Here is a 71,910-nt window from a genome sequence, read left to right on the forward strand (position 1 = left end):
GCATAATATGTCTTGTAGATCAAATGGCCAACGCTCATGTCAACATGAACTTCAACGCGTTCCTAGAGAAAACCAAGCTGAAAGATGATGGCAGCAACTATACGGACTGGGTCCAGAACCTGAGGATCATCCTCATAGCTGCCAGGAAACAATATGTCCTAGAAGGACCACTAGGTGACGCTCCCGTCCCAGAGAACCAAGACATTATGAATGCTTGGCAGTCTCGTGCTGATGATTACTCCCTCGTTCAGTGCGGCATGCTTTACAGCTTAGAACCGGGGCTCCAAAAGCGTTTTGAGCAACACGGAGCATATGAGATGTTCGAGGAGCTGAAACTAGTTTTCCAAGCTCATGCCCGGGTCGAGAGATATGAAGTCTCCGACAAGTTCTATAGTTGTAAGATGGAGGAAAATAGTTCTGTCAGTGAGCACATACTCAAAATGTCTGGGTTGCACAACCGCCTGTCCCAGCTGGACATTAACCTCCCGGATGAGGCGGTCATTGACAGAATCCTTCAGTCGCTCCCACCAAGCTACAAGAGCTTTGTGATGAACTACAATATGCAGGGGATGGTGAAGACCATTCCTGAAGTATTTTCAATGCTGAAGTCAGCAGAGGTTGAAATCAAGAAAGAACATCAAGTGTTGATGGTCAATAAGACCACTAAGTTCAAGAAGGGCAAGGGTAAGAAGAACTTCAAGAAGGACGGCAGAGATGTTGCCGCGCCCGGTAAGCCAGTTGCCGGGAAGAAGTCAAAGAATGGACCCAAGCCTGAGACTGAGTGCTTTTATTGCAAGGGGAAGGGTCACTGGAAGCGGAACTGCCCCAAATACTTAGCGGATAAGAAGGCCGGCAACACCAAAGGTATATTTGATATACATGTAATTGATGTGTACCTTACCAGTACTCGTAGTAACTCCTGGGTATTTGATACCGGTGCCGTTGCTCATATTTGTAACTCACAGCAGGAGCTGCGGAATAAGCGGAGACTGGCGAAGGACGAGGTGACGATGCGCGTCGGGTATGGTTCCAGAGTCGATGTGATCGCCGTCGGCACACTACCTCTACATTTACCTACGGGATTAGTTTTGAACCTTAATAATTGTTATTTGGTGTCCAGTTTGAGCATGAACATTGTATCTGGATCTCGTTTGATACGAGATGGCTACTCATTTAAATCCGAGAATAATGGTTGTTCTATTTATATGAGAGATATGTTTTATGGTCATGCTCTGATGGTCAATGGTTTATTCTTAATGAATCTCGAACGTAATGTTACACATATTCATAGCGTGAATACCAAAAGATGTAAAGTTGATAACGATAGTCCCACATACTTGTGGCACTGCCGCCTTGGTCACATTGGTGTCAAGCGCATGAAGAAGCTCCATGCTGATGGACTTTTAGAGTCTCTCGATTATGAATCATTTGACACATGCAAACCATGCCTCATGGGCAAAATGACCAAGACTCCGTTCTCCGGAACAATGGAGCGAGCAACCAACTTGTTGGAAATCATACATACTGATGTGTGCGGTCCAATGAGTGTTGAGGCTCGCGGAGGATATCGTTATGTTCTCACTCTCACAGATGACTTGAGTAGATATGGGTATGTCTACTTGATGAAACACAAGTCTGAGACCTTTGATAAGTTCAAGGAATTTCAGAATGAAGTAGAGAATCAACGTGACCGAAAGATAAAATTCTTACGATCGGATCGTGGAGGAGAATATTTAAGTCACGAATTTGGTACACACTTAAGAAAATGTGGAATCGTTTCACAACTCACGCCGCCTGGAACACCTCAGCGAAACGGTGTGTCCGAACATCGTAATCGCACTCTATTGGATATGGTGCGATCTATGATGTCTCTTACCGATTTACCACTATCATTTTGGGGATACGCTCTAGAGACAGCTACATTCACTTTAAATAGGGCACCGTCTAAATCCGTTGAGACGACACCGTATGAATTATGGTTTGGGAAGAAACCTAAGCTGTCGTTTCTAAAAGTTTGGGGATGTGATGCTTATGTCAAGAAACTTCAACCTGAAAAGCTCGAACCCAAGTCGGAAAAATGCGTATTCATAGGATACCCTAAGGAAACCATTGGGTATACCTTCTACTTAAGATCCGAGGGCAAGATCTTTGTTGCCAAGAACGGATCCTTTCTGGAAAAAGAGTTTCTCTCGAAAGAAGTAAGTGGGAGGAAAGTAGAACTCGATGAAGTACTACCTCTTGAACGGGATAGTAGTGCAGCTCAGGAAAATGTTCCTGTGATGCCTACACCAACTGAAGAGGAAAATAATGATGATGATCAAGGTACTTCTGATCAAGTTACTACTGGACTTCGTAGGTCCACAAGGACACGTTCCGCACCAGAGTGGTACGGCAACCCTGTCCTGGAAATCATGTTGTTAGACAACGGTGAACCTTCGAACTATGAAGAAGCGATAGCGGGCCCAGATTCCAACAAATGGCTTGAAGCCATGAAATCCGAGATAGAATCCATGTATGAAAACAAAGTATGGACTTTGACTGACTTGCCCGATGATCGGCGAGCGATAGAAAACAAATGGATCTTTAAGAAGAAGACGGACGCGGATGGTAATGTCACCATCTATAAAGCTCGACTTGTCGCTAAGGGTTATCGGCAAGTTCAAGGGATTGACTACGATGAGACTTTCTCTCCCGTAGCGAAGCTTAAGTCCGTCCGAATCATGTTAGCAATTGCCGCATACTATGATTATGAGATATGGCAGATGGACGTCAAAACGGCATTCCTTAATGGGCATCTTAAGGAAGAACTATATATGATGCAGCCGGAAGGTTTTGTCGATCCTAAGAATGCTGACAAAGTATGCAAGCTCCAGCGATCCATTTATGGGCTGGTGCAAGCATCTCGGAGTTGGAACATTCGCTTTGATGAGATGATCAAAGCATTTGGGTTTATGCAGACTTATGGAGAAGCCTGCGTTTACAAGAAAGTGAGTGGGAGCTCTGTAGCATTTCTCATATTATATGTAGATGACATACTTTTGATGGGAAATAATATAGAATTCTTGGACAGTATTAAGGCCTACTTGAATAAGTGTTTTTCAATGAAGGACCTTGGAGAAGCTGCTTATATATTAGGCATCAAGATCTATAGAGATAGATCGAGACGCCTCATAGGTCTTTCACAAAGCACATACCTTGATAAGATTTTGAAGAAGTTCAAAATGGATCAGTCTAAGAAGGGGTTCTTGCCTGTATTGCAAGGTGTGAGATTGAGCTCGGCTCAATGCCCGACCACGGCAAAAGATAAAGAAGAGATGAGTGTCATCCCCTATGCTTCAGCCATAGGATCTATTATGTATGCCATGCTGTGTACCAGACCTGATGTAAACCTTGCCGTAAGTTTGGTAGGAAGATACCAAAGTAATCCCGGCAAGGAACACTGGACAGCGGTCAAGAATATCCTGAAGTACCTGAAAAGGACAAAGGACATGTTTCTCGTTTATGGAGGTGACGAAGAGCTCGCCGTAAAGGGTTACGTCGATGCTAGCTTCGACACAGATCTGGATGACTCTAAGTCACAAACCGGATACGTGTATATGTTGAATGGTGGAGCAGTAAGCTAGTGCAGCTGCAAGCAGAGCGTCGTGGCGGGATCTACATGTGAAGCGAAGTACATGGCAGCCTCGGAGGCAGCGCATGAAGCTATTTGGGTGAAGGAGTTCATCACCGACCTAGGAGTCATACCCAATGCGTCGGGGTCGATCAAACTCTTCTATGACAACACTGGAGCTATTGCCCTTGCCAAGGAGCCCAGGTTTCACAAGAAGACCAGGCACATCAAGCGTCGTTTCAACTCCATCCGAGAAAATGTTCAAGATGGAGACATAGATATTTGCAAAGTACATACGGATCTGAATGTCGCAGATCCGTTGACTAAACCTCTCTCGTGAGCAAAACATAATCAACACTAGAACTCTATGAGTGTTCGATTCATCACAATGTAACTAGATTATTGACTCTAGTGCAAGTGGGAGACTGTTGGAAATATGCCCTAGAGGCAATAATGAAAGCATTATTATTATATTTCCTTGTTCATGATAATTGTCTTTTATTCATGCTATAATTGTATTATCCGGAAATCGTAATACACGTGTGAATACATAGACCATAACATGTCCCTAGTGAGCCTCTAGTTGACTAGCTCGTTGGTCAACAGATAGTCATGGTTTCCTGACTATGGACATTAGATGTCATTGACAACGGGATCACATCATTAGGAGAATGATGTGATGGAGAAGACCCAATCCTAAGCATAGCACAAGATCGTGTAGTTCGTTTTGCTAGAGCTTTTTCAATGTCAAGTATCTCTTCCTTAGACCATGAGATCGTGTAACTCCCGGATACCGTAGGAGTGCTTTGGGTGTACCAAACGTCACAACGTAACTGGGTGACTATAAAGGTGCACTACAGGTATCTCCGAAAGTGTCTGTTGGGTTGACACGGATCGAGACTGCGATTTGTCACTCCGTATGATGGAGAGGTATCTCTGGGCCCACTCGGTAATGCATCATCACAATGAGCTCAAAGTGATCAAGTGTTTGGTCACGGGATCATGCATTACGGTACGAGTAAAGTGACTTGCCGGTAACGAGACTGAACGAGGTATTGGGATACCGACGATCGAGTCTCGGGCATGTAACGTACCGAATGACAAAGGGAATTGTATACGGGGTTGTTCAAATCCTCGACATCGTGGTTCATCTGATGAGATCATCGAGGAGCATGTGGGAGCCAACATGGGTATCCAGATCCCGCTGTTGGTTATTGCCCGAGAGCCGTCTCGGTCATGTCTACGTGTCTCCCGAACCCGTAGGGTCTACACACTTAAGGTTCGGTGACGCTAGGGTTGTATGAATATGAGTATGCAGTATACCGAATGTTGTTCGAGTCCCGGATGAGATCCCGGACATCACGAGGAGTTTCGGAATGGTCCGGAGGTAAAGAATTATATATAGGAAGTGGTATTTCGGCCATCGGGAAAGTTTCGGGGTCACCCGGTATTGTACCGGGACCACCGGAAGGGTCCCGGGGGTCCACCTGGTGGGGCCACCCATCCCGGAGGGCCCCATGGGCTGAAGTGGGAGGGGATCCAGCCCATAGTGGGCTGGTGCGCCCCCCTAGGCCCACCCCCTGCGCCTAGGGTTGAAACCCTAGGGTGGGGGGCGCACCACATGCCTTAGGGGGCACTCCTCCCCCCTTGGCCGCCGCCCCCTTGGGAGATTGAATCTCCCAGGGCCGGCGCCCCCCCTTGGGGGCCTATATAAAGGGAGGGGGAGAGGGGCAGCCGCACCCTGAAGTCCTGGCACCCCTCCCCCTGCTACACCTCTTCCTCCTCCGTCACGTGCTTGGCGAAGCCCTGCCGGAGTGCTGCTGTTCCACCACCACCACGCTGTTGTGCTGCTGCTGGAGCCATCATCATCAACCTCTCCTTCCCCCTTGCTGGATCAAGAAGGAGGAGACGTCATCCGCTCCGTACGTGTGTTGAACGCGGAGGTGCCGTCCGTTCGGCGCTAGGATCTCCGGTGATAGGATCACGACGAGAACGACTACTTCAACCCCGTTCTTTTGAACGCTTCCGCTCGCGATCTACAAAGTGGTATGTAGATGCATCTCCCTTGACTCGTTGCTTAGATGAACTCATAGATGGATCTTGGTGAAACCGTAGGAAAAATTTTAATTTTCTGCAACGTTCCCCAACAATTTCTATTATGAGCTACTTTCAAATTAGAGAGAAGGTACAATTACCTCATCAAGTTCTATGTTCCTCCCACTCAATTCTTTCGAGAGAAAATCCTTCTCTAGAAAGGATCCATTCTTAGCAACAAAGATCTTGCCTTTTGGATCTGGGATAGAAGGTGTACCCAGCAGTTTCTTTTGGGTACCCTATGAAGAAGCACTTCTCCGATTTGGGTTCGAGCTTATCAGGTTGAAGCTTTTTCACATAAGCATCGCAACCCCAAACTTTTAAGAAACGACAGCTCAGGTTTCTTGCCAAACCACAGTTCATATGGTGTCGTATCAATGGATTTAGATGGTACCCAATTTAAAGTGAATGCATCTGTCTCTAATGCATAACCCCAAAACGATAGTGGTAAATTGGTAAGAGATATCATAGATCGCACCATATCTAATAAAGTACAATTACGACGTTCGGACACACCATTACGCTGCGGTGTTCCAGGTGGCGTGAGTTGTGAAACTATTCCACATTGTTTTAAATGAAGGCCAAACTCGTAACTCAAATATTCGCCTCCGTGATCAGATCGTAGAAACTTTATTTTCTTGTTCCGATGATTCTCCAATTCACTCTGACATTCTTTGAACTTTTCAAATGTTTCAGACTTGTGTTTCATCAAGTAGATATACCCATATCTGCTCAAATCATTTGTAAAGGTCAGAAAATAATGATACCCACTGCAAGCCTCAACACTCATCGGACCACATACATCAATATGTATTATTACCAATAAGTCAGTGGCTCGCTCCATTGTTTCGGAGAACGGAGTCTTAGTCATCTTGCCCATGAGGCATGGTTCGCAAGTATCAAATGATTCATAATGAACTGATTCCAAAAGTCCATCCGCATGGAATTTCTTCATGCGCTTTACACCAGTATGACCTAAACGGCAGTGACACAAGTATGTTGCACTATCATTATCAACTTTGCATCTTTTGGCATCAATATTATGAATATGTGTATCACTACGATCGAGATTCAATAAACCATTTACATTGGGTGTATGACCATATAAGGTTTTATTCATGTAAACAGAAAAAACTATTATTCTCTGACTTAAATGAATAACCGTATTGCAATAAACATGATCAAATCATATTCATGCTCAACGCAAACACCAAATAACATTTATTTAGGTTCAACACTAATCCCGAAAGTATAGGGAGTGTGCGATGATCATTATATCTTAGAACCACTTCCAACACACATCGTCACTTCATCCTTAACTAGTCTCTGTTCATTCTGCAACTCCTGTTTTGAGTTACTAATCTTAGCAACTGAACTAGTATCAAATACCCAGGGGTTGCTATGAACACTAGTAAAGTACACATCAATAATCTGTATATTAAATATACCTTTGTTCAATTTGTCATCCTTCTTATCTGCCATGTATTCGGGGAACTTCCGCTTCTAGTGACCATTTCCTTTGCAGTAGAAGCACTCGGTTTCAGGCTTGGATCTAGCTTTGGGCTTATTCATGGGAGTGGCAACTTGCTTGTCATTCTTCTTGAAGTTCTATTTCTTTCCCTCGCCCTTTTACTTGAAACTAGTGGTCTTGTCAACCATCAACACTTGATGCTCTTTCTTGATTTCTACCTGTGCCAATTTCAGCACCGTGAAGAGCTCGGGAATCGTTTTCATCATCCCTTGCATATTATAGTTCATCACAAAGTTCTAGTAGCTTGGTGATAGTGATTAGAGAACTCTGTCAATCACTATCTTATCTGTAAGATTAACTCCCACTTGATTCAAGCGATTGTAGTACCCAGACATTCTGAGTACATGCTCACTGCTGAGCTATTCTCCTCCATCTTGTAGGCAAAGTAATTGTCAGAGGTTTCATACCTCTCGACATGGGCATGAGTCTGAAATACTAATTTCAACTCTTGGAACATCTCATATGTTTCGTGCTATTCAAAACGTTTTTGAAGTCCCGGTTCTAAGTTGTAAAGCATAGTGCACTAAACTATCAAGTAGCCATCATATTGAGCTTGTCAAATGTTCATAACGTCTGCATCTGCTCCTGCAATAGGTCTGTCACCTAACAGTGCATCAAGGACATAATTCTTTTGTGTAGCAAGGATAATCCTCGGATCACAGACCCAGTCTTCATCATTGCTACTATCAACTTTCAACTTAGTTTTTCTCTAGGAACATATCAAAAAACATAGGGGAGCTACAACATGAGCTATTGATCTACAACATAATTTGCAAATACTATTAGGACTAAGTTAATGATAAATTAAACTTAAATTAATCAAATTACTTAAGAACTCGAGTCATCTAAATGATTACATAATCCAAATCAACTAAACCATGTTCGATCATCACGTGAGATGGAGTAGTCTTCAATGGTGAACATATCTATGTTGATCATATCTACTATATGATTCACGTTCGACCTTTCGGTCTCCAATGTTCCGAGGCCATGTCTGTACATGCTAGGCTCGTCAAGTTTAACCCGAGTATTTCGCATGTGCAAAACTGTCTTGCACCCGTTGTATGTGAACATAGAGCCTATCACACCCGATCATCATGTGGTGTCTCAGCACGAAGAATTTTCGCAACGGCGCATACTCAGGGAGAACACTTATACCTTGAAATTTTAGTGAGGGATCATCTTATAATGCTACCACCGTACTAAGAAAAATAAGATAAAAGATAAACATCACATGCAATCAAAATATGTGACATGATATGGCCATCATCATCTTGTGCCTTTGACCTCCATCTCCAAAGCACCGTCATGATTTCCATCGTCACTGGCTTGACACCTTGATCTCCATCGTAGCATCGTTGTCATCTCGCCAACTATTGCTTCTACAACTATCGCTAACGCATAGTGATAAAATAAAGCAATTACATGGCGTTTGCATTTCATACAATAAAGCGACAACCATAAGGATCCTGCCAGTTGCCGATAACTTTTATAAAACATGATCATCTCATATAATAATGCATATCACATCATGTCTTGACCATATCACATCACAACATGCCCTGCAAAAACAAGTTAGACGTCCTCTACTTTGTTGTTGCAAGTTTTACGTGGCTGCTACGGGCTTCTAGTAAGAACCGTTCTTACCTATGCATCAAAACCACAATGGTGACTTATCAAGTTTGTTGTTTTGACCTTCAACAAGGACCGGCCGCAATCAAATTTGATTCAACTAAAGTTGGAGAAACAGACACCCGCCAGCCACCTTTATGCAAAACTAGTTGCATGTCTGTCTGTGGAACCGGTCTCATGAACGTGGTCATGTAAGGTTGGTCCGGCCGCTTCATCCAACAATACCGCCGAATCAAAATAAGATGTTGGTGGTAAGCAGTATGACTATCACCGCCCACAACTCTTGGTGTTCTACTCGTGCATATCATCTACGCATAGACCTAGCTCGAATACCACTGTTGGGGAACGTAGCATGCAATTTCAAAAAAATTCCTACGCTCACGCAAGATCTATCTAGGAGATGCATAGCAACGAGAGGGGGAGAGTGTGTCCATGTACCCTCGTAGACCGGTGGAAGCGTTTAACAACGCGGTAGATGTAGTCAAACTTCTTCTCATTCCGGCCGATCTAGCACCGAACGTACGGCACCTCCGAGTTCTGCACACATTCAGCTCGATGACGTCCCTCGAATTCTTGATCCAGCAAAGTGTCAAGGGAGAGTTCCGTCAGCATGATGGCATGGTAACGGTGACAGTGAAGTGATCCGCACAGGGCTTTGCCGAAGCACTACGTGAATATAACAGGAGGCGTAAACTGTGGAAGGGGGCATCGTACACGGCTAGGAATCAATGTTTGATGTTCTAGCGGTGCTCCCCGCCACATATATATAGGTGGGAGAGGGAGAGGGGCTACAAGGGGTGCCCCAAGTAGGAGTAATCCTACTTGGGCGCCTCCTCCAAGTCGGCCTCCCCCCTTCCATATCCATCGGAGGGGGAAGGAAAGAGAGGGGGGAGGCCGAATCCTCCCCTTTCCTTCTCCCTTCCCTTCCTTTCCTTCTCCTCCTATTCGGCCTATAAGGGGCGCACCAGCCCTTTTGGGGCTGGTCTGTCCCTCTCTTGGCCCATTAGGCCCATATAGCTTGTCGGGGGTTGCCCGGAACCCCTTCCGGTGACCCGATACGTACCCGGTACCCCTAGAACACTCCCGGTGTCCAAATACTATCGTCCTATATATGAATTTGTACCTATCTACCATTTTTAGACTCCTCGTCATGTCTGTAATCTCATCCGGGACTCCGAACAACATACGGTCACCAAATCACATAACTCATATAATACAAAATCGTCATTGAACGCTAAGCATGCGGACCCTACGGGTTCGAGAACTATGTAGACATGACCAAGACACCTCTCCGGTCAATAACCAATAGCGGAACCTGGATGCTCATATTGGTTCCCACATATTCTACGAAGATCTTTATCGGCCGTACCGTAATGACAACATACATTATTCCCTTTGTCATCGGTATGTTACTTGCCCGAGATTCGATCGTCGATATCTTCATACCTAGTTCAATCTTGTTACCGGCAAGTCTCTTTAATCGTCCTGTAATGCATCATCCCGCAACTAACTCATTAGTCACATTGCTTGGAAGGCTTATTATGATGTGCATTACCGAGAGGGCCCAGAGATACCTCTCCGATACTCGAAGTGACAAATCCTAATCTCGATCTATGCCAACCCAACAAACACCTTCGGAGATACCTGGAGTGTATCTTTATGATCACCCAGTTACGTTGTGACGTTTGATAGCAGATAAGGTATTCCTCTGGTATCCGGGAGTTGCATAATTTCATAGTTAAAGGATTATGTATTTGACATGAAGAAAGCAATAGCAATAAAACTGAACGATCAACATGCTAAGCTAACGGATGGGTCTTGTCCATCACATCATTCTCCTAATGATGTGATCCCATTCATCAAATGACAACACATGTCTATGGCTAGGAAACTTAACCATCTTTGATTAACGAGCTAGTCTAGTAGAGGCTTACTAGGGACACTGTGTTTTGTCTATGTATCCACACATGTATCAAGTTTCTGGTTTATACAATTCTAGCATGAATTATAAACATTTATCATGATATAAGAAAATATAAATAACAACTTTATTATTGCCTCTAGGGCATATTTCCTTCAATATCAACCGTTACTATGTATTACTTTTAGTGGCTTGTTTCGTTCTTCCTTAGATGGATGTTGTTTCTTGCTTCTTTCACTGGCTTGTCTCTTTCTTTTACCGCTATTTGTCTAGTTGTCTCTATGTGAGGCAATGGCATTATTCTACATATGTGAGCAAACTGCACCTCTCATTGATAGTGGTATAGTTTTGTAAAATTGATAAATATACGTTGTCGTTGATATAACCGTACATTCAAACATCCAATTAGTAAGTACTTTCAAACAAAGATATTTTTATGTTAAAAAGATAATTAACAACCGCCTTAAAGTTGAACAATATTTTCCATGTTTTTCTAATTAACTATCAAGTATTTAATGTGAAGAATAGAAAGCATTGAACCGTGAGTAAACAAAAGAACTGAAATTTCACAAAATGGGATGATAAATAATTTTCTTAATGGATAAAGCCATGCACTAGATGTGCATATGGTAGTATTTCAAATATAAAACTCTTGACTTTATTGGCAAGCATACACGCTACTGTATAATTAAAATGGCACTTTTGTTGTATATTACTCAATACACTTTTCTAAAAAGTGATCACTTTATGAAGAGATTGTCTTTCTTACAAGTTAACATAAACTAAACTTGTGGGCTTCCATGTATAAACAATTTTAGTTGTTACTGTTGTTATCTGCACGCATGTATTAATTCCTTTATCAACTTAGGAAGTACAAGTAAGAAACTGAAACCAGGTTGTAAAGTATGAAACTGAAGTAGCAACATGTAAAGTATGAAACTGAAATAGAAAGATGTAAAGTATGAAGTTAAACCTGTAAATACGGACTATCTAATGAGTACATGGACAGGTGTTTACGTAGCCTATAGTGTGCAAATATTTGTTGGTATGCTAGTTTTAAGATGTCTACTATTACTATTTACTATCAGCACACGTATATGGTTACCCACAAAATGTTTATCTAACAGTAACCAGGTGTGTCGTGCTTGTGTTCTTGTGAGCGTGGCTACGCGCGCGTGTTTGTGTGTAGTAGGTAGACGAGGAGGGCAGCGACCTACACTTTGGATGGCTAGTTGAGTGATTGGCCTTCCATAACAAGAACAAAGATTGATCTAATTAAATATGTTTTAAGCTTTTTAGGACTTTGGTGACTTCTGTCACTATTGTACTTCTATCACTCTTATTGTAATGTACACTTATTTATTTATATAATACACCGTAGAACAATTTTTCTACAGTTCATGGTTAAAAAAATCGGTCTAAACGCATCCAAATGGCTCTTCCATTCTGCACCTATTTGTCTCAGTCGGGTCGTATGGGTGAATTTTCCTTTTCCGGACCAACAGGAGCACTACCTTTTCGTATAGAAGAAAAAATAGACGGTTTATGTACATGGAGTGACATGTTTTTGGAGGGAACTTGGCAAAAAACCTCACCCATGACACACACCCATGCAAATTAACCAATACCCTCGCTGGCTTGTGGCTTAGGAAAAGCCGCCCTTTGGTTGATATCCTCAAAAATCAGGGTCGCCGCTATGGTTCATGCACGTGTCATAAAAGATGTGACGGTTTCGATCTTTCTAGATGTTCCAAAGGGTGTATAGATGCATCCCACTCTGTCGCCGCTTAGATTCTTCGAGTCTGGCACATAGGACCAGACAGCCCATTCCACGCAAAAAAATCAGACCCTCCCTATCCCACACTCCACCCCTCCCCCTCCACTCTCTTTTCCCGCTCCTAAACCTCGAAATTTCCATCACACCCACCTCACATGTTGCCGCCACTGCAACAGATCTACCTAGACCCATGGAACTGTCCATGTTGGACACCTTCGACTTGTCGTAACGGCCAACAAGTGCGGCCACCACCGGGCCGAACCCGCAGAGCATGCAACCGCCAAAAGTGTCACACCAACAAGAAGGCCTTAGAATGTCAAGGTATGAACTTTCTTTGATTTGCTGACATGTTGAATTGTTCGTCATGCACAATTCATCTTCCAATCCTTTGGAAGTGCTATATGTATCATCGAATTGCTTTTGGTTGTTGCGAATTGATGAAATTCAAGACTTAGAGGAAAAAGTAGGCAAATTCGGGCATGGGGCTAGTGTTAGGTACGTGGATAAATGGGCTTGTCCATTTGGGTTTTGGGATTGGAGATACCCTAACGGGAGAGAAGTTAAGGCGGTGTGACATTGTCGCCATGGATTCGCATATTAGGAACCACTAGTGACAAGAAGATGCTAAATATCAGCTAGGTATGGATTGGTGGAATCATGAGATGAGGGAGGAGAGTCATCGGGTTGGTTACACGCAGGTGTGGAGGTGGTGGATTATTTACTATGAGTGGCAACTTGAGTTCATGCCGAATCCAGATTTTCACTAAGGTGAAAAATGAGCATGTTACATATAATCCACACAACGCCTACCCTTTTATGTTGATAATATAAATAGAATAGTTTAGTTAATAATAATTCATAGAATAGAATGATTCATTATACTTGTCTGTGCAAACCTGATACATTTTGCTGTCACTATTTAGTGGAGAAAGCATATTTCACTTCCGGGCTCTAGAGATACATCACTGATGATATTGTGATTGTGTTGCAATGGCATAGAAGTCAAAGTGGTCTTGCTGAAGACAAAAAACAATGTTTATGCACATTTAGGTCTCATAGATTGGTGATAGTAGTACTTCCTGCAATGAGCGTTTATTTATAAGATGCGTATATAGTATACAACCTAAATTGCATCTACAAGCTAGAACTTATGAGAGTGGCTATTATAATGGCTTTAGTCTTTAGTAGGACTAGATATTGATTACCCTTTTATATAGAGGTGCATTCTCCATCGATAAGTCTACAATCTTCAATACAATAAAATTCTATCCGATCTCGCGACCAAACTAGGGTATATCTTCTATGCATGAATATGATAGTAATATGAAGTAGTGTACACCCTTAACTCCTCCGAGTACATACCTTGTAATGACTATGTGTCGGGTTGATAGATCGTAAGGTATGTTCACGCCCATATAGTACTTTTAACAAAAAAATACCTATATTCAAGTGAATATCATATTTGTATAAGACAAATATAGGACATGACGATGTATATGTGTGGGGAAGATACTATGGTTACTACCTGCATTGCAGTCCTACACACTGGTACACCATCTCTCGCGTATTTTAAATATCATTTTGTATCATGGCGGGTTCCCTATATCACCCAAATTACCTCGTGTTACTACATATAACCATTAATACATGATCAGTGTGAATTGTGAATCTATAGTTAGCACCCACAATGGCCCTATATTGAGCTCATCTAGGCAAAAAAACTGAAATCAATCTCGCCTAGGAAAATGCCTTCCGCGGGATCCTCAATGAGGTCCTTCACGATAGCAATCTTAGATTCTACTCTCGAAGCATATGCAAGGACATGTGGATCGACTTTAATTTCTATGCATGGAGAAAGACCAAGAGCTCCAATCATCTCATCATGTTGTGCGTAATTGACAATGGCTTTGACTTAGGTGACCCAACGACATTGAATTGATTAGCACAGCTCAAGCACCAGGGTGCCCTGCCCATCAATAGTTATTTGTCTCTTGCATGAAAAAAATGAGCTAATCGGAGATGTTCTTCTCAGGTGAGATCTAGGTAGACTTGGACCTTGCGACTTTATGCCCTTGTTAGGTGTTTATGGTTGGTGTTGCGATTTGCAGTCAGTATGTCAACCTAGATACATTGAAGCGATGACTTGCCCTTAAACGATGGGAGGCTCCAAGGAGCAATATCACACACTGATTTGGAACTCGGAACCAAAGTGAGGAAGGTGATCCCAAAATGCATCGAGACCAAACCACGAACAAACTAAGTTCAACATATTCATGAGAAGCAGCTAAATGATTGAATGGTTGAGATTGAGGATCAAGGAGCAGGATGGCATCTGACTGCAGCATGATGGAAAAAAGGAAATCATTACAATCAAGAGGCTAGTTCAAAGATATGTTCCCTCTAGTGAACGAAATCAAGCTTGAAAGATGATGAGATAAAAAATTACCATGGTTATGGACCCTAATGTGATAAATGCCCTACTTCTTGCCTTGAGATGATCTTCTTACAAAAATTTGTATGGCTATGAGATGAGTTTGTGGCTAAAAGAACTAACCCAGATTTGGCAGATCTTATTGGCGTTTTATAGCTCACAAGTTACTTGTTCTTTTCTTGGGCATATGGGTCCATTTATATGCATCCTATCTTGGCTTCTAAGTCGGCATCAATATGTTGTGGTCCCCTAGATTGCACCGAACTATGGAAAGATACCTCTTAATCAATTTGCTTCTATTCGTAGGATTGCTTTCTTATCTGCACTCGACTCCGTACCTACAAGGCATGGCACTAGGATTTCTAGAAGAGCTCCTTACTTTTATATGAATATGCCATCATGTCATGTATAGATACGACATCCATGCAAATAGATATATATTGTTTGTCACCTACTGAAGTTTGTCAAGCAGAAGATTTGTGAGAAATTGAGTAGTTCAGAGAGAAATAGGCATGAAATAATTTGGAACCAAGTAATAACCTCCGACATTGGAGTTCTAGTGTTAAAGGATTTGTTAGTGCTTTGGTGGGAGATTTTTCCATGATAGAAACTATAGCGGGATGTGCTACACAACAAAAATTCTACGTGGACAAACAAGCCCAGGAAGACTATGGAGGTACATGTAATGATGATCTCACCAATGATCAATGCAGCAGAAGAGGAAGAAGGGCTGGTGAATATTCTTGATTCCCGCACCTATGGTATAGCTTCGAGTCGCATGAATTTTCCGTAGAAAAATCCGCCTATCTGGTGTCGAAAAGGAAGAAGACACCTCCAAAGTATCCATGTGTAACAGTCTAATAGTACTGCAACACTCCATTGAACAGCACGAAGAAACTACATGAAGAACTAGATAGATAAACAACCTAGTTGCTTTCCGATATAGATCGAATCTACATAAGAGAGAGGGTTGAGACTTCAAAGTGTCAAATGTGAGAGGCTTCTAGTGCCCTCCTATATATGCACCCCCTACTACCTATAAATAGGTCGAGCGGTTAGTCGACCTAGGTGGTGGAGTCCTCCTAGGACTCCTCTTTCGAGTTAGCTTTCCCTCCAAGGCATGTGGGGGGCAACTGATTTGGGCCTTTGTAGCACTTTCACTACTATAGATCCAAATAGCATAGTCCCCTCATCACATACCGACCTTGAAGACGCATCAGTGATGAGCCTTAACACTGACCGGCCACTCCAGAGCCGTCAGTGATATCGACTCTCAGGCTCAGCAAGATGATTATCACAAACAGACCTAAACTTGGCTAGCTGGTGATAGATTGTCCTAGAAGGTAATCACTTGTCGGCCGCTATATTTGACCCATTTGTGTAGTCTATTGAAATCATACCCTTCAATTTTCCCTTCGGTCAGTATTTCTTTATTCATGAACTATTATAATAAATCTTCACTGCCCCTCCACAATGAAAACTCTAATTGCCCGTCCCTGGCACCACTCTTTCTTCATCTATCTCGACATTGGATTACAGAATAGGGGAGCTAGTCTGCTCAAACTGGATTACAGAATAGGAGAAGAATCGACACTACACTTGAACCAACAAAGTTACTCAAATCCTAATGCTGGAGATGCCTCGTGGTATGCTGCAAAGTGAAGGCAAGGAGAACAATTATGGACAAGGGGAGCGGTCAAACTAGAACAAATATTTTCTTTAAGCCAGGTAATGATAGAAATACGTGTTTCAATAGTACAATGCCACCTTTTCCTAAGAAAGATTATTTTAATTCTTGATTAATATTACTTTGAATGTAGTTCCAAATAAAAGTATGCAATAGAGCTCATATCAGAGATGGCTTGGTACAAAAAAAACATGGCTGATATTTAGACTTATAGACTATCATAGTTTTTTTAAACCGGCCATGTAGTTCATGTTCTACGGAAAAGTAACATGCCTCTCAAGACGACCTCATGTTATCTTAGGGAAAGTACCAAACAATATGGCTTAGTTTCTTCTTAGTTCTATTTGGGTATTTTGAAGAGAATTTTTGTGGATTACAACAAAAATAGGTTTTCTCTAAATAAATCCACTCTTACGTCTTACGAGTTTGTTGTTTCTAGTTACGTGCTGTTGGTACTAGTTCCTGTAGAGATTAATAAGGTTGCTCAAACAACAATATAAAGATTTGTGTATATTTCAACACAAAACAAATATCTAAAGACATTTCAATTAGTGGACACATGTCAACATGATAGAACCCCCACACAAAAAGTTGGCACAATAAAAGTACAATACAATACTTCAAGTATAATACATTATTGCATCCCTTTCAATAAAATCAACTTCACCAAAATAAACACTTAACAACAAACCAAGCTATTGCATTTTCAGAGATCATTTTCAGGATGAATGATCTAGAAAATGTGATGAAGTACTAGGAGAGCCTAATTAAAATATGGCATTTCCTTATTGGTATGGATGTCACTTGCAACAATATTGGCATCATGTGCAATACCAGCCAATCCCCTCCTTGCAAAGCCGACGCTGTAGAGTCCATTTGCACCTTTCCAGTGGTTGGGGAAGTCATTTTTGGGTATGCCATCACTATTTAGCATATTCATGTCGTTCTGCATTTATTAAAATATTTTTATAAGAATATTTTAAAAAATATGATACAATGTTTGGAGAAAATTTCTATACTACTATATATAGTGTATGAGTTTTAAACTTTTGAATCTCAACACCAAAAAGCAGCTTGCCATTCATAGAGTCCATGGTATGGCCCAAAATGTTGGGATTTGTGGCTAAAGTACAGGCTACAATATAGCAAAGGTACTACTGATTTCTAGAACCATTGCTATATTCCAGTGTAGGTAAAGTTCACTTGTCAGCTGTAATCCATCTATGCATGCTGGTCATGGCACACGTATTGGCTGCTGGATCGTGAGAATCTGCAGCATGCATACTAATCATGTCAACGAGAATTGAAAGTTCTGGTGGAGTTTCTTTAAGCTGGTTATAGTATAAGATACTAATTCTAAGCATGTAAAGCTTTACATCCAAAATCGAACGACTACAACAATTGACTCAATGAAGCTTTCCATGCCAAGGTGCAGTGCTTGAAGCAAGCAAGATTTGTATCCGTGAATTGAGATTTGACATGTTGTGCACATACCTGCATACTAGTATGACTATAAGTTGAAACCGATTGTCCTTTTAAGCTAGAAATTTGGTTTGACTTATTTACCATCATACATTATTCATATTACTATGATGTTATATATAAATAATAATAATGGTGTTCTTTCAGATAAATTGAAATGATTGTCTATATACCTTGAGCCATATATTGGCAGTGCTTTTATAACCTGTGGCAAACACAATAGCGTCATAGTACCTCTCATTCCCATCCGCAAACTCTATGAGATTTCCTCGAATGCATGATATTGGACCGAATACCTGTCATACAAAATATTTTTAAATTAGTCTATCACATTCCCCATATAGTATGTGTATATTTGTTTATAAGCATGATTTTGCTCTCACCTTGATATCACCTTTTTTTTATTAGCTTAGTGGTGCCAGTGTCTATGATAGCAGACCGACCAGTTTTTGCTTTTAGGGTGAGTGGACCAATATTAGGCCTCACAATTCCATACTTTGATAAATCACCTAATAAGATATATGCGAGGATCATAAGAATAAGATCTATAAGCTTCAGTGGAAGGTGCCACGTTGAGAGTACCATGCCCAGGTGGATCAACTCCTTTGTCATAACATGCAACTTCACAATTACCCATGTAAGAACTTGTTTAGTAGAACCTCAACCATGATTTTTCTGAGAAAAAACTAAGAAAATAATAGAAGTGGGATCGTGAAATTTACGTACCGGACTACGAATAATGATGGAAGTATTAGCTCCATGCACTGCAAGATCATGTGCAATCTCAAAGCCAGAGTTCCCACATCCAACAACAAGAACGCTTTTCCCAACATAATCATTTCCAGACTTGTAATTTGATGAGTGGATTGTTTCACCAGGAAAGCTTTGTAGGCCAACAATCTCTGGAACATATCCCATACTATTTTCACCTGTTGCTACAACCAAGAACTTGGATGCATACATAGTTGGGCCATCCACCTTGTTATGTGTCGTGACAACCCAACATTTTCTCACCTCATTGTACATGCATGACTCAACTGTAGTATTAAACTTTGGGGATATATTGAAGTGCTTGACATAATCCTCCATATACCTTAAAAACTGATCTTTGGGAAGGTAGGTCGGCGAATCAGTTGGGTATGCCATGTGGGGTAGCTCACAAAACTCTTTGGCGATGTGGAGCTTGAGGCGATCATATGTGTGTTTGTTCCATAACGACACAACACAATCTTCACGCTCAGCAATGATATATGGTATAGAGAGTTTGCTTAGGCATGCTGCTGTGGCAAGCCCAGAAGGACCTGCTCCGACGATGAAAACCTCTACCTTCTCCATGAAAAGACTTGAATATAGGTGTGAAATCAATTTAGGGACACTATTGTGTTAAAGTTGTCCTTGTTGATATGTGTTTTGGTAACACCTATAGCTATTTATATATACTAATATCAAGCGTTACTACATATTACTTTTAGTGGCTTCTTTCTTTCTTCCTTATATGGCTTCTGTCACTTGCTTGTCTCCTTCTTTTACACTTATTGGTCTAGTTGTCTCTATGTGAGGCATTGACATTGTTTTGCACATGTGAGCAAACTGCACCTCTCACAGACAATAGTATAGTTTTGTAAAATTGATAAATATATGTTGTTGTTGTCGATATAAGCATATATTCAAACATCTGATTAGTAAGTGCTTTCAAACAAAGAGTTCTATGTTAATAAGATAATTAGAAATTGCCTTAAAGTTATTCCATGAATTAATGAGAAGTACTGGTACATGATATCGAACAATATTTTCCATGTTTTCTAATTAATTGTCAAGTATTTGATGTGAAGAATAGTGAAAGCATTGAACCGTGAGTAAACAAAATAACTAATTTTTTAAAATATAAAATTATTGATTTTATTGGCATATATATATGCTACTGTATAATTAAGTTTCAAGTGAGATGCTTCTTTTTGTATCTTGCACTTTGGAATAGCTATGCCGATTGATAAAAGAAATACAAATCAAAATATATAGGAAACACACATGTTGCAAAGAGTCGGTGGATGAGAATATCTCCTCATTTTGCATGTTCAGCACAACCCAGAAAGTATGTTTTTATTGGTACCTAGAAAGTGTGTTAATATCGAAAATGGTATATTTGTTGTACGTTGCTCAATACACTTTTCTAAAAAGTGATCACTTTACAAAGAGACTGTCTTTCTTGAAAGTTAACATAAACTAAACTTTTGGGCTTCCATGTATGAACAAATTTAGTTGTTGTTGTTGCTATTTGCATGCATGTATTAATTCCTTTATCAACTTATGTAGTACAAGTAAGAAACTGAAACCAGGTTGTAAAGTATGAAACTGAAATAGCAAGATGTAAAGTATGAAACTAAACCTATAAATATGGACTATCTAATGAGTACATGAACATGTGCATACGTAGCCAATAGTGTGCAAATATTTGGTTGTTTGCTGGTTTTAAGATATCTACTATTACTATTTACTATCAGCACACGTGTATGGCTACCCACAAAATGTGTATCAAACAGTAACCAGGTGCACCATGCTTTTGTTTGTGTGTGCGCGGCTGCAAGCGCGTGTTTGTGTGTAGTAGGTAAGGTTATGGCTTTACTCTCAAGAGATAGGATAGATGATGAGGGCACCGACCTACACTTTGGATGGCTTGCTGAGTGATTGGCCTTCCATCGCAAGAACGAAGATTGGTCTAAACATGTTTTAAGATTTCTTTAGGCTTTTGGTGACTTCTGTCCCTATTGTAAATATTTTGTATGCTTATTTATTTATATAATACACCGTATAAAAATTGTTCTATAGTTCATGGCTCAAAAAAATCTAAATGCATCGGCTCTTACAGGTGAAATTTTCTGTTTCCCGAACAGGTGAGAACATTGCCTTTTTGTATAGAAGAAGAAAATAGATGATTTATGTACAGGGGTGATATGGTTTTGGAAGGAACTTGGTGAAAACTCCCCGACACACACTCATGCAAATTAACCAATACCCTTGCTGGCTTGTGGCGTAGGAAAAACCATCGCCCTCTAGTTGATATCTTCAAAAGTCAGGGCCGCCACCTCGATGTGGTTCATGCACATGCCATAAAAGATGCGGCGGTTCTGCTCTTTACAGATGTTCCAAAGGGTGTATAGAAGCATCCCACTCCCTCTTTGCTTAGATTCCTTGAGTCTGGCATGTTGGATTTGATAGCCCGACACCACGCAAAAAACAATCCTGACCCCTCCCCATCGCACAATCCACCCCTCCTCCTCCACTCTCTTTTCCCACTCCTAGACCCTAATGTTGCCATCACACCCACCTTAGAAAGGCGGCCATACAGAGTGTGTAAACCAATGCATAGAGAATTTCTTGCGATGTTTCACTCATGCATATCCTCGCTGCTGGAGCTTCTGGATCCCTCTCACATAGGTCTGGTGTAACTCCTCACACCAATCTGCTATTGAAATGACTCCTTTCAAAGCTGGTCATGAGCCTAAGCACTTGGGAATTACAACGGATACAACACGATCAGTGTCATTGCTGCAAACATGGGTCGAAGAGCGTTCAGTCGTCCAACACTTGCTCCAGCAGCATCTCCACCGTGCTTGCCAATACATGAAGCTCAATGATGAGAAGAAACGCTCATTTCACAAGTTTTCGGTGGCTGACAGTGTCTTCCCAAAGCTGTAATCCTATGTGCAGACATTGGTTGCCCCTGCGCCAACTATAAGCTCTTTTCCAAGTTCTAGGGGCATTATCCCATCATCGAGAAGATAAACAATGTGGCCTATAAACTGCCATTTCCACCACAATCTTTAGTCCATCATGTTTTTCATGTCTCACAACTCTGACAAGCACTTCTCCCTGGTACGGTTGTTGCTCCTGAACTTCCTATATGTTCCGACGAACTAGAAATTTCCGTGGAAGAACTATAGTTGATGTGGCACCAGAAGAATGGTTCAATGGTGGAACAAGTCAAGGTGCAATGGTCTGGCAATGCAGCGATGGGCACTATCTTGGAAGATTGCGTGATGCTCCAAGACCGTTTCCCAAATTTTGTCGCCTGGGATCAAGCCGCGACTCAAGAAGGGGGGATGTTAACGCCCTTGACCAGGAGGCCCCACTGTCCTCTCCCGCTGAACCCATGGGGTCAACGACGCCTCCTACGCTGCCCGATCCAACGCCTGATCTGGCTCCATCGAATGACCCGTTAGGAACAGACGGTCGACAAACGACCGCGCGCTATCCATGGTCGTTTCGCAATGGGTTCGAAGTCAAATATTTCTCCCAAAACGACCTCGAGCCCCACACTGTAGGGCTCAACATATGTCAACAAGCAGATGGGCATGAGGGACATAGAGCGGCGGCGCGTCTCAACGGATCTAGGGGTGGGTGGTGGGCGACGAATGGGGGAGAAGGCTGGCTGTTGGCGTCATGAGAGCCCAACTCGCTCAAACAATAAGGCTCCAATCATCACATCACATAATTTCATGTCAGACAATTACACAAAGACAAAGAAAGACAAACATCAAAATGTTTTTTAGGTCAACATGCTTATATTCATAAAACAACAAGGTTACAACCAATTCGCGCAGAAACAACTGGAGGGCATGAGAGAATATAACATTGTTGAAACTCTGCAGAAAAAACCTCCAACAACAAAAATATAAAATCAAGAAAGGTTTACAGATTTAAAGAAAAAAAGTTCATCCGTTTGAAAAAATATGTTCATATCTTTAAAAAAGGTTCATCAATTTTGAAAAAAGTTCATCAATTTGAAAAAAAGTTCATTCCAATTGAAAAAAAAGTTCATCAAATTTGAAAAAAGTTCATAGAAATTGAAAACAAGTTCATGTATTTTTAGAAAATTTCATGGAACTGAAAAAAAGTTCACTAATCAAAAAAGTTCATCCGTTTTCAAGAAAAATGTTCATTAAATTTCTAAAAAATACATCAATATTCAAAAAATTTCATCAATCTAAAAAAAGTTCATTAAATTGAAAAAAAGTTCATTAAATTCTAAAGTGTTCATAGAAATTAAAAAATGTTCATGGAATTCAAAAAAAAAGTTCATCCATTTTCAAGAAAAATGTTCATTAAATTTCGAAAAACATCATCAATATTCAAAAAAGTTCATCAATCTCAAAAAAGTTCATAGAATTTAAAAAAATCGTCAACCGGCGCCTAGATGGGCCGGCCCACTGACGGACGCCACAGGCGCCACTTAACGAAATGCACGTTAACTGGCGCCTGTGGCGCCAAATAGGAAATGCCGCACACCAGGGTAGCAAGCGGTACCACTGGTGGTGACTGGCGCGACCCTGTGTGGGTTGGGCCGGGAAAACAGCCTGCAGGCCCACCTTCTGCCAAAGCCCGGGACGGCGACCTTGAAATACCTCGCATTGGCGCCCAGCGTAACCGCCTCAACCAACAGCTTCCGCCTCGCCGTCGCCGGAGCCCCTGCAAACCAAGAACCTTTCATCCCCACCGCCCTCCACCGCGCAGCGCCCACCTCCTCTGCCCTTCATCGCCGGCGACCGATGGATCAGTTCCCAGACCGGCACCACGTGCGGCTGCGGAGCCGCGCGCTCGGCGGGTACCTCCACGCCGCCGACGACGGGGAGAGCGTCGTCCTCCGCCGGAGCCGGGCCTCGCTGAACGCGGCGTGGGAGGTGCACCTCCGCCCCAACGGAGGCCGCGGCGTGCACCTGCTCCTGCACAGCGCCGCCTACGGCCGCTACCTCGCCGCCAACACGGCCGCGCCGGCGCCGCCCGGCCACCGCGGCTCACGCGCAGAGCAGCGCGACTACGACCATCCGGTGGTTCCGGACATCATGTGGGAGGCCGTCAGGGCGGGCTCCCAGGGCGACGTCATGCTCCGCACGGTCGGCGGCCACTACCTCCGGGCCAACGGCAGGTACCGCCGCTGGAAGAACGGCGTCAGCGTCGACGGCGACTACATCACCACCATGGCGCGCTGGGCTGTCGAGCGCATCCCCCGCAGAGAGGGCGCGCCTGCCCTTCCACCCCCGATTCCGGTGAGCTCGCTCGCTCGCCCGCCATGACTCTTCTCGCCTCTCAATTGCAATTCCCGGTCGCATTTGTGCTTCTTTGATCTCCTCAATATTTGTGCCATGACTCTTCTTTGTTCTTTGCGACTCGACTGCTGCAGATCCGCGTCCAGGGGCGCCTCTCCGGGATCATCTTCGGGCGGCAAGAGCGGGATGCATGGCGGACGATCCGGTTCTTCATCGAGAACGGCTTTTCCCAGGGGCTGTACCCGGAGAACGGCTGGCACAACTTCCCGTTCCTCGGGAGGTCCGTCTTCCACCTGAGCGAGGAACTCAGCATTCGCGTCCGCGTCCTCAACGGGAGGCCTGCCCCGCGGCTTCGTCACGTGGTGCCTTCCTTCGGAGAGGCGGACCTGCCCGACGGCTTCGTCATCTGTGTCCGAGCCGGCCGCCACGGGAGGCTCACCCCGCTCGTCGTCGACCTGCCACGCGGCGGCGACGGCGAGACCCTCGAGATTATCGTGGCGCTCTCCGGGACCCAAGGTCAGAGCCTCCCTCTCTCCATGTCACAACTTCTGCACATGACATTCAGATGTGGAAATGGAATGTGTTCGTTTCTGCACATGAGCTGTATTGCCTTCAGGTTTTGTACATGAGCTGTATTGATGATCTCTGAGATTTAGATAGTTGATGTTCTTCCTAGTTCCTACTTCCTACTGATCTTCTTTGGTGAGAAATGCACAGATATTGGTGTAGAAGTAGATACTGTTTACTGTATGAACATGACATTCGGAATCTTACTTTGGTGGAGTGCTAATCTGAGATCATGCTTGAAAGGGATATAATGATAGGTTTTGTTAGGATTGGGACCTGTCTGAAACTTTGAATGGATATAGTCGTAGGTGTCATGTCATGTGGATTTATCAGTCTGTAGATGGTCTGAACTCTGAACCTAGTAGCATGCTTCCGCACTCCTTTTATCGATTCAGATAATTCAGCTGGTCTGAACTTTGAAGATAGTACTAATCTGAAATGCCCATCCAAGTTCAGTCATCTCATTCCATCTTTGCAGAGAATATACTAAGTTACTATCCAGTGAACAAAATTCAGCTTGTATCCTGCTACAATAGATAGTGCATAGAATCTTAGTTTTCTGCACATCATATTGTTTCAGGTTTTGCCTTCATGATGTTATCATTATATTGTTATCGATTATTTGGCTGCCGCCTAACTGCCTCATTGTTTCTGCTGATCCAGTCTATCACGAGCTGCGACACCCCGATGTCGACGCACGTAGAGAAAGATCGGAGCAGGAGTCCTGAAAGTTCACCTGTTCACAAGTTTCGCCGCCTCGGATGCGATGACGGCAGAACTGGACGCCTACTTTTGCCTATGGGAATATAGGTTGAGAAAACTCGGCAACACTCGTGTTTCTTCTGCTAGTTAAATTTGCTCTGTTCCCCTGACAGGCCTCCAAGGGCTGAACAATTTTGTAGTGATGCTGGTCATACTATAGTTGCTGCAGTGTCACTCTTCTGACATTCATCGCTGTGATGCGATTTTCACTGTGTGGTTCCTGCAATGAGTTGATAATTCTGCAACTTTTTGTAGATCATGCATTTTATGATAACTGGAAAATGTAGAGGTTTTTGCAGCGAGCTGATGGTCCTGCATTCCGTTTAGACTATGCATTTCGCGTGTAAATGAAAAACGCGGTCTGTTCTTCCTATGAGCTATCGATGGTGCTTTTAGTTATGCTGTTTTGTGTGTCCGCCAAGGGGGCAGGAAAGGGGTTTCTAATGTGTGAACAAGATTCAGATTTTATCCAGGAGCTCTACATGAAAGCTACTCCAGTTTATACTGTACACACTACACCTTCAAGTTTTGTACATCAGCTGCCTCCTTTGTCTTTTAATGTCTTGTTTTAGCAACAGATTGTTGAGAATTCAGAACAACACCTAAAAACCCAGCAGCTCGTGTGTTTCAGGCTTTCAGCTATCTATTCTGCCCTTGCGGTTCTAAACTTCAGAACCTGTGTGAACAGCTGGGTTTCTCTTAGATGAAGCATCTTTTAATATCAACCCTGATCTGGTGGTTCTTGCTGTGAGCTGAGCACCTGAGTTCAGATGTTTGCTGCTGTCATTTGGTTGTTCTTGCTGCGTTGTGTTCTCTTTAGTAATTCACTCTTTCGCGTGAGATCCATCGTACTTCCTCTGTCCCAAAATATAAGAACGTTTTTGACACTAGTGTAGTTTCAGAAACGTTCTTATATTATGGGATTGAGGGAGTATTTGATAGGGGTTTCGTGAAAAAGAAACGGTCACAAGTTTTTTAAAGCAAATTCACCAAACTGAATTTGCTCCTCTCTCTTACTACTACTATTGGGAAATTTGACCCCCTCAAGCTTAAGAATGTCTGTGAGGCACACACAGGCAACCAAGTGTGTAACTGATACTGTAATATGTACTGTTAATTACCAGATGGCTAGCATTTGCCAGTGATGTTTTTTCTTGTTCCGAATTCTGACGACGGTATATATGGTCACACACTCGGTAGCACCACATCATTCAGCGTGACAACGGCCTGTGGCAGATAGGGATGTAAGCTATGTTCAAGTGTTTTTTTTAAACAAAAGCTATGTTCAAGTTCATACTAGTTGGGTACAGGCGTACAGCAAGACGAGAAGAGAAGAGCTTAATTTTTAGTCGTAGGAGCCAAACAGTTACAAACAAGATACACCGCGCGTTGTTGTGTGAATTGAATGCAGTGATTTCTATGAGATCCCGCAGTATGAAAGAAGAATACTTGTATCAGCAATACTAGCAAAAGGGCCCGTGCATTGAAACGGGAGATAAAAAAATCATAATCTCCAATTGTCATGATCACATTTTGCTGCATCACCAAGATACACTATCACTCTCAATTTCGCGAAGGTATGAACATTTTTAAAAATTCATGAACATATTGAAATCGTGAACATTATTCAAATTCATGAACACTTTTACAGATTTTTGAATATTTTCTAAAATCAACAACATTTTTTCAATTCATGAACATTTTATACTATTTGCAAACATTTTAAAAAAATTGTGATTTTTTTAATTTTATACTATTTGCAAACATTTTTTAAAAATTGTGATTTTTTAACAATTTTTTTGAATTGGCGAACATTTCTAGAATGGATAAACATTGTTTTCGAAATTGGTGGAACAATTTTTGAAATTGACAAACATTTTTTTGATTTAACGAACATTTTTTTAATCAACTACTTTATGAATGAATAAACAATTTTATAAGTTACGAACAGTTTTTGAAATTTTAAAATATTTTTCCTTCATGAACATTTGTCGAATTGGTGAAATTTTGTTCAATTTCATTAACATTTTAATACACTAAGTTTTCAAAAAATCATGAACATTTTTTTATTTCCTGAACATTTGTTTTCACAATTTCGACCAGTTTTTGAATAAACAAATATTTTTTATATAATCACGAACATTTTTTGAATCCACAAAAAATTGATGATGTATTAAAAATTTTATTTCAAAATTCTCATTTTTTTTCAATTTTTGGAACTTTTTAGATTTCCCAAATTATTTGAAGTAGAAAAAAGTTAAATAGAAAAGAAAGAAAAGAAAACTAAAATCAGGGCCGCCCAAAACGGGCACGCTGTGTCTTCCCCCAGCGCACAGAGCGCAGTATAGGAGGATTACCCTGTGTGAAACGTTTTTTATCTACAACTTTGGGGGCAATTTTCGGGACGTACCGCCAGAAGCAATAGCCCCTTTATTATTAGGTATGTATGAGAATTGAAACCAAAGTACATGTATTTTTTATATTGGATTATTATATAGTTGTAAAATATTAATTGAGTATGAGTAGTGTGCATGGTGCTTGTTAGGGGGGGTCTTTTCCCATGGATAATGACATGGTGGAGTGGTATAGTTGCATGATGAGAGGATTAAATTTTGTGAGGTATGCATGGTAGCATGATGAATTGGCATAGTTTCATGTTAAGATACTTGATTTAGTGAGGATGAACTATTTAGGTATATAAGATTTAGAGATTTATAGATGACATTATAGGAGTGGTTTGAGGATTATTTTTCCAGCATGGAGGAGCCATGGCCCCAACTCGCCCTTGCTGGCTCTGTCACTAGTTACGATCTACATCTAGGTTTCTTTGTCCGCATAGTATTTTGGGTCAAAGTTTGACCACACATTTAACTAGCAAAATATTAATGCATGTCATAAAAAATTTTGGAAGACAGAAGTGCATATTACCCCCTCAACTATAGCCCTAGTCTAATATGCACCCCCCAACTTCAATACCGTCTCGTTTACACCCCCCCCCCCTACACTCAAAACCAGGCGCAATTCAACCCTCCCCTCCCTGTTGACCGTTTTTGACATGTTCACTGGGTGAACAGTAAATTCAAAAGAAATAAAAAAATTCAAAAAAATCATTTTTCACCGGGTGAACAGTAAATTCAGAAAAATGCAAAAAAACAAAAAAATTGGTTTTTAAAATTTTTATTTTTTTGACCGGGTGAACAGTTATTCAGAAAAATAAAATAAATTAAAATTTCTGAATTATTTTTGCATGGACGATGTTTGAGTGCGTGATGTTCGTTCCAATTTTTAGCTTGTTCGGACATCTGAATAGCTCTCAGCAAAAAAGACAAATGTGACATTTGTGAAATAGTTAATTGTTCATGTACCGTTTGGGCCGATTTTTTTTTGTTGAGATACCACTCAAATGTCCAAACAAGCTGAAAATTGGCACATACATCACGCACTGAAAAATTGTCCACACAAAAGGGATTCGGATTTTTTTGAAAAAAATAGTATTTTTGTAATTTACTATTCACCCGGTGAAAAATCGAAATCGTTTGTTGAATTTTATTTCCAACTTTTTTTTCCTGAATTTGTTGTTCACTCGTTGAAAAATGATTTTTTTTTGTTTTTTAGTTACTGTTCACCCAGTCAACAGGTCAAAACTGATCAACTGGGTCAAAACCGGTCAACGAGGAGGAGAGGATTGAATTCTGGCTGGTTTTGAGAGTTGGGCGGGGGGGGGGGGGTGTAAAATAGACGGTATTGGAGTTGGGGGTGTATATTAGACTAGGGCTAGAGTTGAGGGGTGTAATATGCACTTCTCTTTTTTTGGAATCATATTTGAATGTAGTTTTTAAATGTATTATTTTGCTACATATAACTTATAGTTTACTAGCATAATGCCCATGCGTTGTTACGAAGCCATAAAAAAGACAACTTGGAGATCATCAAAGGATGATGGTGTATTGGGCTTTACATGGTTCATGATTGGAAAGAGAGCAAAACTGATCGTGGAGTGAGTCAAGCTTTATTTATTTTTTGGTGCGCAACACCTCCCCCTCCCCTGCCTCCCGGGTCGCACGCACGTCCGGCTCCGGGGGCTTCCCCAAACCCTAGGTCCAGCAGCCCCCAAATCCGCTCCCCCGGCAGCTCACTCTGTGCATATGAAAACTGAACCGAAAAACCATGCCGAAAATAAAAACCGAACCAAATAAATTTTACGGTTTTTATGGTTTCTGGTTTTTGTATGGTATGAACTTTTCATACCGATTTGAACTTTGATTTTTATGGTATATACCGAAAAACCGAATAGTTAACCGAATAAATCAAAGTAAAAAATAAATTTATATTTCTTGAGATGAACAACCATACAAGTTGTCATTTTTCTTATACATGAGTCAAATTCCCTACTAAGCACATAATTTTTCTTGTAAGATAGTCATTGTTCTTCTTTTAAAATGCTAAGTACGTCCATAACCATCAATAGATGAATCAGTGCGTGCATATTTACTTACATATATAGTTATATAGTATTTGTGTAAAAGAAATATGTGTTTTGAGTCATAAATTTGCAAATTATTATTATGTCTTTTCAAATTCGCGTCAACTTTGGTTATTATGGTATATACCGAAAACATATCGAAATAATTTGGTATATACCAAAACCGAACAGTATTTTAATTTCATACCGTATTTACCGAAGTATTGATACCGTACAAACCGAAAAACCGTATAAACCAAACCATGTAAACCGAATAAACCGAACGCACAGAGTGACCAGCAGCTGCCGCCGCCGGCGCTGGCGGTGGCGGCCGCGCCCGGCCGTCAAAGGCGGCGGGTGCTGGCGGTGCCCCTCGACGGTCTCCCTTCACGCGGAGTGGGTCGTCCCCTAGGCAGCCATGGTGGTGGGGGTGACCGGCGGCGTGTCTCGTGGTGTTGGTCGCCCGTGCACGGCAGGGCGGTGGATCCAGGCGTGGTGTGCTGCAGGGTGGCGGATGTGGGTGGTGCGCCAGCTGCTGGTGGCGGCGGCGCAAGCCCAACCACAGAGGCGCCGCAGCCAAGGAGGCCCACCCAAGAAGGATCTTGGCGGGCAGTGGGTTGTTGCCTGCCTCCGTGTGAGGGGCGCGGTGTTGCCTCGAGAGGTCTAGCGCTGGGGTGTGCGTGGAGGTGTTGGTCAGATCTGATTCGGTGGCAGTCCCCTAGTGTGGCTGAAGGCCGAAGCGGCGGATTTGGGGCATGGTTGGTAGCGGCTGCTCCTCGTCCGAGTTGGTGGTGGTCTGGGCCACGTTCTCTCGGCAGTGCAGGTGGGGAGACCCATTGCAGCGCAGCTTCGACGGCAATTAGCTGTGGTGACAGCGGTGTGAGGCATCTCGGACAATGATGGTCGAAACCTGCAAGGTGTGGAGATGCGCACCATTACGGATGAAAATCCTGCTCGGTTTTGTCCAAGCCGGCGGCGATGGCACCTGTGGGTGTCATTCCCCTCCCTGGAGGCGTCGTCGAGCTAGTGTGTCATCATTCCCCTCGCTTCTTTGGTGTTGGCAGTTGTCTCCGGGCGAAAGCCTCGATTCGGTGTTGGATCGGTATGATGGTGGCGTCTTCAACGTCGTGCCTCTGTTGGAGCATCGTGCTAGGAGACATGGAGTTCCTAGGTTGCGGTCCTCCGGTGTTCGTCGCTGCCTTGATCGTTCTTCTCTGACGCTATGTATGGTCGTCATTGGCGACTCCAACACGGTGTCTTCCCCGGGCTGTATCGATTTCTGCCATCCTCTCGCCACCTCCTAGGCTTCTAGGGGGATGGTGCGTCGACTTGAGATGCTTGGCGGGAGATGATGTTCTTTGGTGGTGATGACGTCGACAGAGACGCGGCTAGGTGCTTGATTTTGGGTAGGCCTTTTGTGTTGTGGCCATATTGTAATGGGTGGCTGTCCTTGGACTAGCCGGATGTGGAGTTGTGCCATGCTTGTTGTTCGCAACGAGTGGTAGTCATCTTGTACTTGCAATTTTCTTCTTCTATAAAGCTAACGTACGCAATTTGCGTACTCTCGAAAAAAAAGAGCAAAACTGTAATGAAAGATCATGTTGCAGAAAAATCTTAAGCAACCATAATAGGTACTTGGCAAGATTTAGTAAGATAACATTTTGAATTTTGAAGCATAGGAGAACGGGCATGAGTAAGTTGAATGCACAAGATCATAAAATTGCAATCTGTTTGCTCTCTTCTACTATGATATAAAGCTGGAAGAATTCATTGGGCAAAGAAACTAAAATCAATAGTAGAAGAGATGTATCATAGTAGTCAGCAATACATCCCTATTGCTGGGAGACAATGTGTCATAGATGTATCATAGTAGTCAGCAATAGGGATATAAAGCTATGATATAAAGCCGGAAGAATTCATTGGGCAAAGAAACTAAAATCAAAACCATACTTGCATTTAGAATTTGTCTTTTTGCGAGAGTGTTATTCTCACATAGGGATGTATTGCCGACTACAATAGGTAAATGATGTTCAGCATGGAAAACTTGACTCCCCTAAACTTTAAAATTTGAGAAATTAAAGTTACGAAAAACTTGACTCCCCCAAAACATTCAAATTTGAGGAACTAAAATTCTGCACCTAGTGCTTCCCTTAAACTTAACTCTCAATAGAGTTGGGCCCCATGTGCAAGCCTCATTTCATCTCCCTTTCTCCAAATCCACTCTATTTCTCTGCCAACTATGACTTCTACCGAAAAAGGCTTTCGCCCCGCTTTATATATAAAGCAACGACCAACAACAATCCGGTACAAACGCACGCCACCACAACACACGCACACACCCGAGGCAAGATACATAAGCGCTGAGCGCAGCAACACCATCCCAAGCACTACAAGAGCAGCCGGGTCCTCGACCGTGAACACGTCACCGCGAAGAGATGAAGCCGCATATGACGAACCGTGGGCTCCAAGGCGGTGCCAACTATGACTTCTGGCCAGTGGATGATGTGCATGAGATCGCTAGGACCTTCGATAGATGTTGTACCTAAGTGATTTGATAGAGTCTCACTGAGCGCGATGTACCAAGTACGAGGAAGGTGTCGAGAAAGTCGTCCTCCACGGGCAACGGTTTGGCCATTTCTTCGTATGAATGAGTTCTCCTCCATTCTCCTGGTGGCACGATGGTGTGGTATGAGACGACCTGATTTGTCGAACTTGGCGACGACAACCAGCAACGGTGCTTTTAGGTGGTTGCGGGCTTCTTCTCATCGTTGGCTGCAAGTGGCAGGGGTGGCGGCCGACGGTGCTGGTTTTGTGTGGCTAGGCATCCATCTTCCGCGACCCCACACGAACCAGGGATAGAAACGAGAGAGGCAAAGCATCCAGCCCCACAGGCGAAGGTTGGCGCGATGGGTGGACGCCGCCGTAACATGAGGCGGCAAGGCTAATAAGGTGGCGCTCGGAGAAACTGGCTGAGGAGGAGAGAGCGGTGGGAGGAGGGAGAGCTCAGTGAAAATGCATTTTAGTTGAAATTGTGGTTGAATTTGTCGAGTTTAGTTGTAATTTGTCCAGTTTAGCTGTAATATGAGGAAAATCCAGGTGTAAAACCGGCGAGACACGCTTTGACCCAGAAGGGCGAGATCTGGACGCCCTCGGGAAGAAGCGACGCACATTCCCTGCGGTGAAAAGCAGCTCTCGCCGCACGCAGCTCACTTCCATGTTCCATCTCATCTCGCCCCTCCCTTTCCACCATCTCCAGTAAGTTTGGGCCTCGCTTTCCTTCCCGACCCGACCCAGCTCGCAATCGCAAGCCACACGCATCGGGTTTCCCTCAGCGCAGCGATCTCACCTCCCTGACCCGCTCCCTCCTCCCGCGTCACGTGTCCTCACAGCTCACCCCGCCGGCGGCCGGCCGCAGCGGCGCGCCCCCGACCCCCGACCCCCGACCAGGCGGAGCGCGGCCAGGGCAGGCGAGATGGTCTTCGTCTGGCTCGCCGCCTTCTTCCTCGTCGTCACGCTCATCGTGCTCGTCATCTTCCAGGTGAGCGCCCCCCCGCCCCGCCTCGTCTCCGCTCGCGGTCGGCTCCCCTGGGCCCCGGCGCGATCTCGCCTTGTCGTCTGTTAGCCCCCTGGCGACTCTGCCGAGATTTTGGGAAGGGGTGGGCGGCGGATTCACGCCTTCTCCCAGCCGAATTCTCCGGCGATCCGGGGTTTGGAGAGGGGCTTTCTAACCCCGGATTGCGGATTTGGAGCTTCTGGTTGGCTCGCTGGATAGCGCAGGAGCGCCAGGGGATTGGGTGCTGCTGCGTGTCCTGCTCCTGGTGCTGGTTCCTGCGCGGTGTCTGCGTCCAGATCTCCACATGTTCGTCCTGCGTTAGCCTGCAGTAACCCAGAATTAACGCCCGGCAACCGTCGTTTCTAGTCTTGCAGCTCTGAAAATCTCAGTTTCAGTTCTGAAAGTCGATTTCATTTGTTTTGTTGGTAGACGCAGTAGGTGCTCCGTTAGGTATTTAGCACACAGTATGTTCAGTAAAAAAAAAGAATTGATCTTTATAAGGTCGTACTGACGATTTTGTTGTGGTGCCGTTTGTTCACCAAATGTGCAATCAAGCTCTTGTCCCAGTTTGGTAGGGCTATACGAGTTCCACCCTCTATCCTGCTACTTGTTAGTCTATCATGATACCTCTAGAGATCAGATCAGGTAGTGGATGGTTATCAACTTAGAATATCTTTGCAGCTTGCTTGATGTGAAACATTCCGTGTTCAAGTGCCTGATCTTTGCCCTTAGATTGGGTGAGGTATCTAGCTTTTCTACTGCCTTTTCCCAAACCTTCTCTTTTTGTCACTGTATACTTTTCCCGGCTCCATTTTCTGCCTTCCTTTATCTAGCTTTTGTTACTGTATCCTTTTGTTGGTTCTAGCTGCAACTTATTCTGTGCTTAGATGCGCCCTTCATGGGAGATGAACGTTTTCAGCAAACTAGTTTTGATTTTCTTGTAGGACAAAGGGAAAATCGTTGATATATATCTCCATTGATTTTGATTGCCGAGTTGTTTTGGCATTTAGTATTTCCTAATGTTCCTGATTAAACATAGAACCTGACTACTTTTGTTTCATGTGAAGTGGATCGTTCATCCTTGCTTATATTGCTTTCAGTGGAATCTGCATGGCTCATTACTCATGTTTAACGTTTTAATCAACAACATTCATAATAAGTAAGCTTGGCCAGAAAGTTATTCTTGCTCCTGACGATGTGTGTTTCTTTTACAGTTGATGTGCTTGGCAGATCTGGAGTTCGATTATATCAACCCGTTTGATTCATCCTCTCGAATCAATAAAGTGGTTATGCCAGAATTTATAGTGCAAGCACTTCTAAGTGCATTATTCCTCTTATCTGGGCACTGGGCGATGTTTCTGCTTTCTGCCCCAATGGTGTACTATAATTATACATTGTAAGTGACTCTTGTCTTCTGTTTGCCTTACAATTTTTTAAACAACTGATATGTTTCCTCCAGGCTGTGGTCAGTATATTGTTTATTGAACACTAGCTGCTACATAACGTACCATGCATAGTTTAACAAATTAACTGGAAGTTCGAAATAGTAATATGCTTCAACTGAACACTGATACATCTATTTTATATTTCTATGTGCTGTTAGACTGTTAGCTTTGATAGAAATATTTAGTGATAAGGACCCAAGTCTTCTCCTGCTTCAGTCTTTTGTACTTTACACATAATGTTCTGAAGGTGTTTTCATGATCTAAGTTCTTGGAAATTATTTTATTTTTCCTATGATATTTGGATGCACCTAAGTGCTGTGCCTGTGCTACAATATCGTCATGTTAGTTGGTGTGAAAATCTATGAAGGGTAGATTTATTTAATGGGCTTGCAAATATGGCGTCACTAGTTGGAATCAAGCAGCTAGTCATATACAGCTGCAAATTATACCTAACCTAAAATTGGCAATACATGCTCTGCAGCGAAGTTAAGAACATGACCTGCACCCTTAAAATTCTGATTTTGTCTCCATATATATATTGACTTTGGGACTTCAGGGCACTGACCTGCTGTCAGATTAAGGTCATTCACACACTTACTGTTTGTACTATCTGAATAACTTCTTTACAACAGAACATGGTGTCACACATAACCCTACTAAATCCGTTTTTGAACTAATAATTAGCTCTACTTGGTTGGGATGTACTCACTTCAAGTTTTGCATGCGCCTTTCTTGGTTTTATATGTTGCGAATAAGTGTAACCTTTTTTGTCTTTGCAGGTACGAGCGGCGGCAGCATCTTGTAGATGTGACAGAGATATTTAACCATCTTTCACGGGAGAAGAAGCGCCGTCTTTTTAAGATAGCTGCTCTTATCGTCCTCCTATTCTTGTCCTTGTTCTGGTAAACATAGCATATACCTGCATTATTTGCTATTCACTGCAAGTCTGCAACCAGCAAAGAAGGAAAATAACCGCCTCTTGTTTCTGTGCTTGTCTGCAGGATGATTTGGAGTGTACTGGAGGAGCACGAGTAGAATGAGAGAAAACACTGTGATTGTGATAGCTCAACCTGGTTCTGCAGCCGTTAGTTAGGTATTACGACGTGGTCCTCGTGGCCTGCTGAACACCTACTCCGATGCCGTTATTGTTCATATGAAAGCCCTTTTGGATAAATTTAGGGTGTCATGGAGAAACGATGCAAGCAGAAGGGCGAAGACTACGTGTCCGAGGTGCTGTTTGTTGCTCGCGCCTAGTGTGAAATCTCCTGCTGTTGTAGCGTGTAACATAACATGTAAGTTAGGAGCCACTCCCTCCTGTTTATTTGATCGTGCATCCGTTCATATGGGGCAAAGTAACTGCTGCGCCCAACTGTGCATGGTTTTATTATGACCGACATTCTGTGTTTTGTGTTGCGTTGCACCGTTAAATGCTGTCGATTATGTTGATCCTGTGGTCGATTTGTGTAGTAGTTGATTTATGGGTATCCAAGCAGAGTAGGCATTTCAGTTTGGAGTGCAATCAGGAGTGCTCGGTCTATGTTTCAGTTGATTCATCAGTACCAAGTGGTATAGATTTTCATTTATGGATGCATTTTGTTTCAGTTTATTGATAAGTACTGTAGTATACAGTAGCAAGTAGTACAAGGTTTGTCGGAAAATACACAGGGGCTCCCAATCTGAAATTTGGGGATATCAAACTGGAGTCCGCAATCTACTCCTGTGTGAAGTTTCGTGAAAAAAATACCCCTGTGCAAATAAAAATCCATCCAATCATTTTCTTCTATAAATAGATTTTTTCTGTGTTTTTTGCCATGTTTCTTGACATTTTTTCATGAAATTTCAAATTAGATCAGAAACCCAAGTTTAATCTAAAAATCCCATTTTTTTTTTCAAATTTCTCGGTATTTTTTTGAACTTAATGTAGCACCCATGTTCGTGGTGTTATCCTCTGCGCATAAACAAGGTTCGTGGTGTTATCCTCCGAGCATAAATAATTAGCTGAACTTGCCAGAAGAGTAGAAACTGTTTTATTTAAGAGGAATGAAAACACACCGCTAATCTGCCCATCGGCAGAACAGGAAAACCGTATGAGTAATGACAAGAGCAGTAATAATAGAAAAGAAGCCTCTGAACACAGAACATGTAGCATGTGGAAACTGGAAAGATAACTATGGCGTCGCCACTGTAACCCTGAACTTCATGCCGCCCATATGTATACCTGGTTGTATTTGGCCAGACGCTCGGACCTGCAGGGAGCTCCAGTCTTGATCTGGCCCTGCAACAAGCAAGCGGAGAAAGATATGACCATGGTGTCACCCAATGCAGTAAAAAGTGTAAGGATTTGAAGCTCTGTTTCAGCCGAAGGCGTGGCCAGGCCGACCGAGAGGTCGGCGATGAAGGTGTCCTCTGTCTCACCACTGCAGAGAGCAGAAAATAATGTTCAGTGCAAACGGATCATATCACAATTGCAAAACCCTTTCGCCAAGAGTGGGTTGAGAAGCTTTGCAAATTTGCAGCGCTTATTACCTCCTGTGGCTCGCCATCACTCCCCACCCGGCGCGCTTCGACATGCTCACGGCCTCGATGCTCTCAGTCACCGAGCCTATCTGATTCACCTGTTCATTCCATATAAACAGAAGTGCTATTATTAGCATTATGGTTCTTTAAGAAAAGTGCTATTATTAGCATTATGCTACCTTGAGGAGAAGGGCATTGCAGGTCTTCTCACTGATCGCCTTGGCAACCCTCTGCAGAATCCAAACAGGCACCGGTAAAGCTCGTAAAAATGTTCTTCTCTGGCAAATCCAGTGATATGCTGGTGATATTTAGCTTACCGTGGGGTGAGTAATTGACAAAAAACTACCACATTTCACGTAACCGTCCCACAGAACTACCACATTTTGAAAAGTGACCAAAAACTCCAATTTAACGCTGATTTCGTGACAAAAAACTACCATATCGAGTTGATGACTGATTGAAGCGTTTTAAACGAGTTTCTGACAGATGTGGCCCACCGGTCAGGACGGCAGCCGCGCTAACGGCTAACGGCGCTCCTGATAGGTATCTGCAGTATATGTTAAGCCTGTTAAACAATACTATATACTACAGTATATGTTAAACAATACTATATACTACAGTATATGTTAAGCCTGTTTTTTACTGACACAAACTCTGATAGGTATCTGCAATTGCACAAAGGGCAGTTGAGCATTATGAGAACAGGGGAGCAAGGTGGAGGTCTTACATCCTCCTTGAAATTCAGGTCATAGGTCTGGTCCTTCTCGCTGTATAATTCAGAAGCAGCAACATCCATTCCAATGACCACCTGCCACACGTAGATAAATTCAATGTTATACAAGAATAAATAAATCTAATGGCTGAAACATGATCTAAGCAAAGAGGGAAAAAAATACCTTTCCAGTGTAGCCAGCCTTGGCTATAGCTGCCTTCAACAGTTCCAGGCCCTCCTTGTTTTCCTGAATATATATGTGACGTTAGAAAATCGTATGTCGGCATTTGGATTCATCGTATTCGTCAGCTTCCTACCGGTGCCTACGACTTGTTTTACTCCCTCCGTCCCAAAATTATTGTCTTAGATTTATCTAAATACGGATGTACCGTATTTAGATAAATCTAAGACAAGAATTTTGGGACGGAGGGAGTACTATGTAGTCTGTACTCAGCTTCCTACCAGTGTCTACAACTTATTGATACAAGAGAGAAACAAGTGGGTCTGTCTTACCTGAATGTTAGGTGCAAAGCCACCTTCATCCCCAACGTTTGTAGCGTCTTGGCCATACTTCTTCTTGATTATGCTCTGCATACAAAATATGTCAGCATTCATCCCAACTGCAAATTTTCTGAAGTTCAGGGACATGATCAAAAGGGTTAGATGTTGCGTTCACCTTGAGGTGGTGGTACACCTCAACTCCCATCTTCATGGCCTCCTTGAACGAGGCGGCGCCGGTCGGAAGGATCATGAACTCCTGTGTGTACACCAATTACATGAGAATCATCACATTTATCTGAAACATGTTCTGAAAATTCCATTTATTCATCCATGACCTGCAACTCCAAGCAGTATCCTTACCTGCATGGCGAGCTTGTTCCCGGCGTGAGAGCCTCCGTTGATCACATTGAAAGCAGGCACGGGCAGCACGAGGGTCTTGTTCCCCGCAAGGTTTGCAATGTGCTGCAAACAGATGACACTAACAGCTTCAGTATACTACATCATCTAGTAATTCAACTGATGGCTTGTGTAGGTGGTTGAGTTTTCGCAGACCTGGTAAAGAGGGATCTTCTTGACCATGGCACCGGCCTTGCACACCGCGAGGATGGCGTTTGCCCCGAGCTTTTCATCGCATCCAAAGGAAAGAAATTTAAATCAGTATGAAAAGTGAACATGTTTTTTGAGAACTTATGCAGTGTCAGAATGAATAATCATTCGATGATGACGTATACCTTTTGTTTGCACCAGCCCCACTCGTTGGAGGTCCCGTCGAGCTGCTGGACCATGAAGTTGTCGATGTCGGTCTGCTCCGTCGGGTCCTTCCCGATCAGCGCCGGCCCGATGATGGCGTTTACGTTGTTCACCGCCTGAAATTCAGAGATGTCAGCGTCGCTCAAGTATATATGCAGTAACTGTGACTGGTGAACGACTAACCTTGAGGACACCTTTGCCGAGGTAATCAGAGCCCCCGTCCCTCGTAGATCCAAGGCTTCCGTCACTGAGGCCAATATCCACCTGAACCCAGATCAGTTAGTTTCAGAGAAACAGGGGAAGGAACGTGTTCAGAACAGAACAAATAGCGATGAATTCTTGCTGGGTACCTCGACGGTTGGAAGATCTGCCGCGCCTTCACCGACTGGATCGTCGTCGCCGCCGCCATGGATGCTGTCTCAAAACCTTGGATTCGCGTACGTGTCTGTTCGTTTATGGCTGTCTGTATGCGCTTGCACTTGAGGCGGGGTGGTCTGGCCTGGCTACTTGTAGTCGGATCCGGCTTGCCTTGCCTGCTCCCTTCCCATGCTCCCATCTGTGCTCTCACTTCATCTACGGCTGTTATTTTTTCTTTTTTTTTCTAATCTAATCATCTTTTGTAGTCGGGGTGAAGTGGCGGTGTCGGGGCCCACTTGCCAGCGTTTCGCCGGACCTGTGGTCGGTGCACGTGTCTTGCCTGGGTTTGGTTGCTTGGAGGAGGGGGCAATACAGAATGGACTTGGGAATTAAGTTAGGCGTACATACGCATGTCTGCTTGATTTCCAAGCCCGCGGTTATTTTTTTCCCCGGACAGGTTTGGCATTCACGCTGCGATTCTGTCGTGTTCAACAAGTCTACGATGATTCTGCTACCACTTATTTTGACGGGTAATTCTACTGCTACTTTGCATGAGTGCCTTGCAGAAAAGGAGCTGCCCTAAAAATGCCGTGGTAATATATTTTTTGCGAGAAAACTTTCATTCTATTAATTAACTGTCAAGATAGTACAAAAAACACTAGCAGTATGAATTACATCCAAGTCAGTAGACCACACAGTGACACAAGCACGGGAAGCGAGCCGAAGGGGCGCCACCGTTATCATCCCTCCCTCATCCTAGCCGAACAAACATTTTTTTGTAGTAGACAATCGGCACGTTGTCGTGTTAAGGCCCCATAGGACCAGCACGCTAGAACGACAACCACCGCCGATAAAGAAAAGCATAGATCGGAAGGATCCAACCTGCAGCGACATAGACTAACGAAGACCGGATCCACCAAAGACACACGCCGACCGTATCACATGAGATCCGCCGGAGGCACACCTCCGCACGCCCTTCGGTGACGCTACAAACATCGCTGGGACTAAACAACGAGCTCAGCGATGCAGAGGCCGGGGGGCAATCTCCTTTTTGTAAAAAGGTGAAACCATTTTCATTTCAATTTGTTTTCGGGTGCAAAAGGATGGAAGATATGTTGTATTACTTCCATCCCAAATTACTTGAGTTAGATTTGTCTAAATATGGCTGTATTTAAACATGTCTATATACAGCTGTATTTAAACAAATCAAAGACAAGTAATTCGGAACGGAAGGGTTATTTAGATGTGTGAACTTTTTAGCGAGGTGGGGCACTATGGTTAGGTCGGGTTAGGCGGCTCAGTTCTCTTGGAAGTTAATGAAAGCGAGGCCAAGAGAAACTTGCACTCCTCTGCCGCGGTGAGCCAATGAGGAGTGCAACTCTGTGGGAAGTACGTACGTAGCTGGTAATAATCAACCTCTACTTTCATCGTAGGGCCGGAATCTCGAACCTTGGTCCGGACAGATACATCGGGTGACTGTGACACACAAACTTGAGGCTTATACTAAAAAAATATAGTAAAAACCAAGTGGTGTGTGTAGTAGTGTTCCTGATGAAAAGTCAAGACGATATGCTCTCCTCATTTCTTTTCCGTTTTTGCCATTATGTGCAGCAGTAGCGTTCCTGATGAAGTTTTTCCTCTGGTTTCCGCTGCTGTCGAAAACCGTTTCCCCCTTTACTATCTCTCTTGCCCAAGGACTGGAACAGAGGAAAATTCCATCAGTGAGCAGATGCTCTGTATGCAGATATATAGATGCCGACTTCAGTAGTAGGTTGGTCAAAAGTTTGTCAAAATTTGTTGGCCAGCTATATTTGTTGGCTAGCCAGTGTTTTGGGCTTCTGAGATTATTACTCTACCATGTTTAGCTCGTGTCAACTTCCATTCTCTGATTTCCGCAAAGAGAGAGCAGGTTTTGCAGCATGCTCTGTTGCGTCAAGCTGGCATCATCCTAACAATGCCTAGGGTCTAAATTTTACTATTATCATTTTCTCAACAATGGATCCCACTTATAGCAAATATATGAAGGGGCTGAGGGCGATAGCAAATATGATTTGTCAAAACAGAAGCTATATTGTTGGATAGCTAGCCAAGGATTAGGGTTAGCATATACAATTACAGCAATCTGCATATGTTGTGTGTTGGATCAAGTGAAGATTATGAAAAAAAATTCTGCTAATCCGTGAGACCTGATCTCATAGAATTTTTTCCATATATATAGTTCGTTGTCCTGTCCATCTCAACCCTTCCATTCTCTCAACAGGTTTTCCAGCATGCTCTGTTACGTCAAGCTGTCGTCATCCTCAAGTCCGAGCTTAATAATTATCATTATTTTTCAGCAATAATGGATTCGACATCCTTGCAAATATATAAGAGGGCGGTAGCGAATTCAACCACGCCTTTTCCTTGCAATTATTATGCAGACATTACTCTATTAGTTCAACCATGCAAGAAGCTGTGTGTGCTTTTGTACTGATTTGTTCGTAGAGATTAGGTTACGTTCCTCTATTATGACATGTCACGTCATGTCGTCTTCAGAGTTATTTACCAAAAACCACCACAGTTGAGCCTTGGGTAACAACTTGATATCAAATTTGTGTCGGGGCACAAAAACTACCGAGACTACGCCTAACCTGTACCGCGTAGCACTGATTGTTGAATTTACTCACGAAAACAATAGTTCTGACCTATTGGGCCCACTTGTCGGGCTGACGTGACAAAGGCTAAAAAATTGGCCAACTGACGTGGCCAAAAAATGAGTTGCGGCCAGAGAATGGCGGCGTGCACTAGAAGGTCTTCTTTATATCAGTTTTTTGTTGGGGCATTCATTCGAGCACCTTCCGGGCGACCAGAGAGCTGCGGCCAGAGAACGGCGGCGTGCTTCCCGCATCCCGAGCCCTCACCTGCTTCCACCCGACGTCGCCATGGGTGCTCTGATCTACGGAAAGACAGAGATCATCGCCGCCCCCAAGTGTTGTGCATAGTCCCGAGCATCTCGATGAACTCCAACGGCACCATGGCGACATCCCTCGTGAGCGCGCCAGTGAGCAGGAGCGCGAGCAGCGCGGCAGGGCGCTTGGTGAGCTGCGCATCGGTGTCAGGCTGGAGAACACGACGAGGCCCTTGGTGAGCAGCGCGGCGAGACCCTCCGGCGTGGCGCGGCGTGGACCTGGCGTTGGCATCCGTTTTTGATCGTCGGGTCCGGGCGCGGCAGCCGAATGGCGTAGGCGAGGAGCTTCTTGTGTGCTCATGGGGCGAGTAGGAAAGGAGACAGAGGGGGAGTGGAGGTGGGGGATTAGTCTTCGCCACGTCAGCCAACAAGTGGGCCCAATATGTCAGAACGACTGTCTTCACGAGTAAATTCGACAATCAGTGCTCCGTGTTACAGATTAGGCGCAATTTTGATGGTTTTTTTTGCCCTGCACGAATCTGATACCAAGTTGTTACCCTAGTCTAAACTGTGATGATTTTGGCTAAATAACACTCACCTTCAGGTTCATGCGCAGTTTTTATCCTTTTGTTTGGCGGATTATGCTTTGATTTACGCTGACGTTCAGAGCAATCCTTTGTTTTGTTTTTTAATTAAGGGAATAATCCTTAACCTGCTTCTCCTCCGGCATGAGGATGGTTAGGGCGATGACGACGATGATAACAAAAACTAAATGGGCTGGACATTCAAAATGAAAAAAATGGATGGGCTGGAGCTAGTTGGTTGTAAAAGAGCAAACGGCCCATATTCTCCGGCATGGGCCTCTTCTGGGTTATTTTGCACGAAAGAATAGGTTATGTACGGTTTGACTGAAGCTTGCCTCCTTTCGATTTCCTTTGCTTTCTATTCTTCTGTTTTTGTTTCTGTGTTATTTATTTTCGTTTCGTTTCGTTTCGTTTCTTTTCCCTTTTCCCTTTTCCTTTTTCCCTTCTTTTTTAATCTTTTTTTCCTTTTTCGTGTATTATACAAGTTCATTGAGTGGTTATATACAAACATCCTCATTTTATATTTAAGGAAATGTTCGCCCTATATTAAGAAAAATTTGAAACTATTTTTAAAAAGGTTCATCATGTATTTTTTTCTAAAACTCCGCATACATAAAAAAATGTTCAATGTGTATATAAATATTGTTCAGCTTGTATCACAAAAATGTTCATCATGTATTTTAAAATTGTTCAGCATATATCACAAAAATGTTCAATGTGTATTTACAAAAAATGTTCAATGCATATTTAAATATTGTTCAGCATATATCACAAAAATGTTTAGCGTGTATTAAAATTTTCAGGGTATATTACAAAATTGTTTAATATATATTAAAAATTATTCACGTTTTAAAATTTTGTTCGAATTTCAAAATTTGGTTACAATTCCAAACATTATTCCTTTTTTAAAAAAAAGTGTTCACTATTTTTTAAACAAATAGTTGAAAATTTTGGATTTTTTTATCTGCCATTGCATTTAACTCCTAGATTTTTGGTCCCTAAAAATCGCTTAAACTCGGCAGCTTTAGTGGTAAGGAACATCAAGTCTTCTGCGAGTTTGATTCCCAGGAGCGCATTCTTTGGGTATTTTATGGTCGCTTTATAGCGCAACTGGATGGGCCAGCCTATTAGGATCGCCCATGTCTTGAAACTCTGCGAAAGCTCTGGCGTTTGACGCTCGCGGGCCTCGTACATGTGGTCTCAGTTTTTGCCACTGGACGATGCTGCAACTCCGACGCCAAGTCCCTCTCGAACTGGGACTGAGATCCAGTGCCTTTATCAAGTGAAGTCACGCTGCAACTTTACCCTTCTAATCTCCATCCAATCCACATCCTACGGTGTACGTTTGACATAGGCAAAAACTTCAGCAGTTATCAGTTTGGGAGATGGCGGACAGGAAATTGGGGGTTCGCGGGCTATTGCGTCACGGCCGGAACACTCCCGCGCCGCCGGAGCAGAGGAGGGGCAGGTCGCGCCGCCACCGGAGGAGGAGAAGAGGGGCAGGTCGCGCGCTGTCGCTCGGGGAGAGGAGGGGCGGGTCGAGCGCCGTCGCTCGGGGAGAGGAGGGGCAGCCGCCACCGGAGAAGAGGAGGGCGGGTGCGCCGTCGCTGGGGGAGAGGAGGGGCGAGCGCGCCGTCGCTGGGGAGAGGAGGGGCGGACGCCGCCGGAGGAGAGGAGGGGCGGGCCACGCCGTCGCTGTGGGAGAGGAGGGGCGGCCATCGCCGGAGGAGAGGAGGGGCGGGCCGTGCCGTCGCTGCGGTAGAGGAGGGCCAGCCGCGGCGGAGGACAAGGTGTGAGTAAATCATCGCTGTAAATCATCAGCATCTGCATCATCGTGGTTCAATTTATTTGCATCATCTGCATCCTTGAGTTCACAATTCTGTATCATCAGCGCATCTTTGTGAAGCTCTGGTGGCATGACAGCAAACATTGCCCTGTATTTCTCTAATTCGCAGGAGGACACGTATATATGTCCAGTTGCTACTTCCTTGCTTCTGCAGTTCGCTAGTTGATTGGCCATAGATATTATATTATCCACTATTGCTGTTAAAATCTTATTCAGAGATCTTTCATCCTCACTAGTTTCTTCATAAGTTGACAGCGTGTTGTTCGAAATTCCTGGGTATCCAGTTTATGAGAATGATGAACTCTCCAGAGTACCTATAGTCTGATGTAGCTTTGTTTGCTTGGACAAGCTGGAAGTATGTTGAAATATTTTCATGAAAAAATTATTGACAATCCATCATTCCAATATGCAGTACAGTTGGATTGTGAGGAGGATATAACCAACATATTCCGGGCTGATGCTAAAATGATCCTTGACTATGCACATTTTGGTGATGCTGTCACTTTTGACACTACTTTTGGCACAAATAAAGAGTATAGGCCATTTGGTGTTTTTCTTGGGCTCAATCAGTTCAGAGAAACCACTATTTTTGGTGCTGCCTTGCTGTTTGATGAAACGAAGGACTCATTTATATGGCTATTTGAGACTTTTCTAGCTGCACATAATGGACGACAACCTAGAACTATTTATACGGATCAAGATGTAGCAATGGGAAAAGCTATAGAGAAAGTATTCACGGATTCATATCACGGGCTGTCCACCTTTCACAAGGTTTGATAAGTTACGCAAGGGACGAAAGCCAACTAAATCAGCGGCAACGACAAAAAAAGGAGCAAAGGTAAGGTGTAGTATGTATGTAATATGAGTTGTTATTCGTTCCTGTAATAACAAAATATTTTTTCATTTTTATTGGCAGCAACAGCAACAAAAGAAAAAAAATAGTGCGCAGCCTCAAGTGCAAGTGGAGAACAATGGCAATAGTCTGCAACCTGAAGTGCAAGTGCAGGTGAAAGAGAATAGTGAGAAGCGTCAAGAATATGATGCAATTGACAGCTTTACCGAGCTCTTGACAACTTCACGAGTTGACGATCATATCTTTTATGATGATATGATCTAGTATCTTCAAAGTTGTTAGGTAGTATTTTGGACAGTGCTAACAACAGTATTTTGAGGGGTTACGATAGTCTCTTTTGGCCTAAATGTATAAGTGAAATGGCCTGCTTTTGTGTAGATGATTACTCAACATTGACACTTATTGCTGTAGCATTCGGATATTATGCGCTGCGGCCTTTTAATATCAAGTTCTACTGGATTTAGTGTCAACTGCAATTGATTTATTCCACTTTTATAGTCCGTTCATGAGTATCTGCAGTTTTTTATTTTTTGGGTTTCAATCTGTTCATATAAAACTGAGTTCAAGTGCCACTGCATCGTTGTTTGCAGCTAGTCTGTATTGATGTTTGCTGCTATGCTAAAAACTGCTAAGTGTTGAGAGCCTTTCCCTTTGTGTGATCTGGACCATAGGATGTGGATTGGATGGAGATTAGAAGGGTAAAGTTGTAGCATGACTTCACTTGATAAAGGCACTGGATCTTAGTCCCTCGAACTGTATCGTGCACCATGTTTCGCAGCGAGGTTACCGTCTCAAACTCTCTTTTTTTTAGCCTCAACTGAGTATATAGACTGTAGCATCTATTCGGACGCACAGTCACACACACCACAACTCACGACCCGACTATGCACCTAAACTAGACCTACAACCTATATCTGTAGTAGGTCTACTGAGACTTCCGAAGTCCGCGACTCCAGGAACAACGGGCACGTTGACCTCACCTGTGGCTCGTAGACATTATGAGGCACTTGCTAAATTTATTACATTGTTCATGATGAATAGTGACGCTACAGTGTAGCGCAGTGAGACAACCGGAAATTCATCACCGCTCTGGATCAAACTCGGGCTGGTGGGGTGGCCACTGGCGACCCTCACCATCGGGCTAGAGCGCCTGTCTCACGGGCGATGGACTAAGAAAGATGCCTTGGTATTCCAGAGTGATGGCCCTGGGCGGACAAATTTTCTGCTTTAACCTTTTATGCTAACAAATTCCAGAAATGACCTCGTTTATAAAAAAAGTTTGAATCTGACCTTTTTTGGTCACGCCAACATCCTTGACGTTTGGCTTACACGGGAGACGGCATGCTCCATGGCGTCTGGACCTGGCCTGCATGAGCTTAGTCGGCGCTGACGTAGCAAAGCGAAACGCCATGCTCCTTGGCGTTTGGAGGAAACGCCACACATCTTGGCGTTTGGTCCCTGGACGCTCAGATTTGACTAGCTGCCATCGCTGCATGCATGCACGTTGTCTGCCTGCCATAGCATGCTTAGGTGAGTGACATGAGACGTAGGTTCTATGCGTGCATGCATGCATGGGTAAGTAGGTCGTTATGTGGCGGAGCACGTTGATTATCAGCGATGAGCCATGACAGTGTCCCTAGTTCTTTCATAATCTGCTTTATATTAAGAAGATTCTCTGACCAGAATGGTAAAATCAATATATACTCCACCATAAGTGCTATTAGATAGATTCTTTAATCAAGTCTTGGGTATTATCATTACACTTCTGTATGCAACTGTACTACAATGTTAGAGCATCTACAGCCGGACTTTTCAAACCATGCCTCATACGCCCGCAGGCGCGTCTGGTCAGTGACCAGACATGAGAGAGAAGAAAAAACGCGACCCAACCGGACCCCTCGTATCATTCATGTACGCCTGGGCTGTCTGCGAATCCTCATATCCATCTTAAATATGGGGAGAATATGGGGGCTCGCGGACGCGCCTAGGCATTCCGCAACATAGGACGCAGCCTCATCCCGGACCATTTTTTTCTCTCTTCATCTCCACCAATCATGTGCAAGTGTCCGGACATATGAGAAAAAAAAGAATGTGGCTGCGCAAACAGATAAATAGGGGCTTAAAACGGACACGCGCGGTCACTGACCGGCCGTGTCCGTGGACGTTTAAGGGGTCATATTTGCTATGTCTGGCTGTAGTGCTCTTAGCATTCTTTCACCGTAGTTCCCTTTCAGAGTATGGACTACATAGCACCAAAATCACTGAGGCGTTCCTCTTTGGTTCTGAATCGAGTGAAATGCATAAAACCATCACAATCACGTCCGTAAATGCAGAAAACCATCACAATCATGTCCGTAAATGCAGTAAACCACCATCTTATAAATTATAACAAAACACACAACACGTAGCTCTTGACAGTGAAAAAAAAACACTGACAAAAATTTGAATCTCATTTTGACGTGGCAAATCATAAGTGTGACAAAGGGATATACAACATTGACAAACATCTTCTTCGGTGTGGATCACCATTGCCTCATCTGATGTGCGTGGTGGTTGGTGAGGTGATTATTGTGTAGGCTTTGGAGCGATAGACGATGTGTCGGGTCTTGGTTTTATCCTGGAGGAGCTCACCCTTGGTCATATAGGCGTGCAGTGGTTGGGTCCAGTCTTGGGTGTGGATCACCAATACTGTCATTGACCCATCGACTGGAGTTAGTTCCTCGGAAAGTTGCGGCTGACGAGAGGTCGCGTCGAACAGCGTCGCCCTCTGTCCAGTCACATCGCGTGGCATCAATGTTGGCTGCTCCGTGCTCTGGGCCAGCATGAATGTGGCGCGGTAAGCGGAGCGTGCATAAAAAGGAAAGCATGGTTGAGGCGGGGGGGGGGGGGGGGGGTGGCTGGATGGGCCATGGCGGTCAGAAGAGGGCTTGGGAGCAGTGGGAGAAAATACGTCCGGACCGCACCACGGACTGATATAGGCGCGTTGGATTGCTTCTGCGGTCCGGACAACGTAGTCCAAACGAATGCAGAAGGTTTGCGGGTCAGTGTTAGGGATACCCTTACCGAGGCTCTAATATTTGATTAAGGGGTCATATATGCATTTACGTAGTGAAAGATCATGAACGACAATTAAACTAGATGACCCTGATAATGGGCGTGCTACAGCCAACAACGACCTACGAGTAGTTATCTAAGCCACTGCAGGGTGCATGTATGCGTGCGTGCACTCAGAGAAGCTAGCGAGCGGCCGAGCATGCATGCAGCGATGCAGCCGGTCAGCAATTAGCAAATCTTAGTGACCAAACGCCAAGATTTATGGCGTTTCCCGCAAACGCCAAGGAGCATGGCGTTTCGCTTTGCCACGTCAGCTCCAACTAAGCTCATGCAGGCCAGGTCCAGACGCCATGAACCATGGCGTCTCCCGTATAAACCAAACGCCAAGGATGTTGGCGTGATCAAAAAAGGTCAGATTCGAACTTTTATTACAAGCGAGGTCAATTCTGGAATTTGTTAGCACAAAAGGTTAAAGCAGAAAATTTGTTCACCCTGGGCAGACTGGAAGGGAAACAAAAAGAGCTACCCCTATTGGAGCAGGGGGGGTCTAACCAGTTCCCGTCCTGAGGCGGTTTTCCCCCTAGGGTTCGCTAGGGTCCACTATCTCCTCTAGTGATCACGCCAGAGTCTATGTCAACTCTTGTCGGCAGCAGGACCCCTCCGGGCGCACGGGAGATCTACCTAGATTCGATGCGTGGTATCTCTCGCATGGCTGAACCATGGTTGCTGGTACCTATGGCGAAGGGATGGGACGAGCGAGGCGGCGGGTGGGGAGGCGATGGACGTAGGGGCAGAGCGGGTTGATCCTGGGGTGGTAGATGACAATGAGGACGGGATTGAGGAGACAGATGGAGGGGCAGCGGCCGATGAGACAAATCCTGCTCGCCTGGACCGATCTGAGGCGGATGAAGATGAGTTTGGATACTATGTTGGGTCCGAGACGGAACTTGCATACCGGTTTGCAGGGATGACGTTGCAGACGGACTTTTTTACTGTTTTGACCCGGTTGCTTAAGTTTAGCACGATTTGACCCTGAATCGGAAATATTTTCGGATCTGACCCATTTTAAAACGCCATCAACTATGGCGTTTTGGTTACACGGGAGACGCCACAGTCTATGGCTTTTGACTCTGGCTCACATACACCACTGATGTTGACGTGGCAAAGCGAGACGCCAAAGGTTGTGGTGTATGTGGGCTAGAGTTAAACGCCATAGGCTGTGGCGTCTTCCGTGTAACCAAAACGCCGTAGTTGACGGCGTTTTGAAATGGGTCAAATTCTGAAATATTTTCAATATAGGGTTAAATCGTGCTAAACTTAAGCAGGCGGGTCAAAACAGTGAAAATGTCCTTGCAGACCGGTTTCTAGAGGAGGTTGATGAACTAATTAAGGATGTTCGCTGTCTGGGTCTGTTTCGTGTGCATACAACTCGATGGTTCAGTCATGCAGCACTTCTCAATCGGATGCGGAATGCGTGGTCTTCGGCACAGGGAGTGACTTTCAATATCAAAGGTCCCAATTTTTCTCTTGTCCAATGCCACCGTTTGGGTGATTGGAGAAGAATCATGGATAGTGGTCAGTGGCTTTTTCGGGAGAGCTCTTGTAGTTATTCAGGAGTATGATGGATTCTCTGATGTGTCGAACTACAAGTGGAACAAAACTCCGGTTTGGGCGAGAATCAAGGGCCCCCTTGATGGGCTCACTAGGAAGAAGCAGCTAGCGGAGAACGTAGCAGCAAAGGTGGGAGGGCCACTGTTCAAGGTTGTAGTAAACGAAGGACGCATAAACCCATCAAGCCCACTCTGTGCTAGAGTTTTTCTGGATAACAAACCTCTTGTTCGTTCTGTCCCAATAACTCTGAAGGAAAGTAGGAAGTTCATAGTATATTATGAGAAGTTGCCAGACTTCTGTTTAGTTTGCGGATTGATGGGACATATCGCAGAAGAATGTGGTGATGGGGTGCACGACCCAAGCTCTTTCGATTGGGGAGAATAGCTGTTATGGGTACCAGAACCAGTTATGGACAGCTCAATGGGGAACCGAGGTGGGGAAAATAATGGAGGACGAGGCCGTATGGGAGGAAGAGGGGAAAGAGGAGGAAGGAGTGGTCGAGGAGGCTCAGATGGGAGAGGTAGAGGAGCCGCGGGCATTAGCATGCATGGAGGCAAGGAGGGAGAACCCATTCCGATGGACTGTACCAACCAGTATCATGGCGATCCATTGGGGAGTAATGCTCGGAAACATCTGGTGTCGCCGGACAAAACAGTAAGCATCAGAGGCCAACCCTTACCAAACTTGGCTGGCAAGGTGGCTGGTACAATGCTTATGATTGAAGGTGCAACACCAATCTCTACTGTGGATCCGATGACAAGTACTCCGGGGAAGGTACCAATTGTAAATAGGAGAAGGCGAGATGGGAGAGAAGAGAATGTTGAGATGGAACACACAACTGAGGCGACCTCCTTCGAGGAGGGCCGCCAGGCCTGATGCAGAATTTATGTTGGAACTGTCGCGGGATTGATGACCCCGCGATGGTTCATGAGCTCTGCGATATCGTGGAGGCTTGTGCGCAGTTAGTTCTTTGCATAATCAAGACATAATTAGCAAAGGATCAAGCAGAGTATTTAGTGGTTTCTTTCAGCTTAGTTACTACAAGGATCGAGTGGAGGGAAGAGAAGCTATATGAACTTCGAGTGTAGCTAGCAGCGGGTTGTGCTGACCCACTTCGGGTTGGACCAGGACCGGAGGAGAAAAGAATTGAGGATAGAATGGTGACTTTGCTACGTCGAGGAGATGATGTTAAGACAATGATCACATGTCACATGGCTGTCCAAGGGCGAAAACAATAGTCAAAGTTTTTTCTATGGAAGGCGAACGCAAGGAGGTCGAAAAATAAAATTCATAGTTAGATTGTCTGGATGGCTCTGCATGTACCGATCCGAATGAACTAGCAAGCATGGCAAATGATTTCTATGCCAATATGTATACCTCAGAAGGAACAATTGGCATGGAAGAGGTATTGTCCCATATACCAGTTCAGGTGGATGGATTGATGAACTCCTGCCTAAATGGAGAGTATAGTAAGAGGTCAAAGTAGCTCTATTTCAGATGTTTCCGACCAAGGCAGCTGGTCCAGACGGTTTCCCATCGCATTTTTTCAGAGGCACTCGGGCTACTATGGTGATGAAGTAACTATGATGATCATCAGAGTGCTGAATGGAGAGGATTCCCCAGAGGAGATAAACCAAACGTTCATCGTTATGATTCCCAAGATTGCTAGTCCAAAATTATTCTGACAATTTTGGCCAGTAAGCCTTTGTGATGTGATCTATAAGATCGCTTCTAAGGTCTATGAAAACTGACCAAAAATTATTCTCCCCAGTGTCATTTCCGAAGAGCAGTCGGCATTCGTTCCAGGTAGACTTATCACTGATAATTTCATAACTTCCTATGAGTGTCTACACTATATGGAAACAAAAAGAGTGAAACATAACATGTTCTATGTGTTGAAGCTTGATATGATGAAGGCGTATGATAGATTGGAATGGCCCTATTTGAAGATTGATATGCTCAAAATTGGATCGGCCCTAGATTTACAGACACTGTAATGAGGTGTGTGTCTCTGGTTTCCTTTTTTGTTTTGTTTAATGGTGGCAGCTTGGACTCTTTCAGGCCTACTCGGGGTTTGCGGCAGGGTGACTCAATCTCTAGGTAAATGTTCCTGCTTGCTGCCGATGGATTGCCCTGAAGGCGCAAGGAGAGGGTGTTCGAGGTGTTTCATTGGTAGCGGGTGCACCTACGGTTAATCACCTACTCTTTGCAGACGACAATTTATTTTTCTTTGAGGCCACATAAGAGAGTGCTACGAAAGTCAGGGATGTTCTGAAACAATGTTGTGACACATAAGGGCAGAGAATTAACATCGACGAGTCCTCTATTTATTTTAGCAAAGGTGTTGCCGAACCACTCCGAGCTGGCGTTAAAAATATTCTTGAGGTTCAAAATGAATCTTTGTCAGAAAAATATTTGGGGCTGCCATCAGATCGTGGGTAAATCAAAGGAAGGTTGCTTCAAATATTTCAAAGATAGAGTCTGGAAATGAGTGCAAGGTTGGATGGAAAAGTGGCTCTATGTAGGTGGGCAGGAGGTACTAATTAAATCTATTACCCATTCCATTCCAACATATTCTATGGCTTGTTTCAAAGTGCCACGTGGTTTGTGTGAGAACATCAATGGCTTGATATGAAAATTCTAATGGAGTATCAAGAAAGAATAGAGGAAAACCGTGTGGGTGTCGTGGAAGACCATGGCAATGCCTGGGTACATGGGGGGCATGGGATTCCAGGGCATAGAGCTGTTTAATTTGGCTTTGCTAGCACGACAAGCATAGATGTTATTATAGGAACCAAATTCTCTGAGTGCACGAGTATTTCAAGCTCGATACTCTCCTAATTTTCATTTGTTGGATGCTACACTAGGATCAGCCCCTTCTCAGGTATGGCGCTCGATCATGGAGTGAAGAGAGGTTTTGGCGCTGGGACTCATAGATACAATTGGCTCTGGATCCGATACAAACATGTGACATGAAAACTGGTTGCCGAGGGATTTCAAGCTCAGGCCAATTTGTGCGCTCTCAGAATCCACTATAGTTAGTATCAGAGTTGATCGACCCAGTGACTAGAACATGGGATAGAAAGATGCTAGAAGCACACTTTATTGCTCCTGATATAGATGCGATCACTAATATCCTCTTAAGTTCACGAGTCCAGGAGGACTTCTGGGCGTGACACTATGACAGACGGGGAGTTTTTTTGGCACGCTCGGCTTACAGGATGATTACAACATTCAAGGCAGGCACAGCGGGAGGATTGGCTAGACAGCGGCCCGGTCATTCCGACCCATCGGATGACAAGAAATCATGGACACAATTGTGGAAATGTTAAAATTCCATCAACGGTTTGTGGTTTTGTTTGGAGGCTGGACCATACCTCGCTACCCACGGGCTCCGTTCGCTTCTCTAAAAACATGGCGACTACAGAGGAGTGCTTAATTTGTGGGGCGTCGTCGGACACATGGCGACATTCATTGATCAACTGCAGGATGGCAAGGTGTACATGGACACTTGGTGATGAAGAACTCCTAGAGAATTTGTTATCAAACAACCGTAAAGATGCTCGCTTGTGGCTTTTTTGGTTATTCGAGACTACCAGTCAGCATGATCTCACCCGTATATTAGTGACTTTATGGGCCATTGGTGGGCCAGGAGGAGAGCCATTCATGACAATCAGTACCAAAGTCCAGTGACAACTTGGTTCTTCATCAACATATATCTTGAAGACCTTGAGATCGCTAGTTCTCTACAACCTAATGCTCTCAATGCTCGGCTAGCTCAACGTGCTCGCAAATGGTTACCTCCAGCAGGAACAATGGTGAAATTTAATGTGGATGGTGGTCTTTCTCGCCATGGGGATCGTGCAGCAGCAGCAGTGATATGTAGAGACAACTCCGGATGTTTCTTGGGAGCCTCGACTGTTGTGTTTGATGTCCTCATTGATGCATCATCTCTGGAGGCCCATGCTTTTAATGAAGCACTGGCTCTAGCTAAGGATCTGAACATCAACCGGTTAGTAATTGGGTGGGCTTGCCTTGAGGTCATGGCGAACATCAAGAGAGGAGCAACGTCAGCTTATGCAATGGTACTAGCTGAAATCAAGCACATGCGAAGTGAATTCTTAGATGTCTATTTCTTGTTTGAGCACAGAGAATGTAACTATGAAGCTCATTCTCGAGTTAAGGCCGCAGTTTCGCTGCCAGTTGGTCGCCATATGTGACTAGGGTTATTACTATAAATTATTTGTATTCCAAACATTGTTGACTAGGATAAATTATTGGAGTCCTTCACACCGTCGAGAGGGCTGCGACAAGGTGATCCATTGTCTCCCTTTCTATTCCTATTTGTTGCTGGCGCCTTATCTGCTCATTATGTAAGTCAATGTCTGATGAGGGATTAGAAGGGAACAAGATTTGTCGGAGGGCCCTTGTTATTTCACACCTTCTTTTTGAGGATGATGCTTTGTTATTTTTTTCGTGCCTCTAAGCAGCTGACAACATTGGTCAAGGTTTGTTGAACACTTACACTTCAGTGACATGGCAACTCGTAAACCCTACAAAGTGCTCCATCCTCTTCTCTGATAATTGTTTAGTGACGGTGGCCGTGGGAATTAAATCAATTTTGGAGGTGACGCAAGAGGTTTTTAATCCCAAGTATCTTGGTCTGTCAGTTCCTGAAGGAAGAATGCATACACTAGTAGAAAAGGGGGCAATTGTCCAGGCCGGGCCAGCCCATTAGTCCCGGTTCAGTCCAGAACCGGAACCCATGGGGGCATTGGACCCGGTTCGTGAGCCCCGGGGGCCGGCCGGGCCACGTGGGCCATTGGTCCCGGTTCGTCTGGACCTTTTGGTCTCGGTTGGTGGGACGAACCAGGACCAATGGTCCTCGCTCCTGGCCCACCACCATTGATCCCGGTTGGTGGCCTGAACCGGGACCAAAGGCTGCCCTTTAGTCCCGGTTCATGCCACGAACCGGGACTAAAGGATTGGTCCTCGTTGCGGTCAGAGTTTAGTCCCACCTCGCCAACCGAAGGGCGCTCACACCGGTTTATAAGCCCCTCCCTCTCTACCTTGTTGAGCTCCTCTCAAAGTAAAAATTGATGCCCTTATACAGAGAATTTGACCTAAATTCATACTGAATTTCTTTGAAGTTCATAGAAATTTATTATGAATTTAGGTTGAATTCTCTCTATAGGCACATCTATGCTCATTTTTTAGTAAAGTTAATCACAAACTTGTGATTCACACAAATTTCAAAGAATTCAAATTTTAACTATTCATGCCACCAACCGGTTCATGCAACCAACCGAGACCAATGATATGCCTATATATATCATGCCAAAATGAAAGAGAGGCGCAATGCTCACCTGCATGTTGCTTAGCTTCAGGCCAACGTGCAGGTGAGCACTGCGCTTCTCCCTTCATCGTCTCTACACTCAGGGCTTATAAACCGATGTGAGTGCCTCTCGCTTGGTGAGGTGGGACTAAAAAACAGCTGCAGAAAGAATCAACTAAAAAACTTTTTCACCGGTTCATGCCACGAACCGGTACTAAAAGGTGCTCGTCGGGCACCAGCCTTAAAACCTGTACCAAATAAAATGCCTTTGTAACAGCCTTAGAACTGGTACTAAAGGAATCAACTAAAAAGCTTTTATAAACCTCTAGTATTATTGAAACTAAAATTATATAGAATTTTGTTACAAACTTTAATAGCAAAAAGGATTATCATAAAAGAAAATAAATAAGTAATTAGAATTCTGTTCAAAACATTAAAAGCAAAAAGAATTATCATAAAATAAAATAAATAAGTAATTAGAATTTTGTTACAAACTTTAATAGCAAAAAGAATTATCATAAAAGAAAATAAATAAGTAATTAGAATTTTGTTATAAACTTTAATAGCAAAAAGAATTATCATAAAAGAAAATAAATAAGTAATAAGAATTCTGTTCAAAACATTAAAAGCAAAAAGAATTATCATAAAATAAAATAAATAAGTAATTAGAAACAAAAAAGAAAGCAAAAAAACTGGGAATTTTTTTAAAAAAAGTGCCACCTACAGGGCCACCACGGCCTGCATACGACTAGAAACCCATTACTAGGGCCAGGATGCAGGCCCGCAGTAGGCCCAATAGGCCCACAAGCACAGAGAGTGATTTTAGGCCCATAAGACTGCAGTAGAGAGGAGCTCGAGAGGGCAGCGTGACTGGGGCTTATAAACCACTCTCGAGCTCCCTCAGGTAGCGAGGTAGGACTAAACTTTCGTGCCGCGACGCAGGCAGCACAAGGCCGTTAGTCCCGGTTGGTGGCACCAACCGGGACTAAAGGGTGGCTTTGGTACCGGTTGGTGGCACCAACCGGGACTAAAGCCAACCTGGACTAAAGGCCTCTGCTTCCCGCCCTTTGGGCTGATGAAAAGAGGCCTTTGGTCCCGGTTGGTGGCACCAACCGGGACTAAAGGGGTGCATTGGTCCCGGTTGGTCTCACGAACCGGGACCAACGCTCTGCCTATATAAGCAGCACTCGTGAAATTTTGGTTCAGTTTCTTCCCCGCCCGCCCGATGCCGCCAGGCTGCCCGCCGTATCCGCCTCGCCGTCGCCGTCGTCGCCTCGTGCCGTCCCGCACCACCCCGATCGCCGTGCCGCGCCGCCCCGGCCCGCCCCGCCCCTGCCCGTCGCCGCGCCGCCCCGCCCCGCCCCGGCCCGCCCCTGCCCGTCGCCGCGCCGCCCCGCCCCGCCCCGCGCCGCACCTCGCCGTCGCCATCGCCGTCACCGTCGCCGTCCCCGTCCCCGACACCGTCGCGGTAAGCAACATATTTAATTTGATGTTAGTAGTAGTTAATTGAGTTAGATTTTGTTAGGGTTTTTTGTAGTTCATAGATTTTTTTGTTAGATGTGTAGTAATTTAGATGTGTAGTTCATAGATTTTTCTGTTAGATTTTTTTTCATATTGTGTAATTAATTTGTTCATATTGTGTTAGATTTTTTTATGATTTTTTCTGTTGTAATTTAGATGTCAAATTTTTATGATTTTTTTCTGTTGTAATTTAGATGTCAATATTTTTTCATATTGTGTAAGTAATTTAGATGTCAAATTTTTATGATTTTTTTCTGTTCATAGATTTTTTTAATGATTTTTTGTGTTGTAATTTTGTTCATAGAATTTAATGATTTTTTTGTTCATAGTATTTTCTTTGTCAATTTATTGTGTATGTATAGGAAAATTGTGAATGATATAAGTCATTTATGAATATGTTCATATTTAGAATAGAGGAAAAAGGAAAAAATAAGAAGAGAAAGTGTTTAATATAATTAGTTAGAAAAATAATAGAACTATAGTTAAACTAGTTTATTTTATTTATAGTAACTGCTTCATATATAGTTGAACTAGCTAGTTGATTTAATAAACTACTTTATTTAGCTATATATAGAAGTAGTTCCCGCATCGACGTCGGCGATGCCTATCCCGCATCCTCGTCGTCGTCGACTCGCGGTGGAGGCCTGTTTGATCAGGGCCATGTTCGGGACTGGGCGCGCCGGGCTGGTATTGGGAGGTGCTACCTTCCGGGGGACGTAGGTTGGTGAGGAGGCAGCCCGTTGTTGACCCGATTCTTGTTTGGTGGCGGTCGCGTGGGCCAGTGACAGTGCCAAGGCTTCCGGACACCACGGAGGTGGTACGTCACCGTGTCAGTGAGGAGGACGAGCACGTCCATCGCTATGGTTGCATTGGAGGGCAGGTTCGACAATACCTGACAGGTTCTTCAGGAATCTCACTGGAGCTATGATCTTGTGATGGTTCCTTATCTTTGGGTGTCCACCGCCCGCGACGATACCCGTCGGGCGCTACGGTTCTAGCTGTATTAGTGATGCTATATGTATGATAGTATTCGAGGAGTATTAGTGATAATATTTGACGATGTACGCACACAAGAGATGATGTATTTTTGCTTATAATTGAATGCATGCTAATTTGAATACTACTTTATTTTATGATTTGGTTTTGCTCATTGAATGGTCATATTGGAAAAGTACTCCTACTTTGAATGCTAAAATTAGAGAGCACTATGAAGAAATCTAGGAGCCCCCTCCATCATCCACTCCGTCGTGGGGGTAGCTTCTCCTTCATTCCCGTGTGCTAGACAATTTGGTGTAATAATGGACTCGGGAATGAAAGAAGGAGCTACGTACCATCACCGATAGTCAACCCGTGATTAATAATAATGATCTAATTTAGGTTTTTTAGTACATATATTTAATTGTACAAGTTTAATATTTGAATTATGAACATAGGACGGAAATGTCGTACTCGGGCGACGAAAACCGCCCGGGGGAGTGCGACTGGTGCCACGACGACCGAGGTATGTGCGACAGGTTCATTGAGCTGGACGAAGATCGGTGCTTCAGCATTAAGCTCGAGGAGACCTTCGATGTTCATACGACACGCAACGACGACAATAGTTTTTTCGTAATTAAGCATGACTTCAACTATTTTAACGTGTATTTTTCATCTTTTCCAATTCGACTAGCTTATCCCATGCTATGCAAGACGCTATGTCTTGGAGAGGATGGGTTTTGAAGACCATGAAAGTATGGAAACCAAAAAAATTCTCCTAAGGACCCATCATGGTGTGGATTTTCAAGTAAAGTTGTACAATGCTGAGAGTGTAACCCATTTTGCTTGCAAAAATTGGGAAACACTTTGCAAGATATATGGTTTTGATGAGGGTATGCTTGTCATCATGGATCTTGGTGATCCTAGAATCGAGCAAGACAGACCTTCGATTTGGGTCCTTGTGGATACACCTCCAATTCTTCCCCCATGTGAGCTTAACATAGTAATTAAGTAACTTATATTGTTTATTTCAAAATAGCTGACAGCTTATTTCCATTGACAGCTTATTTTCATTCTTCAAAGAATGTGCGGAAGATAGTAGACAAAACCCACTACACCGATGGCTCCGAATTAACTTATAGGGAGAAAAATCATCTGATCGCATTTTGTACTGATCTTGAGAATTACAATGTCTACCATCGAACTCCTCAACATTATGGTCAATACGTGCCACTAGTGCACGTGTTGAACTACGGTAACTACTATGGAGATACCTTGGTAAGATTTTTTACTATTACGACATCCGTGCATCTTTTTGCACACTTCTAAAACTAGTACATCATTGCTAACTACGAAGTTATTACTATGTTTTTCAACAGATAATCCCGAATGATTGTGTGCCTCATCTGATGTATACGCACGGTAGCCTTCATGTTTTGAACATACAACTAGGTATTCCTACGAATCTCAACTGTCCATACCGGGTTTCTAAAAGAAGTGGAGACATGACAATCAAAGAATGGAAAAAATGTATGGACAGTCGTAAGGAGCTTCTTGGAAGCAAAAGGCAACGAAGCGCAAGAATTGGAGACAGGATGGTCTCCATTCTTCATAATGGAGAGTCAGGGTCTATATTGTTTTATGCTATTTTACCTTAAAGGTGTTTAGGTCCTACCTGATACTAATGATCATGTGCTAAGAACAATTATGTAGGGTTGGGTTCGATGACTATGAGGATGATGATCGTATGACCTATTATTAATAACGAGTAGAAGTTGTATGATGATGCATGATTACTAGGACTTGTTATTATATATGATGATGTATGATGCGAGCATGCATGAGTTATTATATCAGCGGGTGAAATGAACATAGCAGTATCGTTGGTAAACCAAGGATGAAGATATAAGAGAGGACACTTCTCTCTATTAGCTAGCTAATAACAACCTAAAAATAACCCCAAAACCCCTAAAGCAGCCACTTTTTTTTTAAAAAGAAAAACATTAGCTCCAGCCAGCTGCTGACGCGTGGAAGCCTTTTGGTCCCGGTTGGTGCCACCAACCGGGACCAAAGGCCCCCCTGCCTGGGCTTCCCGCAGCGGCCACGTGAATGCCCGTCTGTCCCGGTTCGTGTTAGAACCGGGACTAAAGGGGGAGGTATTAGTAACGACCCATTAGTCCCGATTCATGAACCGGGACTAAAGGCCCTTATGAACCGGGACAAATGCCCCCTTTTCTACTAGTGATAAGGGGAAATTTGAAACATTGCAATACCGGCTTAGGAAGAGACTCGTTGACTAGAGTGAACATTATATGGCTACTTCAAGTAAGGAACTGTTAATTAAGTCGGTTGTGCAAGCCATACCCACCTATGTGATGAGTGTGTTCCGGTCAACAGTGTTTGTACTGGATGATCTCACACAATTAATGCGGCAATATTGATGGGGAGTGGAGAAAGGGAAAAGAAAAATGACATGGTTGAGTTGGGATAAAATGAGACTTCCAAAGTCTAAGGGTGGTATGGGCTTCCGTGATATGAGAGCCTTCAACCAAGCGCTGCTCGCCAAGCAGGCTTCGCATCTCCTTGATACTCCCGATAGTCTGTGTGCTCGTTTGTTATGTGCAAAGTGCTACCCCCATGGGAATCTGTTGGATACAGTCTTTACAGGAAATTCTTCGGTTGTGTGGAAGGGAATTGAACATGGTCTCGAACTTGTTAAAAAGGGAATCACTTGGCGGGCTAGAGATGGTTCACTGATACGTACGTACATGGCGGGATCCATGAATACCCCATGGCCGTAATCTCCGACCAGTCACACCCAAAAGGAATTTTCGTTTCAACTGGGTATCTGATTTTCTTGATGATAGTGGCGCCTGGATGGTGCAACGATTGGATGCTCACTTTTGGCCGATGGATGTACGCGAAATTCTGAAAATCCGCACCTCACCGAGAAAACATCAAGATTTCTTCGCCTGGCACTTGGAGAAGAATGGTCATTTCTCAGTGAAGAGTGTGTATTACTTGGCAACAACTGAACATGATGAGAAGTTCGCTGGCGGGGCGCTCAGTGTTAACCCGGACGGGAACCGTTCCATTTGAAATCTTATATAACGGTCCTCTGTACCTCCGCATATGAAACATACGACATGGCATGCGGCGACTGGTGCCTTCACTAGTAGAAAAGAGGGCAATGGTCCAGGACGGGTCAGCCCATTAGTCCTGGTTCAATCCAGAACCGGGACCAATGGGGGCATTGGACCCGGTTCGTGAGCCCCGGGGGCCGGCCGGGCCACGTGGGCCATTGGTCCCGGTTCGTCTGGACCTTTTGGTCCCGGTTGGTGGGACGAACCGGGACCAATGTGCCTTGCTCCTGGCCCACCACCATTGGTCCCGGTTGGGGGAATGAACCGGGACCAAAGGCTTCCCTTTAGTCCCGGTTCAAGCCACGAACCGGGACCAATTAATTGCCTATATATACCCCGCGAGCAGAGCACTCCCACTGCTCTATTTTTCGTGGCCGGCGAGGAGAGAGCTTTGTGGTGCTCTAGCTCACCTCCTATGCACACGAGGTGTTCGATGGAATGCCCGAGCCACACTACTTAAGCTTTCTCCTCTCCAAGCTCCACCTCCAAGCTCCATTTTTCTCAATATTTGTCTAGGTTTAGCGGTCCGTCACGTCCCGTCCCCGTCTTCACCGCCGTCGATCGCCCGCGCCGATCTCGTCACCGGCACCACCGTGGTGAGCCTCTTGTTCTTATCTTCTTTCCGAAAGGAAAAAAAAAACTCTTACTTGTATGTTTATATAGATACTTGTATAATTTTCTTACTTTTATTATTGCATCTTATATAGTGCGATGGTTTTGGTATCCGCCCCCGTCGGCCCTCGTCCTGTCTATGATTCAGATGTGGTATATATTATCTTTTCATAACTATTGGTTCATTTATTGTTTATGACAATTATGCCGACCAACGTGACATAGATTTTATTTATGTAGGAGGTTGTTGAACCGGAAATTCCAACCGACCCTATTGTCGAGAGGTTAAATTTAGTTGAAGAAGAAAACAATTTGTTGAAGGAAAAAATTAGAAAAATTGAGGAGGAGAAGATGATATTGGAGTTGCATGTTGCGGATGTCGTCGATGATCACAAGATCAAGATGGATGCAATGCGCTTGAAGATTAGAAAGATTAGAAAATATGCCATTCATACCGAGGCTTGGTATCATTATGCCGTTGGATCAGTTGTTACATTGGTTGCGATTATGATCGCATTTGTTTTCGCATTGAAATGTTTTACATAGTTTCAGTGTATGGTTTAATTAATTTAGATGCTCTGCAGAGCTTTATGTAGTTAGATGAGAACTATGTATGTACTTTGGTTTTAATGTGATGATGAACTTCTATTAATTTGATCACTTAATTATCTATTCATGATGTTCTGTAATGATTTTTGACACACTTAATTATATACAATGCACGCAGATGAACCGGCAATGGATGTACGGTTCAAGACACACCTCCGAGTACATTAAGGGCGTGCATGATTTTCTCGAAGTGGTTGAGGCAAACAAGCAGAATGGTTTTATGTGTTGTCCATGCCCTATATGTGGGAATACGAAGTCTTACTTTGACCGGAAAATCCTCCACACCCACCTGCTTTACAAGGGTTTCATGCCACACTATAATGTTTGGACGAGGCAGGGAGAAATAGGGGTTATGATGGAAGACGACGAAGAAGAAGAGTACGATGACAACTATGTGCCCCTTGAATACGGTGATGCTACTGAAGATCAAGAGGAACCAGACGATGTGCACGATGATGCTGCAATGGGCGAAGCTGCTGAAGATCAAGAGGAACCACACGATGTGCCCGATGATGATGATCTCCGCCGGGTCATTGTCGATGCAAGGACGCAATGCGAAAGTCAAAAGGAGAAGCTGAAGTTCGATCGCATGTTAGAGGACCACAAAAAAGGGTTGTACCCCAATTGCGAAGATGGCAACACAAAGCTCGGTACCGTACTGGAATTGCTGCAGTGGAGGGCAAAGAATGCTGTGCCTGACAAAGGATTTGAGAAGCTACTGAAAATATTGAAGAAGAAGCTTTCAAAGGATAACGAATTGCCCGACAGTACATATGCAACAAAGAAGGTCGTATGCCCTCTAGGATTGGAGGTGCAGAAGATACATGCATGCCCTAATGACTGCATCCTCTTCCGCTGTGCGTACAAGGATCTGAACGCATGCCCGGTATGCAGTGCATTACGGTATAAGATCAGACGAGATGACCCTGGTGATGTTGACGGCGAGCCCCCCAGGAAGAGGGTTCCTGCGAAGGTGATGTGGTATGCTCCTATAATACCATGGTTGAAACGTCTGTTCAGAAACAGAGAGCATGCCAAGTTGATGCGATGGCACAGTAAGGACCGTATGAAAGACGGGAAGTTGAGAGCACCCGCTGACGGGTCGCAGTGGAGAAAAATCGAGAGAAAGTACTGGGATGAGTTTGCAAGTGAGCCAAGGAACGTATGGTTTGCTTTAAGCGCGGATGGCATTAATCCTTTCGGGGAGCAGAGCAGCAATCACAACACATGGCCCGTGACTCTATGTATGTATAACCTTCCTCCTTGGATGTGCATGAAGCGGAAGTTCATTATGATGCCAGTTCTCATCCAAGGCCCTAAGCAACCCGGCAACGACATTGATGTGTACCTAAGGCCATTAGTTGAAGAACTTTTACAGCTGTGGAATGGAAACGGTGTACGTACGTGGGATGAGCACAAACAGGAGGAATTTAACCTAAAGGCGTTGCTGTTCGTGACCATCAACGATTGGCCCGCTCTCAGTAACCTTTCAGGACAGACAAACAAGGGATACCACGCATGCACGCACTGTTTATTTGACACCGATAGTATATACCTGGCAAGCTGCAGGAAGAATGTGTACCTGGGCCATCGTCGATTTCTTCCGACCAACCATCAATGTAGAAAGAAAGGCAAGCATTTCAAAGGCGAGGCAGATCACCGGAAGAAGCCCGCCATGCGTACCGGTGATCACGTACTTGCTATAGTCAATGATTTACACGTAATATTTGGAAAGGGTCCCGGCGCACTAGCTGTTCCGAGTGACGCTGGGGGACACACACCCATGTGGAAGAAGAAATCTATATTTTGGGACCTACCCTACTGGAAAGACCTAGAGGTCCACTCTTCGATCGACGTGATGCACGTGACGAAGAACCTTTGCGTGAATCTACTAGGCTTCTTGGGCGTGTATGGGAAGACAAAAGATATAGCTGAGGCACGGGAGGACCTACAACGTTTGCACGAAAAAGACGGCATGCCTCCAAAGCAGTATGAAGGTCCTGCCAGCTATGCTCTTACCAAAGAAGAGAAGGAAATCTTCTTTGAATGCCTGCTTAGTATGAAGGTCCCGACTGGCTTCTCGTCTAATATAAAAGGAATAATAAATATGGCAGAGAAAAAGTTTCAGAACCTAAAGTCTCATGACTGCCACGTGATTATGACGCAACTGCTTCTGGTTGCATTGAGGGGGCTTCTACCGAAAAATGTCCGATTAGCCATTGTGAAGCTATGTGCATTCCTCAATGCAATCTCTCAGAAGGTGATCGATCCAGAAATCATACCAAGGCTAAGGAGTGATGTGGTGCAATGTCTTGTCAGTTTCGAGCTGGTGTTCCCACCATCCTTCTTCAATATCATGACGCACGTCCTAGTTCATCTAGTTGACGAGATTGTCATTCTGGGCCCCGTATTTCTACACAATATGTACCCCTTTGAGAGGTTCATGGGAGTCCTAAAGAAATATGTTCGTAGCCGCGCTAGGCCAGAAGGAAGCATCTCCATGGGCCATCAAATAGAGGATGTCATCGGGTTTTGTGTTGACTTCATTCCTGGCCTTAAGAAGATAGGTCTCCCTAAATCGCGGTATGAGGGGAGACTGACTGGAAAAGGCACACTTGGAAGGGACTCAATAATATGCAGGGACGGATATTCTTGGTCTCAAGCACACTACACAGTTCTACAGAACTCTATCTCGGTGACCCCGTATGTCGATGAACACAAGAACAGTCTGCGCTCCAAACACCCGGAGCAGTGCGACGACTGGATTACATGTGAACACATCAGGACTTTCAGCAGTTGGTTGGAAGCACGTATCAGAGGTGACAACACTGTTTGTGATGAGCTGTACTTGTTGTCCAGGGGACCATCTTTGACTGTATTGATTTGGAAAGGATACGAGATATGGGAATACATTTTACACGATTGACCAAGATCAAAAGAGCACCAACCAAAACAGCGGTGTCCGCTTTGATGCAACAACCGAGAGGGGAAAGGACACATATTATGGTTACATAGTGGACATATGGGAACTTGACTACGGAGTAGATTTTAAGGTCCCTTTGTTTAAGTGCAAATGGGTCAATCTGTCAGGAGGCGGGGTACAGGTAGACCCATAGTACGGAATGACAACTGTGGATATGAAAAATCTTGGGTACACTGACGAACCGTTCGTCCTAGCCAATGATGTGGCACAGGTTATCTATGTGAAGGACATGTCTACCAGACCGAGAAAGAGAAAAGATAAGGAAGCGAATACATCATACAATGAGCCAAAGCGCCACATAGTTCTTTCAGGAAAAAAGGGACATCATGGGAGTGGAGGACAAGACAGACATGTCTGAAGATTATGAAAAGTTTCATGAAATTCCTCCCTTCAAAGTCAAGGCTGACCCCAGCATCCTGATAAACGATGAAGATTATCCATGGTTACGGCGCAATAAGCAAATGACACAAGCGAAGAAAAAGTGAAGACTTTCTCCCGCAACTATTATGATGATACCATGCCAACTTTGTAACTGACGAGTATGATACCATTGTCCGTTTTGTACATGCAAATGCTATGTGGGTCAATTTATGATACCATGCCAACTTTCAACTTTTTCAGAGTTCATTTGAAATGCTTTAATGTCTTATGGTTCGGCCCTCGTAATAATTAAAAATAGCAACAATAAGTATTTTGTTGTAAGTAGAAACAAAATAAAATAAATAAAGCAAGAAAGAAAACAAAAAAACAAAAAAGTGTTTTCAAATTTGAAAACTAATGGCACTAACAGAAAGTTTATAATTTTTCTAAAACTAAAAGCAAAAACAATTAAAAAATAAAGCAAAAAACAAAAGAAAATAAATAATGCAGAAAACAAAATAAAAAACAACAATAAGTATTTTGTTGTAAGTAGAAACAAAACAAAATAAATAAAGCAAGAAAGAAAACAAAAAAACAAAAAAAGTGTTTTCAAATTTGAAAACTAATGGCACTAACAGAAAGTTTATAATTTTCCTAAAACTAAAAGCAAAAACAATTAAAAAATAAAGCAAAAAACAAAAGAAAATAAATAATGGAGAAAACAAAAGAAAAAAAACAACAATAAGTATTTTGTTGTAAGTAGAAACAAAATAAAATAAATAAAGCAAGAAAGAAAACAAAAAACAAAAAAAGTTTTCAAATTTAAAAACTAATGGCACTAACAGAAAGTTTATAATTTCCCTAAAACTAAAAGCAAAAACAATTAAAAAATAAAGCAAATAACAAAAGAAAATAAATAATGCAGAAAACAAAAGAAAAAAACAACAATAATTATTTTGTTGTAAGTAGAAACAAAATAAAATAAATAAAGCAAGAAAGAAAACAAAAAAACAAAAAAAGTGTTTTCAAATTTGAAAATAATGGCACTAACAGAAAGTTTATAATTTTCCTAAAACTAAAAGCAAAAACAATTAAAAAATAAAGCAAAAAACAAAAGAAAATAAATAATGCAGAAAACAAAAGAAAAAAACTGGAAAATAAATAAATATAGCAACAATAAGTAAAGAAAACAAAAAAACAAAAAAATGCCTCCTACTGGGCCCCCACGGCCTGAATACGACTAGAAACCCTACTCTGGGCCAGGATTCAGGCCCGCAGTAGGCCCAGAAGGCCCATCAGGCAAAGCAATAGCAAGTAGGCCCGAAAGCCTGCGGTGGAGAGGAGCTCTAGAGGGGTGCGGTAGTGGGGCTTATAAACCACTGCGCCCCTCTCGACTAGCGAGGTGGGACTAAACTTTGGCCCCGAGGCGGGCAAGACAGAGGCCTTTGGTCCCGGTTGGTGGCACCAACCGGGACTAAAGGGGGGGCATTAGTCCCGGTTGGTGGCACCAACCGGGACTAAAGGGGGCATTAGTCCCGGTTGGAGCCACGAACAGGGACCAATGCCCTTCGTATATATACAGGACTTAGTAGTTTTCGCCAAAACCCATCTCTTTCTTCTCGCCCCGACGCCTCTGCTCCTCGTCGCCGTCGCTGCCGAGCCTTGCCCCGACGCCGTCAGGCTGGTCCAGCTCGCCGTCGCCGCCGCCGAGCCACTGCCCCGACACCGTCGTCGCGCCCGCCGCCCCTGCCGGCCCCGACCCCGTCGCCGTCGCCGCACGCGTCGCCCCTGCCCCGACCCCGTCGCCGTCGCCGCGCGCGCCACCCATTCCCCGACCCCGTCGCCGTCGCCGCCCCTTCCCCGACCCCGTCGCCGTCGCCGTGCGCGCCGCTCCTTCCCCAACCCCGTCGCCGTCGCCCCGACCACACGCCGCCGCCTTCGGTCCGGCCGCCGACGCCCTTTCCTCTTATTTTTTTGTGCATTTTATGTATATGTTCTCTGTGTATATATGTTCATATATGCAAAAGTTAGATTTTAGAAAAACTTTATATATGCAAAAATTTATACATATATGTAAGTATAGATGTATGTATGTGGATATATACATGAGGGGGGTCGATATACCCCCTCTCCGATAGCATTTTTGTGCATTTTAGGTTAGTGTATATATATGTTGATGTATATATGCAAAAGATAGATTTTTAGAAAAAATACTATTTTTTCTGTTGATGATATGATGATGTTTTTTTTCATATATACATTTTTTCATATATGTATTGTTTTTTTAAGTTGTTAGTAGATATCGATTTTAGGTTAGTGCATTTTAGGTTAGTGTAGAGGAGAAATTTAAAGTAAAATAAGGAAAAGGAAGAAAAGAGGAAGAAGGAAGAAGGAAGAAAGAAGAAGAAAAAGAATGAGAGGAAAAAGGAAAATAAGAAGATGAAGAAGAGGAGAGGAAGAAGAGGATAAATAAATAAGAAGAGGAAAAACGAAGAAAAAGAAGAGGAGAAGAAGAAAGGAATAGAGGAGAAGAAGAAAAAATAGAAGGAGGAGAAGAAGAAAAAATAGAAAACAAAGTTCTATTTTTTCTTCTTCTCCTCTATTCCTTTCTTCTTCTCCTCTTTTTTTTTCTTCTTCTTCCTTCTTCCTTCTTCCTTCTTTTCTTCCTTTTCCTTAATTATTTTCCTTTCACGTTGTTGTCGCGTCGTTGTCGATATAACCCCCTCGAGATAACTTCGACATGAGGGGCGGTCGATATAAATACCCCCCCCCCCCGGCCCTCTCGCTCGACCAAAACTCTTGAGGACACCCAAACCCTAGAGAGAAAACGATGTTGGTCTCCTACCCCCTCCCGCCGCGCCCCTACTCGACAAATTAACTCTCTCGAAGCGTTGTTGTGTCGAGGCGACCCCAAACCCTAGAGAAGCAGCGTCGAGGCCACTAACATGATTCCTTATTGTGATTAGCTGGCTAGTTCTACGTTTGCCATCTGTACCATATATAAACATGTTGTAAATATTTGCAGAAACTATGGAGCACTGCCGAGACGAAGAAACATAAGCGATATTGAGGGACATAATCGCAAATGGAAGGGATGAAGTTGTGTCATTTCTCCTCGACTCAGTTGGTCAGCTGGAAGAACGGGGTGAAGAAGAGGGCTATGTTCATGATGGCTTCGGCCCATTAATGCCGGTACAAGAACAGGACTATGTTCATGATGGCTCCGATGACACAATGGAGGAACAAGAAGGAGACCGTGCTGACTGCTCCGGTGACCGAACCGATCCCGGCCAGGTATATATATATTAGTTAAGCCCGTGCTGACTAGTTAATTGATGCTTCCATTGTTTTGGTATATGTACACATATTAATTACTCTCGTCTTTCTTCCTTATAATTTCTAGCCCTCCGGATCGAGCACAACTTCGGTAAGGAGACGAGGCCCGAAGAAAAAGTTGAGCTCGGATGAAAAGTTTGAGATCATAGAAATCGCGCCCGACAGCGAACCGATTGAACCCATCCGGACAAGGAAGGCATTTTCTTATCAGTGCGGGGTTCTTGTTAGGGACAATATCCTGATCAGCATCCAGCAATGGTATAAGCCTAAGGAGGAAGACCCTGAGGTGTCTTATGTCAATGATATGCAGAAAGAAGATCTTTGGACTCAGCTGAAGGCAAATTTCACCCTACCGCCAGAGGAGGATCCGGAGAAGCCAGTTAAAGAGGAATTAATCAAGTCTTGTGCTCTTAAGAAGATGGCAACCCTAATGAGGAGGTGGAGGAAAGAGCTGAACCAGTTTGTCAAAAATAAAAAGACACCAGAATTCATCGGCAAATATGAGAAGATCAAAGATCACTGGCCCGCATTTGTGGCCCACAAGACATCGGAAAAGAGTAAGAAGATGTCGGAGACAAACAAGAAAAATGTTGCGAAGAAGACGCTTCACCATCGCACGGGGTCAGGTGGCTACCTGCAAGCCCGGCCTAAGTGGTCCAAGGCTGAGAATGATCTGCTTGAAAAAGGGATCGAACCAGAGACAATGAGATGGCCAGACCGTTGCCGGACTTGGTTCTTCGGGTCTGGCGGAACCTTGGACCCTGTAACAGGGTTTTGCCAGTGGACGGACGAGCAACTGGAAATACTAGTCAAGAACCTTCGACACTATATCGATGCAGCGCAGTGAGGGACGTTCCTTCCAAACAGGGAGAAGGACGAGCTCACAATGGCCCTTGGGAATCCTGAGCACCCTGGACGGACACGAGGCACGCCAGGCTCCATTCCGTGGAAGGTTGGTTTTCCGGACGCAGGGGGTTACAAAACCCATGAGAGGAGGAAGAAACTGGAGCAGGACCAACTGCAGGCGCTGCACGAAAGGGTAATGGGGCTAGAGGATCGAGAAGAGGAACGAGAAGCAGCAGATCGCAGCAAACGACCTGCCGAAGCTTCCCCCGAAGCTACCCCGCCATCTCAACGGAGAAGCAGCGTGGCTTCCACCAAGCTGCTTCAGCCGGAGCATGTCTTGACGGCTCCTGCCAGCTATCCCGTTGATGGTATCACGGAGTCTCAAAATTGCCACATGATGGCGCGATGGATGACTTTGAAGGTCAAGGCGACTGTTGGCCAAGTTTATCCTAGTGGACCCGGCACAACTTATCACTGCCAGCCGATTCCAAAAGGATATGCTAAGGTGATGATGGATGAAATAACGGAGGGATTTGAGGACCTCGTGCTTGACCACCCTACCGGTGAAGGGGAGACTAGGCTGGGTTCTGCTCTGAAGACTCCATGCCTATGGAAGAAGGAGCTCATCAACCTTCTGAACTGGATGCCTCCGCCTCCTCCTCCTGCTCCGGCGAGTCAGGGCACTCCGCCTCCTCTACTGCCTCCTCCTCCGGCGAGTGACGATTAGGGCATGCATGGCGGCACTCCGCCTCCTTCTCCGACGCATGGCGGCACTCCGCCTCCTTCTCCGCCTGCGCCGGCGCTCCCGAGCAGCCAGCAGCATCCTCCTTCTCCGCCTCGCCAGCAAGGGCGGAAGAGACCCGCCGCTGCCCCGGCTGCTCCGGCGCGTCGTACTCCTTCTCCTCCACCTCGTAAGCAAGCACGAAAGAAGACAGACGCCGCAGCCGCTCTGTCTGCTCCGGCATCTAGCAGCACAACCAGAGGCGGGAGGCAATACAAATACGGTCCATCATCTCTCAAGCCTCTAGAGAAGTTACCGTACGAGAGGTCCGAGGAGGAAAACGATACGATTGTGCGGACCCACATGAAGGAGTTCTTTGAAGGGGTGAAAACAAAGAGATATCCACCTCCGGAGAAGAAGGTAGATCCGGTGAAAGCAAAGCGCACTATCGATGCCCTGAAGAAACCACCAAATTCTTCACCAAGAACCAACTATGAGCGCATTACTGAACAGACATATCTCCAAGCCCAGCGGTCGGGAACTACTGTCAGTGCTAAAAGGTCAAAAGAACGAGCAAAGGGGAAAAAATTGCCCAGCTCGGCGAATAAGCACAGCAATCGTGTTCCCCGCTCAATGTGTCTAATGCTCCGGGGACGGTGGCCGGTTATGGCAATCTTGATGATTACCTGCCTGACGATGCACTTCCTGATTTCTTGGAGGTGGACGAACACAGATACGAGTACGGGAAGCCTCTCTTCAAAGATGAAAAATCTCTGACAACAATGATGTGAAGATTCCA

At 44.1% G+C, this 71,910-nt stretch overlaps 3 protein-coding genes and 1 pseudogene across 3 annotated transcripts; 2 read left to right on the forward strand and 2 right to left on the reverse strand.

The window, feature by feature from the left end:
• Positions 1 to 17,242: 17,242 nt before the first annotated feature.
• LOC123082878 (probable indole-3-pyruvate monooxygenase YUCCA11) lies at positions 17,243 to 19,548 on the reverse strand (annotated as a pseudogene).
• Positions 19,549 to 23,595: 4,047 nt separating this feature from the next.
• LOC123082879 (uncharacterized) lies at positions 23,596 to 25,937 on the forward strand. The gene is made up of 3 exons (XM_044505099.1): positions 23,596 to 24,209; positions 24,344 to 24,725; positions 25,440 to 25,937. Exons 1-3 carry the CDS (start codon positions 23,712 to 23,714, stop codon positions 25,502 to 25,504), a joined length of 945 nt encoding a protein of 314 aa, XP_044361034.1. The 5' UTR covers positions 23,596 to 23,711; the 3' UTR covers positions 25,505 to 25,937.
• A 7,259-nt stretch (positions 25,938 to 33,196) lies between these two features.
• Positions 33,197 to 36,447, forward strand: LOC123087868 (protein cornichon homolog 4). The gene is made up of 4 exons (XM_044509989.1): positions 33,197 to 33,538; positions 34,768 to 34,949; positions 35,778 to 35,900; positions 36,000 to 36,447. The coding sequence occupies exons 1-4, from the start codon at positions 33,473 to 33,475 to the stop codon at positions 36,031 to 36,033; spliced, it is 405 nt and encodes a 134-aa protein (XP_044365924.1). The 5' UTR covers positions 33,197 to 33,472; the 3' UTR covers positions 36,034 to 36,447.
• A 561-nt stretch (positions 36,448 to 37,008) lies between these two features.
• Positions 37,009 to 39,968, reverse strand: LOC123087867 (enolase 1). The gene is made up of 12 exons (XM_044509988.1): positions 39,829 to 39,968; positions 39,662 to 39,742; positions 39,460 to 39,594; positions 39,281 to 39,349; positions 39,089 to 39,190; positions 38,904 to 38,984; positions 38,741 to 38,815; positions 38,412 to 38,474; positions 38,243 to 38,323; positions 37,695 to 37,745; positions 37,525 to 37,613; positions 37,009 to 37,415 (listed from the first exon to the last, which is right to left on the reverse strand). The coding sequence occupies exons 3-12, from the start codon at positions 39,511 to 39,513 to the stop codon at positions 37,196 to 37,198; spliced, it is 885 nt and encodes a 294-aa protein (XP_044365923.1). The 5' UTR covers positions 39,514 to 39,594; positions 39,662 to 39,742; positions 39,829 to 39,968; the 3' UTR covers positions 37,009 to 37,195.
• Positions 39,969 to 71,910: the final 31,942 nt, after the last annotated feature.

Source organism: Triticum aestivum, chromosome 4A (assembly GCF_018294505.1).
Source record: "Triticum aestivum cultivar Chinese Spring chromosome 4A, IWGSC CS RefSeq v2.1, whole genome shotgun sequence".
NCBI lineage: Eukaryota > Viridiplantae > Streptophyta > Magnoliopsida > Poales > Poaceae > Triticum > Triticum aestivum.

Excerpts from the sequence above, each read along its gene's own strand:
- LOC123087867 (XM_044509988.1), bottom strand. The coding sequence starts at position 39,513 with ATGGTCCAGCAGCTCGACGGGACCTCCAACGAGTGGGGCTGGTGCAAA. Across the intron at positions 38,324-38,411 it reads AGGCTGGCTACACTGGAAAG|GTGGTCATTGGAATGGATGT; the intron begins GTATTTTTTTCC and ends TACGTGTGGCAG. Across the intron at positions 37,416-37,524 it reads GTGATGGCGAGCCACAGGAG|TGGTGAGACAGAGGACACCT; the intron begins GTAATAAGCGCT and ends TGCTCTCTGCAG.
- LOC123082879 (XM_044505099.1), top strand. The coding sequence starts at position 23,712 with ATGGATCAGTTCCCAGACCGGCACCACGTGCGGCTGCGGAGCCGCGCG. Across the intron at positions 24,210-24,343 it reads CCCTTCCACCCCCGATTCCG|ATCCGCGTCCAGGGGCGCCT; the intron begins GTGAGCTCGCTC and ends CGACTGCTGCAG. Across the intron at positions 24,726-25,439 it reads GGCGCTCTCCGGGACCCAAG|TCTATCACGAGCTGCGACAC; the intron begins GTCAGAGCCTCC and ends CTGCTGATCCAG.
- LOC123087868 (XM_044509989.1), top strand. The coding sequence starts at position 33,473 with ATGGTCTTCGTCTGGCTCGCCGCCTTCTTCCTCGTCGTCACGCTCATC. Across the intron at positions 33,539-34,767 it reads TCGTGCTCGTCATCTTCCAG|TTGATGTGCTTGGCAGATCT; the intron begins GTGAGCGCCCCC and ends TTTCTTTTACAG. Across the intron at positions 34,950-35,777 it reads GTGTACTATAATTATACATT|GTACGAGCGGCGGCAGCATC; the intron begins GTAAGTGACTCT and ends TTGTCTTTGCAG.